General features: G+C 41.6%; 2 protein-coding genes across 2 annotated transcripts in view; one reads left to right on the forward strand and one right to left on the reverse strand.

Annotated features, from left to right (window-relative positions):
- Positions 1-3,803: 3,803 nt before the first annotated feature.
- Positions 3,804-41,290, reverse strand: ARHGEF38 (Rho guanine nucleotide exchange factor 38). The gene is made up of 14 exons (XM_039550341.1): positions 40,993-41,290; positions 30,153-30,343; positions 27,571-27,694; positions 23,146-23,293; positions 20,386-20,403; positions 16,185-16,384; positions 15,548-15,681; positions 13,802-13,906; positions 12,510-12,632; positions 9,688-10,008; positions 7,803-7,943; positions 6,456-6,654; positions 6,013-6,278; positions 3,804-5,280 (listed from the first exon to the last, which is right to left on the reverse strand). Exons 1-14 carry the CDS (start codon positions 41,177-41,179, stop codon positions 5,095-5,097), a joined length of 2,343 nt encoding a protein of 780 aa, XP_039406275.1. The 5' UTR covers positions 41,180-41,290; the 3' UTR covers positions 3,804-5,094.
- A 9,995-nt stretch (positions 41,291-51,285) lies between these two features.
- The window catches only part of PPA2 (inorganic pyrophosphatase 2), a 34,548-nt gene continuing 13,905 nt past the window's right edge, over positions 51,286-71,928 (forward strand). Inside the window, 9 exon segments of the mRNA XM_010411701.3 lie at positions 51,286-51,325; positions 51,328-51,380; positions 51,382-51,415; positions 53,085-53,149; positions 54,823-54,867; positions 63,193-63,246; positions 65,470-65,589; positions 67,911-67,997; positions 69,349-69,475. Coding sequence (XP_010410003.2) covers positions 51,286-51,325; positions 51,328-51,380; positions 51,382-51,415; positions 53,085-53,149; positions 54,823-54,867; positions 63,193-63,246; positions 65,470-65,589; positions 67,911-67,997; positions 69,349-69,475 — 625 coding nt within the window.

Consider the following 71,928-nt stretch of genomic DNA (forward strand, 5'->3'; position numbering starts at 1 on the left):
AGCATGGTAGGAAAAGACACTGAAGCAGTTTCCACTAGCAAACAGAAGGCATATTTTCTTCCTAGGTGTTAATCAGAAGACTGTTGCCTACACTAAGATGTAGTGTGAAGATAGATTCTTTAAATGGCTGAGTCCTCCTATGTGAAGTGTTCATTCCAGTAGTAAAACCTGCTCCCAGAGGAATGTTCAAGGTGCTAGCTGCCTCTGTCTTGCCTCTGAACATACATAAAGCTTTGCTTGTAAGAATGCAGGAGCTTATATCTCAGCTGTGCAGATTACTTGAGGTACCACCAAATGGGGCGAACACAGGCAGTAAAAGAATTATCCTTGGTTTTAAACTGTGGCAGCTAGTGCCACTTAGAATACTCCTGAGACCTGACTCAAGTGTGTCCTGATGTCTTTACATTCATAACTCTGGCATGGATTGACTGTAGGGTCCCTCCATTCAGAATGAGGTAAGTGATGCTGTGCTTTTTGTGCGTGCCTCTTGTTTCCCTCTGGTAAGGCCAAGTCTGGCTGCACTCATCGATAGCACTGTATTAGCAAAATCTGCAATACAGCTCCAGTTTGTATCAGCAAAAGATTTTCTTCTAGTGTAACTTTCCCAGCTTCCTAAATGAAATACAAAGTCTTCTTCTGTTGGTATAAAAATGTCAGTTAGGATTGTGATTCTTTGAAGTATTATATCAGAAAGGATTTATAGCATAGACCAGGTCTTTTAAATCAAGTGTTTAGCTTGAATATGTTAGATAGGCACTGCTGAAAAACAGAGTAGATTGAAGGGAACAGTTGCTTTCTGCTTTGATGTTATAGTTAGGATGGAATTAACAACTGTATTTTCAGGAAAGGAGTCTGTTCTACAGGCTTGTTTGACTGAAGTCGTGTGTCAGGTTGAGGAACATAGTGTAGGGCAGGAAGAAGGAATGCCCGCCTAAATTTTGAGAAGCACGCCTCTTATTTAGTAAAAATAACTGGAAAATAGTCCTGTGATTTTTCTATCCCCAAACCAAATTGCTCTGTGGTTTACTGTAAAAATAGCTACCTGACTTTCCTTAAATGTTTTAGAAACCGGTGTAGTATTTTGCTGCCACTTAAATATGATGGATTTTCATAGATGCCCAAATTCTGATACCCTCAGTAATGTGAAATGATTAAGTTACTCTGGTTCCATGAGTGCTCCTTCTGGCTGGACTAGGGGATGGTGGTGATACCTGGGTCTAAAAGGAAAGATCTAACACAAGGCTCTGTGATTTACAGACTTTTATCTACTACAGCTCATGACAGACCTTGAGCTGGACACAGCAGTAAGAACTGGTCATGATCTCAGGAGTAGCTGGAAAAGAACAGAACTATGCTGACATCTGGAACCTTGAAGTGTATTTTTAAACTTGCTTCGTATTTTGATAGTGCTTGAAAAGTTCTAATGAACTGATCAATAAGCTAGGATGCATCTTAGAAATGCAGCATTTTATCTGAGGCAACTGTATTTCCTCTGCTAACTTTGCAGGCAGATCTTAGCATATAAAGCTCTTTGCTTCTGGAAAACAATGCTTAAAAAATAAGAAGAAACATCTTTACAAAAATAGATTTTTATTATTACAATAATTTAAAAGAAGATTTTTTTTTTACTATTTCTGAACAAACAATGTTGTAATAGGAATTACCAGTAACAGATCTATGGGAACAAGGATTGTCATAGCTGTGTTTCCTAGTGCAGGTGTTAGGTCCACTTCATCTATCTTCATTTTTAAAAGCTATCTTAAAATGACAGCAAAAATATACTTTAGTGTTCGAAGGGGTAATTACTCAGTGAAGCTTCCAAAGATGAAAAATCAGAAGGAATAATCCTTCAATCTGTGTTTGCATTGAAAAGCTGTACCCCTGCTCAAAGATCCCAAGCAGCATCCAGCCAAAGGGAAGATGGTGAAGCCAGAGGTCAGAGCCTAGAACTCTGCTACTCACTGGCTTGGACATTGTCTGGGTTCCAGGTTATCAATGGCAACATGTAAAAATATTCCCTGAATGGAGAAGCATTTCAGTTTGAGTGGACCTAATCTTGGAAGTACTTGTACATATTTATTGTCACAACAAGTAAAACACACATTGGAACAAATGCAAGATCAATCCAGTAAATTGCTTCAATCAAAATAAATTAGTTTTGTCATTAATGAGAATAAGAAAGCTCTCAGAATTCTGTAACCTTCCCTACATTAAAAAAATCCAGTGGCAAAACCATTGGATATTCTTATGAATTTCTGGAGCCCTAACACAGCTCAGTTTCTAGTATTTAAAGCACTGTCTTAACAAAAATGGGATTGAGCAAGTCTAATATGAATTGTTGTAAATCTCCTTAATTTGGAAGGCTTTAGATTGAAGGAGCATCCCTTAATTTTCTGCAATTGCTGTTTGCATTCATCTGTTTTAAACAATAATAAAAGTTTGCAGTATATTCATAATATCAAATGATAATGGCTAGAACTTTGAATTTCTGAAATGGAGTAAGCCAACCTGCCTGGGTACCTAATTAAGTACTTTTCCTGGATCCCAAGTTATGAGGCTATAATAAAGTCATATAATTATCCCACAATATAAAAATTATTATGGGTCCTAATCATACACTGGGATTTCATTTGGCCTACTAGGAGTTCCCAAGGCCCCCAGAAATTCAATGACACTTAGGTGCTCAACTCCAGTATATTTCATCCTTCATTCCTTGTTACTTCAGGATCAGGATACCTAGCGAATATTTTGGAGAGCAGATTTGAATACACTTTGAGACACCTTCACAGAGTCTGATTTTTCATGGGGAATGTACCTAACACTCAAAATCGGAGCTCTCCCTGTGACTTCAGCTGAGTTCTCAGTGCTAAGACTTCAGGAATCTTAGTTTTCCTGGCTCTTTCCCTTAATTAAAAAATAATACAAATACAAAACTTCATCATTGTGCTCTCATGACTGCATTAAGCCTATTAAGTACAATTCAGTCATGTCTAAAACTGTTCCAACTATTGTAAAGTATAGATCATCTCTAAATAAAATATTCTAAATTGTAAGACAGAGCTGAAAACCTTCTTGTGTGTGTCTTCCCCATAATCTCAAAATACAAAAAGCAAGCAGTAAAAGGGTAGGGGTGAGTCTTTTAGTCTCCATTCTTCCAAGCTGATACTCCCTCTCCACTTTATTTTCTTCATTTAACCAAAAGTGAAGCTTTCCATAAAAGCAGCTACATCCATTCATAACATGATTGAAAACCCTTTTTGCTTGCTATGGGAACAGCAAGATTTAAGTGCCTGAGGTGATGCACAATAAGGCAAAACTATGCTTTATGTATTGTTACTGCTCACTGGATAACAGTAGTTCACAGAGATTCCCACACCACATTCTGGATATCCGTCTCTGAGAACCCTAAAAGTTTCTCTGTCATATGATTTAATCCAGCACAAATTTCAGGTTTTATCTCTGTGAGTCACTGCATTCAGTCTCTGAGCAAGACTGACAACTTTTTCTGCCCTTTTATGAAAATAATCTGAAAATTGAGGACATTAAAGAAAATGAAACCAGGTTCATTAGCATAGCAGAAACTATTGTATGTAGCACTTGCCCTAATTTTTCTCATCCTTTCTTTGCTGACAGGTTATTTTCTATTACATCTCACTAAGCATTTTGAATCATTTCATCTTCAAACCCCACTCTTCAACTATGGGAAATAGAAACTTAGACAAAAGCTTTAGAGCAATTTCTGTGTACCCTCGATCAGCACCACTACCCACCCCCCCACCCCTGATTTTAACAGTGTTGTCGTTTTAGTCATCAGTACAAGCAATTATGCAATACAGAAAATACCTGACAGGAGTTTACTTTCAATTACACTATTTGCTGCAGATATAATCACTTTCTTGTTTCCTTTTTGCAGTGCTTTGCACAAGAAGGTCTTTGCTTATTCACTAGAGGACCCTGGCACTGCTGTGGTGAAATACCTTGTGACAAGCACTTAGATATCAATGGGAATCACAAGGAGGTGTTTCCTGCCACCATGCAGTCTATCTTAAGTGCAGGACACCAGCCTGACCTAGGAATCACTGTAGTCAGTGAACCTAAAGAAACTTTTTCACTAGATATCATGATCCCTGCGTCTGACTTAAGGAACCAGTGAGGCACTAAATATTCATTGAAAGGTACCACTTGACTTTCCTTTTTTTTTTTTCTCTTCTTTTTTTTTAAACCAGTAAATTTCCCAAGACTAATAACACAGGTTTCGTCTCACTACACAGATCTTGCACTAAAGCAGTTAGTGTGGAGACACATATGTGGTTTTCAAACCTGGGGCACTTCCATATTGCTACAAACTCTTTCTACCATATGAAGCAGTTGTGTAATTCATTTGAAAATTCTAACTTCTTTTTCTCACAATACCTGTTTCTTGTCCCCTCTTTTCCTTCCTGCATTTCCATATTTAACTAAACATACTTTCTTCCCTGGGACCAGTCACTGGTACCAGCACACCTGGTATGTTTTATGTTGAAATGTTTCCTTAAAAATGAAGCCCTTTTTCTTTTCCCACTCCAATAATCTCCACTGAGAAAAAAGGTTCTTCACAAAAGCAGCTGAGGATAAAAACAGACAATCAAAAAAGCTCAAGTTTTAAGATGTGTCTGTGTTCACTGAAATAACAGTTCAGGAACAACTTAGCCTACAGTATCCCTGATGACTGAATTTGTCCTTTTTCAAGGCTAATTCTCTTCATCTTGAATATTATTTGCTAAATATCATGGAGGAAAAATGTAATTTCATCTGTGATTCGTACTTGTAGGTTGAGCCTTGATGTACAATGCTTTGACAAAAGAGAAAATTATGGGGTAATAGAAAAGCAAGCTCTTCAGGATGTTAATCAGAATCAGTCTTCCTGTTAAATGTTTCCTCCCTCAGCTCTTGACAAGGTGATGGCTTTTGGAGGATGGAGGTTCTCAGTATCATCTGTGTGCTGGATACCATGGCTTCTGTCAATCACTTATGAGCTTGCTTGGCTTGCTGCAAACCTAACTGATGATTATTCTGTCTGCTTCAGAGAGTCTGGCTCAACAGGCCCGTCCCCTCCTAAGCATATGTCATCTTTCCTAGATAATTAGATGGTACATATCCCTTCTGACCTTTTGCTTCAGCTAGCCACCATTCCTTATTGCCACTCAGGTCAGAAAAGCGAAGTATCCTCACCCTCTGGTACTCCTGAAGGCTGAGTTCATGATCACTTCTAGCTTGAAATGCATAAACAGCATAGAAGATCTGAAAAAGGAAAACCACATAAAGCAAAATCAGAATTGAAAAATGTAGCCACATCTTACCATGTAGCTCTGTATGAGGAGGAGTTCTGTACAGAGAAAACATGTAATGACATGTACAAACCAGTGTTCAATCACATGGCCTGCAATTTCTAGACAGGACCAAAATGAAAAGTAAAACTGAAGGATCTGGGGAATTCTGCATGAGGAACAAATCAAGCTCCAAGACCTCATCACCTACTAGACTGGCAAGGTTTTCAACTCACACCAAGTGGCCATGGACTGGATGAAGAATTTTTCAGCAAGGTTTCCTTGTGGAGAATCACCTTTCCTAAAGCTCCTGTACTTAAATGTGGCACATGGGTCACTTCTGTGCCTTGCTGATCAGCATTCTTGTCACAGCTTTCTTGTCAACAGTAAGTTGGAAAATCCCCCAACCTGAGCTATTTTGCAGGTTCCTGCTCCACAGGAGAACCTTGGGGCATACACAGGGTGGGATAAAGCAACAGTGTGTTTTCTGTGGTGCAGGACTGCAATTCACAGTTTAACTGATTCTCTTTTCCTACTTCATAGTATATAAGAGCAGAGGATAACAAATTCTCATGTCACGCTGACAGATTAGTGCCACTCTTCTCCAGCGTAAAAGGAAGCCATTTAAATTACAAATTGTGTAATTCTAGATTTCAAATAGGAATAACAAGAAGACAGGCACAGTGTGTATCATACTTACATCCACACCCTGATCATCCATACCCTGAAGAGCACCAGTCCCTGTGCCATAAATTTGAAATGTGGGATTTTCACAGAAGTGAAGAGGTGAGCTGCTGTCACTCTTCTTGTACCCTGGACTTCTTGTGCTGCTGTCAGTAGAGGGCCGTGAAGAGACAAAGAGGCTGATGTCATCAAAATCATCATCACCAAAGCCATTTTCTGCTACGTCCTTCTGCACTTTGGCTGGATTGTAAGGCCTCAGGAAGGAGGAATACACGTACCCTGTGAGGACTAGAAACCAGAATAAAGAGACAGAAAATAAACAAACAGCAAAACACTGCTAAAATAATTTTTAAACCATTTTATGCAGCTGTCAGTATGACAGAGGCAAACAGATGGGGCCAGAATGAAAAGAAATCAATATCCCAAAGGGTAGCCATTATTGGGATATTTGTGCAGGGAACTTACTTCCTGTGTCAACAAGCCATCTGCTTGTGCTTCCAAAGGAGTCCTTTTGCTCCACAACAGCCACCAGTTCTCCTTCATGCAAGTCAATATCGAATTCCTGCACGGCATTGCACTTGCGCTTAGCCTGGTACAGCGACTCGGTGCTGTACGTGGACAGCAGCTTGGATCTGTGGCCTTCTGTTTGGCGTGGGGACTCCAGCTGAAAAGCAAACAATTAATATTCATCCTCAGTAGTGCTGAGGCCATTTCTAAATAAAAATCTGTTTATGCTGCATGTGGCAACTGACCCAGTGTTTCTACACACAGACCAAGGAGTTACTTGCACAGGGATCAAATCTCCTTTTCATGTGCAGGAAGGACCTGTCCCACTGCTATAGTAACAGGTGAGCAATAAAGGGCACATTTTAAAGAAATGTAGGAATTTCACTAATTAAAGACCTCTTAGTCTGTCCTCTGCTCTCAAAGAGCTGGTGTTTTGTATGTGAACTGTCTCCTGCTAAACTGCTTTTCTGTAGCCGTGACCTTTGTATTCCTATGTAATATCACAGAAAAAGCATAATCCAAAAATGGGCTGAGACCACATAACAATTTGCATGATAAGGCATTAGGCAAAAAAATCAGTGGTACCCAAACTGGCTGCTTTTTGTGTGAAATTACCTCTCTAAATGAGGGTAGGGTGCCATTAGCTGCTGGAAGCATATTCATTTCAAGGTTTGGTTAGAGGGCAGGGAGGGGGTTGCTGCACATCAATGGGATCTTAACATACCACAGAAGCAAGAGCACATGTGCCTTCACTGATGCTAAAAGGAATTCTACAACTGCCTCAGCTTCTCCTGTAAACCTGCACTCAAGTCTTTATTTTCCTGTAAACTAGATTCCTGAAACCTCCAGAAACATCTGATAAGATTGGGAACGCAAATCTCCTGGTGGATTTTCTGAATCTTCTGCTGTGGGTGTGTATGTTTGTGCATGTATGTGTAAGAACCAGTACATACAACCACAGCTGAGCACAAGGAAAAAAATCTTCTGAATTAGAAGACTAAGATGCACTGTAAGAGTATTTAACAAATGAAGTTACCAAAGTTTACATATACCTTAGCCTTAACATGTACTTAAAGGCCTAAGGGCAATCAGAGGTAATTTCAAGTGGATTTTCAAGATATTAACATGAAAAAAAGTGAAAAATCTTCAGAAGTTACTGGTCAATGAAAGCTTCACTCCAACAACCTCATTCAGAGTCACAGTGAAGAGACAAAGCCCAAACCTTAAGGTAGCATAAAAACGGCTTTTTTCCAAAAGTGATCAAAAGAGGATGCTTCATAAACAATTTGGATGTATGGTACTCACCGGAGAAGGAACAGGTTTCTTTCTTTCCAAGCTCAATTTTCTCTCAATAAAGGTTGCACTGCTGTTTTCTTTTACAAAATTCAGCTTGTGAACCTCCTCTATCAATTGATTCTGCACTTCACAGATGCTTGAGGAGGACAGCTGCAAACACAAATGTGGGTTAGATCTCATGTACAAAACGGTAGGGAGGTTGGAGAGAGCAGATTTGGTTTAATTGGCTGAATGCTAGGAGTCAGGAAATCTGACAAGTTATGTCTATCTTTTGCAGAGCCCAAAAGCAGTGTACTCTCTGTGTATGAGATGTAAAGAGAAGAAAGGCCCTTGCTTAAAGAAAGTTTCTAATAAATGCTATATAGATTTAAAAGACATAGGAATTGAAGTTAAATCATTAAAGATATTCTAAACGGTGATGAAAATGAAGAGCCTTGCCTTTATGCTACTGAGCCACCTGCTTTCAGATGCAAATGTGCATCTCAGCAGCTATCAGAGTGGCCAATGTGCTGCAAGGCTTGGAGTAGCTTACCCCACAGCTGTGTGTTTGTGCAACTGAGTGCTGCCAACAGGTTTAAAAATTGTTGGGTAACTGAGTCTCTGTCTGTGGCACTGGGTAAGTACTTTTGGTCTGTGCCTAATACAAAATACATTTGCTGATGTAAACACAAAAAAAGAAGATAATTTTTTTGCCAGATCCTCACAGAAAACAAGGCCCAATACAACAGCTTTCAAAACACAAAAACGTCAAATTACAGGGATGAAATTTCTTCATGTGGAAAAAGCCTTCATTTTCCCATTAAACACCACAGCTCTATGTCTTGATCCTGCCCCTTACTACAATGTGCCCTGTTCAAGCCTTAATGGAAAGGAATACTCCAGAATTGCCTCATTACAGTGTGTTTCCCAAGTAGCCTTGCTTCTGTTCAGGTGAGTGGATTTGTATGTGTGGAAGGCATTGTTGCAGCCGTGTTTCTCAGGGGGCTCAAGTCCTCCAGGCAAGGCTGTTCCTTACTGCCAAGAGATGTCTGCAGGAGCTTCTGCATCATATTTGGGTTTAAAAGCAACTTGATTTTCATAAAAATTATTTAATCAGATCTCCTAACTTGTTTCTCTTTTGCAGTCATCTGTGAATCTGCAGGTCTAGCAGCAAAGGAAGTGTTCATGTACTTTCTTGTAATTTCCTGTGTTTTCTGGACTAGTCAGGGTAGATGCTAAGAAATGCTAGCAGCTGCCTTCTTTTTGCCTTCCTGTAATATTCTTGCCATTACTATCACTGTAACAGCTGGAACGGTTCCATTAGGATTATTCTTGAAAAGTCCAGGTCTGACAAAAGTTCAGAACATAAGTTTCTCAGAGAGCAGTCCCGAGTGACCTTATTGTGGCCTCCAGTGCCTAAAGGGGGCCTACAGGAAAGCTGGAGAGGGATATTTTACAAGGGCATGTAATGACAGGACAAGGGGGAATGGCTTTAAACTGAAAGAGGGCAGGTTTAGATTAGTTTATTGTGACCGTGGTGAGGCACTGAAATGGCTTCTGCAGAGAAACTCTGGGTTCCTTATCCCTGGAAGCATTAAAGGTCAGGTTGGATGAGGCTTGAAGCAACCTGGTCTAGTGGAAGATGTCCCTGTTAATGGCAGGAGAACTGGAACTAGATGGTCTTTAAGGTCCCTTACAACCAAACCATTTTGATTCTATGAACTTAATCTTCACTGAGCTTGCAAAGGAAAAAAAACCCACAAATCTGACTGTGCCCAGCAGAACAAATGAAATCACAAAATCAGTAAATGAGCGTAGCTTTGTAGATATGTGTCCTACATAACTTTAGCTGAAGCATACAGAAAGAAAAAAAGACAAATCAAGGCACAGCTACACCTGTTTCTAATGTACTTACTGGAACAGGCACCATGACAGCAGAGTTTGACTGAAGTGCTGCAAACGTAATATTCCCAAGGAGGGTGATGAAGCAATGTAGGCAGTTCAATACAATCTTTTTGGCTGCTCTGTTGAATACCTGAAGTTCTTCCACTAGCTGTGCATTTAGAGCCTCATAGTCTTTCTTTGCCAGGTCCAGCTCTTCTCCAGCTGACCTCTGAAGGTAGCTGTTGTAGTCCAGCAACTTGTCATAGCGCTTCTGGATGAGCTTCTGAGGGCCTGGAAACAGGGCTTGCAGTGCTGAGAGAGGAGTCAAGACAAGCTTGTCCAGCTGAGCCATCTGGAAAGTATAAACCAGACCTACTCATTACTTTATTCATACAGTCCTTCAGACCCCATAATGGGCTGAGCCTGATGGCAGCCCATCAAGCAATCTGTTCATCACTCTTCACAAAGCATTGCTGCCAGAGCCAGTTTCAAGCAGGGTCCAGCATGACTTAGAATCTCCTTCATAACAGGAGAGGTATCAGTTTTTCAGCATACAGTGTCTGCTAATGACAGTGGTCCCTTGGAGCGTGCAGCCTGAGGTGCTACCCCTGGGGAGCTGCCACTGGGGGAAAACAGCAAGGATTGGTCAAGTGGTCAAATAAAACTGGGATTTCCTTAACTGGAAGCCCCACACCAATATACAGTCTGAAGGCAATGAGGTCTTATTAAGTGGCAGTCTTGAATTCTCTCAAAGCTGCTTTTCTTTTTTTTTTTTTTTTCTTCTCCTGGAAACAGCTGTAACTCAATTCCTGTTTAAGCAAACACAAACAATCACTTGATTTGATTAAATTAGGTTATGCTTGTTGGTTTTATCTCTAGTAATCAACAAAATTAGACACCTGGTAAAAAATCAGTCCTCCTCAGACTTTTCCATTAGTCTCTAATTGTCTCAAGGGATTAATATTGCATGAAATAAAATTTATTTTTGTAAGTCATTTGTTCAAATACAGCACCAGCTTGTAGTGAGTGAAATTCATCATCATATTAAAGCTCTTGGACATTCTGTGTGAATTAAGTTGTTGGGTTGAATGTGAGAATAAAAAAACAGCTGCCTCTGCATTCTCCAAAATATACCAGAGTTGAGGCCAGATCCACGTTAGCCCCAGAGTTTCTCTCCAAGGCCAAGATGATGTACACTGGCTAAATAGCTCCTATTTTATTTCCACCTGAAAAACTGGGCTGTGTTTAGCGAACCAGTTTTTGACGCATTAAGAAAACAATTCTTCCAAACTGCTGGACCTGATTTCTGAAAAAGAGGCTACTGGGAATTTCTGCCCTGAAATTTTTCCACAGTCTAATGAGAGAGGAAGGTGTACGTTATTGACAAATGGGAAAAAAAACCCAAAGAGTTAACCTGAGCCCATTGCTGAGATCTCCCTTTTTAATAACCTTTCAGGAAAACATGTGAAGAACACCATGGGTTGTTCAGTGAGAACAGCTACTCATTGTGCAATACCAAGCCGAAAGTTTTTTTAAAAACCCATATAGGTTTAAAACCCATAGGATAGGGAATCCTTGTAATCTTGTAAATCCAAGTCACAGAAATAAACAGATAATAAGTAGAAATTAGCAATTGTTAGTAACAATGCCCACAGTTAAAATTAAGTTGTTGGGTATTTTTTTTTTTGAATTACATAGACTTTCAGAATAGCTAGGTCATGAAACAGTAGCTGTTACAATTTTTTTTCTACAAAGAAGTTTTCTGTTTCATCTATTGTGGAATTACTTCTACTTTTCTTTTATATTTCTGAATATGGGGGAAGCTTCCATACTGGGCACACTCACCACTGCAATGATAGAGAGGTATTCTTTATGCAATCATTCATTGTAAAGACATTGAAAATATCATTCTGATCACTGAGATTAATTTTTGAGATACTTTTCACACATGGGAATCTCAAAGGAAAGGAAATACATCATCCTACTTCCCTGTCATTCTCCTGGATGTTGTGGTCTGTCATAGAGCCTTCTGTTTCTTGGCAGACTCTGTTTTCAGTGTTTTGGAAAAGACTGAATGGCTATATTTGAGTCAGCACTAAACTAGGAAAGTGTAGGAAACCTCTGGATTTTTCCAGCATGAGCAGCTATTTGAAGAAGCAGCCTGTCCCATTTTGAAGAGACATTTAGGTATCTTATTAGAGCCAGGCATTAGAGTCCATTTTAAAGCAGAAGAGTAGTTGAAAAACTATTTTTTTAATTGCTCTATTAATTACTATGGGCTATATTTGGATTTTTCATGGTTTCCCTATATGAAGGATTTGACAGCACTATGTTAATATCTGGACTTGATGATCCTAGAGGCCTTTTTCCAACCTAAACAGTCCTATGATTCCATGACTATAAAGATAATGACTTACTTAAAAAGTTAATAAATCTGAGATTTTTACAGATCTGTGATTCCCGTACCTGAGCACAATATCAATCACAAAAGTCACTCATACTGCAAGTGCTGGTAACAAAAGTAGCAAGGCAAAGATCTGCTGCTCTTTTCTGAAGTTCAGGTGAAACAAATACAGGTTTGTTCAGGCGATACAAACTTAGTGCAAAGATTTTAGTTTAAACCCAGGAAATTAGCTTGACAAGTTTTCCTTAGTTCCTCTAGAGAAAATGCAATGCATTTACGTTGTACTTTATCTTTGTTCTTACAGAAATTCAACCAAAAGCCCCACTCATCTTTCCCAGCAGATTCCTAAGGTGGTTTTTTTTCTCTTTTGTGTCCTAGTCTTCCTCACATACAGGCATTTTCTCAGACATACAGATAGCTGTGTAGCACTGGACACTGCATAAACTTACAAAGTCTTCACATAGATTTGCACTGTTGGTCCATTTTTCCAAACAGTCACTGGCTTTGTCATCTTTATCTTGCAGGATTTCCTGAAGCCCAGTTATATTCTGGGCAGCCAGATGTATGGAATCCTAAATGAAAAGATGGTAGGAAGATGAAACTATTACAATACGTTTTAGTATACTGCATTCACTCCTGCAGCTACCGCAATAATACTGATGGAATCAGACATATTTTCCATCTCTGACACCTGTGCAGCTGCCGTGCAGTTTCCAGTCACTGTGGGGTTGTTTACTGTGATAATATTTTCCTGTGCTTTGTCTATTTTAAATGCAAACTACTTAAGAATCAAGTTGTTAATGTTCAGCTGAAAAAACTATGCCCTAAACTAATGAATATCCCACTGGAAATCAGTTGCTCCTCAGCAAGAAGCCAGCTTCCCATGCATCCTCAAAAGCCTCTTTTAGGGGACTAAGTAGGACTACAGTGGTGTATTTCAGTTTCTCAGAATTTTAATCTCAATGAAGTGTGGATCCATTTGGATAAGGAACTGTCAGCACCATTCCAGGCAACAGACCTCATTGGCTGAGCTCCCTGGCCTTTCCCTGTTTGCTGAACCAAACAAGGTGCGATTGTGATAAGCCCCGGCCAGCTGGTTATTGATCTTGCCTGGTTCTTCCTGCCTGGTTAGGGCACACTTACACTTTGTCTACAAAGTGTACCTACAAAGCTGGCAAATAGTCCATGAGAGGCTGAGAAGTCACAAGCCAACCCTCATCTTTGGAGAGGAGGATTGAAGCAAAGACATTTTAGAGAACCTGAGCACTCTGTACATCTAATGCTAGCCCTCAGCACAACCTAAACATGGGAAAAAGGAAGGAGTCCTTCCATCCAGAATATGTATTTTAGGACGTTTTAATTCATGTGGCTGCAGGTCAGTTCTTCCATCTTTAATGAGAAGCAGTTGGTGCTCCACTGCAGCAGATGAGGGTGACAGCTTCACACAGAGATTGAAAGTCCTGACTGTGCCACCAGACAGCACCTTCTTCTCTGCACTGCACCTGTGGGTCTCCACAGAGCCTGCTTCTGTCAGGGGGAAAAATGCAGAAGTGTGGGCTTCAAAACTTTTTTGCCATGGGCTCAGTAATGCAGTGGCAGCACAGCTTATTTATTTAATATTCTGACATAGACAGGCCTGCATACAAATAATTTGGTGTTGCCTAACCAGTGGCAGAAATGTGTGTCAAACTGGTTATGGACAGGGTTTGTGACCACAGATTGCAAAAAGGCCTGTACCCACCTGGAGATGTTGTGAACAGAACGAAATGTTCTTCACACACGATTTCACAGTCTTCTCTAAACTTTGAAACAACTTTTCTTCCTTATTAAAAGTTTGATCTTTCACCTAAAATAGACATTTGCACTGTTATTTTGGCAGCCCAAAAGAGCCTGGATAATGAAAGGAACATCCAGAATGCTGCTAGAAAAATCCTTGAACTCCTCCCTTTGAAAACAGATCAACCCCTAATTCTCCCAAGCTCCAGCTGTAATTCAATCAAAGTCAAAACCGCTGGACAACACAGCAGGGAATTTAATTTTTAATCCTTGTGGAAGCAGGGAGTTACTTTATTACAAGCCCACTGGCGTGTGCCGACAAACCCCTTCATTTTTCTGCGTGTTGTTGCTCCATCTGAGGAAAGGATGGAGGGAAAAGCGGAGGCCGGTGCGTGGGTGCCGGGGCGCTCTCCCGCAGGCAGGCTGTAGGTGGAGCTGTTACCCCAGAGCCGCGCCAGCCTTTCCCCTGGAAACGCCGGCAGCTGGGAACGGCCTCGGGAAACTTCTTTATGCCGGCTGGGAACACCCTGAAAACGCGGTGATTTCTGCCCATCTTTTCCTTGAGGGGCTTCAGAAATCTCAAGTCATGTCTTAGTGGTTTTGCCGTGAGGGTCGCTGCGTGTTTCAAGATATGAGTTGGGAGCTTTCTCAGTCTAATTAAGCAGGAGAGACGGCTGAATCTCTAACAGATGTATTCTGGTACTAAAATCATTCTCAAATGTTTCAAGCTTAATTAGAAACAAAACAAAACAAAAAAACCCCACAAACCAGAAGCTTCTAAAGGAAAAAAAATGAAAAGAAAAATCACATATCCTCTTAATCAAATTTAATTCCCTTTTTCTCTGATTTTATAGCCTTGCTGGTGTCTGTCACATTCTGAATACAAAAAATTTCCACTGTATAAATGAATTAACAGAAAACATAAATGTGGGTAGTTTGTATCAGAGAAAGAGGGAAACCACTGTTAAAAAAGAAAACAGGAAAAAATTGCATGTATCTTGTAAAGTCACATCTAGAAAGACAAGTAACCTTGTATAATCAGCCATCTCATGCAGTGAGGTACACTGGATATCACTTTCAAGGTCATTTGTAATTGATTTTCTCTGAGATTTCGATTTAAGCTTTCCTGAAAATGTTTATCCTGCTAGGTTTTGAATTACAACTTCGAAATTATGAAGGAGCATTTTCCTTTTGGCCGCCCAGCACCCATCAGACTCATCAGAGAGTTCTTTGTGTCTGTAGTTTTGATGGTTCCAGGTCTTTACACACGTAGAGGCAAACCCTGTGGCCTTTCCTAATTAGAGGTATAGCTCATTTTCCTTGGTGGATTCTGAACTTTAATGCTACAACATGAGCAAGATGGACTGAACACATTCACAGGCTTGACAATAATCATTGCCAGGGTGTCTGCAAAATGCTGACCTCAGGCTGAATTTCACAAAACTACTGCTCACTTCCTCTCTGCTGAAGACCAGAAGTTTGAGAAACTCTTGAGTAAAAAAGGAAAAGGTGGAGAACACATTACTTTATTTTCTATTTCAATCACAAAAATCTTTCCTGTCTTCTGTGACAGTCAGAAAATGACTTTATAAATTAGACAGGAAAAAAAAGCAGCACCACAAACTCCATTTCCTACACGTTTTGAAAAACACCCAGTACAAAAGCAGAACTGAAGCTGTCAATGCAAATCTGCAGTTGGATGAGTAAGTACCTGAGGTTCTCCCCTCGTCAGTATTTTCAGATGGCTGGTAACCCTCTTGGATTTCTTGCTAATGGAGTGAATATTCAGTCGGGAAAACTTTTCTTTAAGGGTTTCATCATCATCATTCTTCCTGTACTTCAGCACTGCAGACAGAGAATTTCATTACATCAGTAGTCTGTATTTGCAGGACTTTTCACGGGGACAGGCACACAAATATGAAACCATTTGAGAGCAGACACTTTGATGTCACTTGCTGTAGTCTTGTATGAAAATGCTCAAAAGGATGAAAACCTCATTATCAACACTAGCCTTGGGAAGAGTGAAGTTAGGGCTTCAATGTGGCAAGTCTATAAAAAATATTGCTATTACCGCGTCCTACTTATTATCAGTGTTTGCAACTGCATTACAGACAATATAACATGAATTCTTTCCCTGTTTTCATACTGGAGTTACTAGTCAGGTAAGAGAGCTGGCTGAGGACAAGGGACATTAACGCATCTGTTACCTTCTTGAAACTCAGGATATTACACAACGTGGGTGGTGGCACCAGGCAAAACTGATGTAGTGAAATATCTGGAGTTGAAACCTGTCGTGTAATGGCCAGCCCAAACCTACAAAGAAAGAACTTACTGTGCTCTTTTCTTACCTAAATCTTTCCTCCTTTTAAGTTCATTGATGTTCACATTAATGTTTTTCATAACAAAAAGGGCATCTTGCAGTGCCTTGTGGTCAGGGTGAGAAGCAGGAGTTGAGTTCAAAAGCTCGTGGAGCAACAAGGGATATTTCATCAGGCGTTGCACTGGTTTGATCAACAGGGATCCCAGGTCTATTAGGTTTGGCTTTCCTCTATAATTTATACCAAAAAAATTGTCACAAAATGAGAAATTCCTTGAATTGCAATTACCACTCAAGTCAAAAAATAAGATACATCTGTGAGGGAACAGGGGTGTTGCAAACGAAACCCTCCTGTCTCCCCCTCAATGAGAAATACACCCTGGGTCTGAATTTTCTGTGTTTTCAGAACTTAGCTGACTATTGCTTAGACATTACCTCTGAAACTGTCCCACTCAGTCTAAAGGTGCATGTGGTATAACTTACACATCACAACATCCAGGAAGGGAGATGTAGGTGGAAGAACAAATAACAGGAAGTTTGAGAAATGCGTGTGAGCAGGGCTGTTACATCCTGCTCTGGGCCCTCAGGCTTAAAATTGCAACATCTCCACACTGTGAGTAACTGGGATGCCTGTTCACAGCGCATCCCTTCTCACAACATCCCTGACTTGGCACAGTGACCCTTAAGCTTTACTGTCTTTCATCTGTGGTTTTTCTTTGCTGGCTGCCAGTCAGTTACTTCTAATGATGCCTGAGCTTCCAAAGGGTATCAAATCTGACCTGGGGAAATGTTGAACACACAGGATATTTACACAGGCTTGATCCAACCTGCTGGAAGCCTCCTTGCATACAGGCAAAGCAGGCAACTGGCCATGGTGGCAGAAGGATGAGAGTAGGACAGCCACAGTTTCCAGCATGGGCACAGGGATGCTCTGTGACTCTAGGCTCAATCCCCACTGGCTGGGCAGGGGCAGCAGAGCAGCATCCCCAGGCATTCAAGTGGCTCAGGCCATGAAGGCCACCTTGAGCTCTTGGGCCCCATCCAGCTGAACACAGGCTCCAGCCCGGTTCCAGACAAAAGCCTTTGCTTACATTCTCCAGGCTGGAATGGGAGAGGCTGTGCAGTTTGCAGGCTGTCAGAACAGCCTCAAAGGAAACAGGGAAGGACTGAGCCACACGTGCCTTCATTACCTTCCATGTAGCTGGTAGAAACATGGGGTCTCCCATGGCCAGGTGGCCAAGACCAGGGCCAGCCACTGCTGGGGCTCCAGCAGCAGGACAGACATGTCCATTGGCCTCCTCTCATGACAGCACACTCCAGCAAACCAGGCACAGCTCCAGCACCAGCTACCTGGCACCTCCCCATTGAAAGTAAACATGAGCTGCTGGTAACATTGTGGAAGGCAATAAAGCACAGCAAGCTTTCCATTTGCATGCCCAAAAAAGCTCTTTTGGAGCAGAAAAGGTTTTTTTGACATTAACTATGCAAGAGTTAAGCATAGACAAAGAAGGATTTCTGCATATGGAAAGATGAAATAACACAATGTAGAAGGAAAGTACAAAAAATAGGGAACAGCCACTTGGTTTTGCAGGCTGACATCCATTGTTTTGTGCAGCAGAAAGAGTAAAAGAAAAAAAACCCTTCATTCCCACTTTTATATGTGTAAAAAGTACAAGAGCCAATCCTTACTGCTGACTAATTAACTAACAATTTGAATGCCTTTGAGAAGAGACATCTGCATATTTAAACCATCTCTCTCAAACAGGCATTATCTGTAAAAAAGTTCTGCATGAAAAAAAATTAACAGTAGATGCCTTTTAAGTATTCTTCATGTCCCAAAACCTTCTCACCATTTCAATCCCCCTCATTTCCCCTGTATCTTGCATTAAATAGAGAGCTGTTTTTCCTTCTTTCAGCTTCTGGCAGCAATAATGAAAAAAAAAATCTTAAATTGTTATTGTTTTCTCTGAAAAGCCCTATGAATGCAAATCTATAAAAGCTGCCTCATGAATGGAAAAATCTTCAAGTGTCTTCTCTTTATATAGTTGCACTTTGGACAGCTGCCCAAGTGATAAACAGCCCTCTGTTCGGTATCTGCATGACACACTCTTGCAATATGGTGTGAGAGATAGCAGGTTTGTTATAAGATAATGACTCCCTGGGGCACTGAATGCCACAAAGTTTGACTCATCTAATTCTCCCCAGCAAGATTAGCTGAGATAGCCACTCTCCCTGGACGAGTCCCATTTGCAATGCACCCCGTTAGGACCCACCGGCTGCTTGGCAGGACATGGCCTTGCCACACGACTCAAGCAGAAGAGAAACGCCTTTTGACATCTATTGTGCAGAAAATTAAGTTGATAATTCATTTGTGATGCTACTTCAGCCTTCTCCCCCATTACTGTGAATTTAGCAAGTATTCTAAGTCACATGTAACTGTACTAATCTCACAGCAAATTCTTACTGTAGCTCTGCAATAAATGCAGCTGGCAAACTGCAGTGAGCTTCACGGCACAGCCTCCCTCCTGCCTCCCGACAAAGCAAAGTCACTAATACTGACACATTCCCACCTGTTTAAAAAGCCCGTGGTGGTGAACTACACAAAGGCAGGTGAGGCAGGATTTAGTTTCATTTGCTCTCACTACTCAGCAGCTTGGTCCAGTGGCAAACATGACAGCCACTATGGTACAGCTAGGCTGAGGCTAGTGTGATATGCAGCTTGCCAGTTCTGAAATAGTGTGCAGGAATCAGGCTGCAGCAGGACTCAGAGTCTTGGGCTTCATGGTTTACTGTGCATGGCTTTATTTTAGTACAAGAAATGTAGGGCAAATAATTCACTGTGCCATAAGTCTCTCAAGCAAACCCAGAGAATTCACTGAGGCTGCACAGTTGTTAATCCAAGCAGAATTTAACCTATTGAGCTGCTAGCAAAGGGCACCACTGTCTGGTATTTACATAATTGTTTTCTTGATCATGCTTGAATGAAAAGCCGTCTGGGAGCAGCAACATCACAGACCATTTGGGGGGAGTTACACTGTATTTTCCAGCTCAACGTTAATCAGATTTTTGGGAGCAGTCCTGCCCAAGGGCTGTTGCGACTGCAGCCTCTGATTCACAGGTGATGGGACTTTTGAGTGTCCTGCCAGTGAGGTAGCCAAGCTCAGGGAGGGTCCCACAGCTAAACCTGCTCATTGCACATTGCTTTATAAGAGCCATTTTAAACTCAGAAAGTGAGTTGTCTCCTACACTCCACTGGAAACTGTTTGAAGGAGAAAACCAAACCTTCATATCTGATAGGGTTACAGAAGGCAGAACAGCCAGTCTTGTGGGATTTATGTATGTGTTGCTGTCTCACATGATCATATTGTGACCCTGTGAATATTTTGTATCTCTTGGAGTCCCACTCCTTGTGGCACAGGAGTACACGAGTATACCCCTTAGGAAAACAAAAGGCAGAAAAACTATTTTCTATCACAGATGAAAGCTTGAAACCCCCAACTGTAGAGTTTCAACATGCAAGTCCTTCTAGGTGTATTTTATACAGAGCATAGTTGTAACATGCAATTGACTGACTGACAAATTCTCTGACTTTACAGGTCTCTTCCTCTCCTGCCAATATACACCACACTTGTTCCTCTTTTCTCTTAACATTTTGTCTGGGGTTGTAATCTTTCTCTTCAGCTCAGACAACCCCTCCTCTGACCTCTCACTGCAGGTAACTACAGGCAGTGCTACATTTCAATGAACCCAAACCTGCTGGATGTCCAGAAACTGCGGCTGTGATAAATTCTCCTTTACAGCTTTTCAAAGATGTCACATTTGGCACAGAAGTCCCTTAACCACAACTCATCAGCGGCTGGGGGAGTTTTCTGGCTAAGTTGCAATGAGCTTGTTCTTTTCTGATATTCTTCCAGTCACTGTCATGGGGAAGATCCTAAGGTGGGTTTCTCATATAGGGCTACTGAAGGGGTTGTCAGCTTAGAAACAGTTTCACCTGAGGGCCTGCCTAAATCGTAGCAGGAAGTTGGATTTCAAAGACTGACACTATGTTGTTGACAAGCACTCTTGCAGACCTCAGAGCAAGCTACATATGTCCTGGAAATTTCTCCAGGTTATACTGACACAGAAGGCTTGTGTTCTTAAAATTTCCACCTGTATGGCTTTAAACATACTAAAGATGAATTAAGGATATTTTAAAGACTAGCTTATGGTAAAAAAGGCATAGTACTTACTCTTCTTCATATCTCTTTCTGCAAAAGAGAAGAAAACAAAACATGCATTAGATTCCTCCTAAGAGGACTTATACAGAGGCAGATTCTCAGATACACTTCAGTGGCACAGAATAGCTGTAACTGGCCAGTTAACTTAGGTTTATGGCTGCTATGTGTCAGCAGAACTGCATAAAACAGCCAGAGGGTACTGGTGAATCTGACCCTATAACCTTTTGAATGGACAGCCCCAAATGAGAAAGGATTGTCAGAAACCTGGCTTTGGCTGTGAGACCCAGCCTTGTCCTCACACTGTTAGAGAAGGAAGGTTGGATCACTCTGCTAACAAAAGTAAGTAACATCAAGCCATTAATACAAAAAGTAAAATTGAACATCATTCTTAGACTTCACATACATTTCTGTCTACTCTCTTTAAACAAAATGTATTTTTAAAAGAAAAAGAGTACATTTCAGCATTTTAGGGTGTAGAGTCAATGAAGCTGTTAAGTTTTTTGTAGACTACATATCAACTGAAACCTCTCCAGAGAAGGATGATGTTGATGTAAATACTGAAAGCACCAGGGACTTAAAATTGTAGTTTGCAAACATGTGCATGGAATGTTTTCCTTATGGTATGGTTTCACTCAAATGCAAGAGAACCAAATGTCTCCATCGCTGCATTAGGCTTTCCTGATATCACATCCTCAGCCACACTTTTTTGACTGCCTGCAGTCTTATCTCCTGGCCCACCAGTGCCTAGCTGAGCATCTGGAAGCTGCTGCTTTCATTGCTTCTGCACTGTCAGCATTTTGTGTGCTTAGGACATCCCTCTGCCTCTGTAATAGTTGACCCAGCTACTTCAGGCTGAAAGCTGAGCAGGTAGTTGCCAGCATCCTTTCATTTTTACCAGCTGCATTTCTTTGGCTAGGCTAGCAAACAACATCCTCAGTTTGCATAATCACTGCTGAAACACAGGACTCTACAGAAATTGGATTTGCACATCTCTCCAATGCAGACACCTACATTTTGGGATGAATTTTTTCCTCTTCAGTCAAAAGGAATAGGAATCTCAACATAGCTAATTAAATCTGATTTGTCAGTACAGATGTGCAGAGTGCCACTCTCAAATTGCTCCTGATATAGAACTTGTTTTTCACATGTCAGATATTACTCAGCAGAGGAACAGAAGCCCCTACTAATGTCAGCTCATTTAAGATTTTTCAAAGTGGAACAATATTCTTTCCAAGGGAAAAGAAAAATATTTAACAAGTAAACATTTTTCAAAAATATTTGGCACCAGCCCCCAGTTTGTTATGTCTCTCTATGGAAAACAGCCTATAACTTATTTGGTAACAATCCTGCATAGTTTTCTTCCTAGGGCAAATATTCTCCAATGGGTAGTAACAGGTTTAGATGACCACGGTTCTGAATCTCAGCATGCACTTTCAGGTCTTACTAGTTGAATTGACTGCAATCTTCAGGCACTGGGAAAAATCACAATGTAATATACACATACCAGTGCTTTTATCACTGGTTCCTGTTTAAAGGCTAATCAGGAAAGAACAAGACAAAAAAGGCTTCATTGTAAGGAAGTCCTTGTCACTTCCGGCTAGCAAAGGCTACAGTGGCTCAGCACAAAATATCCTTTCTCTTCACAAAGCCCAGCTGTGATTTTGGAACAGGAGCACCTCTTGCTAGCTCTGGAATTCAAGTGGCAACATCCACCCTAGGATGTACATGGATGCTTTTTTTTTTTTTTTCAAATTTCCTTCCCTGTCCCCTTTCCTCAGCAGCAGGGATAAATGAATGACAGTAGTGGCTTCTCTTGATTCGTCACGAAAGAATATTGTAGGCATCAGCACTAAAACACCCACTTAGGGGAGATACCTAGCCATCCATTAGCCTGAAGGCCTGAGTTTATATGAAAATTTATTTCTTTCAACTTCCAGGGTAGCTAAAACCTGAGAACCCTGCACATATGCTTTGTTATATATTTAATAGCCAGACATGTTGCACAAAATAAGCTTCATTTTCAACATAACCTGTCTTCAAAGCAAACATTTCTCTTTTAGTGTTATTAATATCTTCCTTCACCACTCTTTCCAGATTTCACTTGGACATACTTCCCATCTCCTAAGTCTTAACAGATCTCTGCAGACCAATCACAAATTAGGGTGTGGTTGAAATAGTGTTGCTGATGTACATTCCCAGCAACACTCCCAGTTCTCGACACACTTTCCCAAGACTTTCCCAAGAGGCCGGCATTGCAGCCACGGCACAAAGCACCTCCCTCTGGTGGGAATTGGCAGCTTGCTCCATCGATTTCAAACACCCCCACCATGAGGAGTCGGGAACTACACAGCAGCTCCAGATCCTGGGGCCTTGCAGCAGCGGCCCGGAAATGCCAGTGCAGTTGAGTAGCTCCGCATCCCAATTCAAGGAGTAGACTTGCAGAAGACAGGGGGCAGCAAGTTTCCTGCGAGCTGGAAAAGGTGCTTCCAATAGCCCATGATATGATGCAGCATTTTTTTTTTTGCCGGTATGGGGCACCGAAACTAAGAAAAGAGCAACCTTTCTTGCGCTATTTTTGCCCATCTTAGAGAGAAAGAAATCTAATCATGGCCCCTGGCTTGTCATCTTTTTATGAAAGCAGCATAAGCCAGAGCTCCCAGCAAGCCTTATAAAACTCTGGATTTACAGGGGACCTTTCATCTACATCCATTTAAAATGTTCCCTGCCAGGCAACTGACTATGGACAGAAATCATCATTTGAAAAGATCTTACTTTAAGGACTGTACACAGTCTCTTAAATGCTGCTTCAGTTCTTCATCCTTTTCATAGGATTCCAGCATGGTGTGTGCATCATCATGGTGATAGCAATAGATTTTATATGTGTCTTCTAGTGGGCCTTTAATCTGCAAGAACACTTCCCCTGTTAAGGAGAAAAACAAAGCATGTCAAGTCAGACAACAGCATCTCAGGAGGAGTTTTATTATTCCACCACATTAGCCGTGAGCTAAAAGGGCTGGCTTCCACTTTACTTCCCTTAGAAACGATCTTGCATGTTTATGTGCATTATTTATTACATGTATTTCTCAGCTGCTCATCTTTGTCATAGCCAGGCACCATTATATCAGTGTTAATGCACAAAAATTCCCTCAGGGAAAAAGCATGAAATCTCTATACCTCACACCCCTTCAAACACAACCTCTTAATTCACTGCCCAGCTTAATGCCCCTTCAGTGGAAAACACACAGGAGAGCTTAAGTAATAAAGGGAGACCATTTTGGTGTCATGGGCTGGCAGGAGGGATGAATGTAAGCCTGTTAGTTTTCCTTTTGACTTTCTTTCATGAATATGAACTTAAATGGGTAATAACAGGAATAATGACTCTATCTTCCATTAGCCATTTCAATTTTATCTGTTTTGCAAAACCCTGAAATGGCAATTGTTATGACCTAGAATAGAGAATTTTCTCCACATGACAGAAGAAAAACCTCCACCCCTCCCCTAATTAAATAAAACCACCATGGATTACAGCCATTTTTATATAATACTAGGTTTATATTCAACTGAAGAAGGAGAACACTTCCATTTCCAGACCTCCACACCACCATTTTCCCATAAAAAACAGTTGGGAATTTTAGAGGCACTAAAGTAGTCCTACACTCATTTCCCATTTACTTCTGGAACCTAATTCTCTCAGCCTAAAACTCTCGTGTCTGTTTCTGTGTGTGCAAGAAATATTATCTAAGCGGGGAAGGCATGCTTCATTTCTTCTGCTGAGATATTTGTTCAGTCCTTACACCCTTATGCAGCAGCCCCCTGATCAGCATCCTTGGAAATGCGTATAATAAACAACAGCAATGCTAAAAAACTCCCGTCTTGGGCATTTACTGAAAATTATATCTATGTGGCAACCAGTCCAAATAGATGTTTATAAACATTCCTGTTGAGTTATAGCAATGATTATTAAAGTCAAAAGCTGAACACTGCATTAATTGGGAGCTCACTATTCATTCACAGAGCAAGTGCTGAGCTGTCAGGCATCCTGCATGTTTCATCCTGACCGGAGTGTGCTGTTCCATAATACATTGCATTGAACTGCTCCGTCTTAAAGTGAAAAATGATTCAGTTACCACAGTAACACAGCTCTGGGTTTTTCCCCTAGCAGAGAAGGTTAACTGGGCTGTCTAATGCATGTTGGTTTCAGGGTGCAAATAAGGGAAAAACAATGAGGAGCTAAGAGCACCACACTACATTTTAGTTACTGTAAGGATACAGTCAGAAAAGCACCAGATTCCTATAGTTAAATGCTCTTTATCTGTCCTCTCTGTCTTGTGCTTACTGCTAATGCTGATGGCTACCAACGCACATTGCATCCTGGCTTTCCCATTAACTCTACACAGGTCTTTTTTAGCCAACAACGTAAGGGGAAACCTTAACAAGCCTCAACTCTGATCCTGCATGCTTGGCACCCAGTTCTACAGGTGATGAGCTCTCACAATTTTCACTGACATTAAATGGAGCTCCAAGTGCTTAGCACGGTCTGTACTATGCTAAGCCCTCAAGTGAGGTCACATTTTCAGTAGGAAAAATGCAAGGTAGCCTTACAACTCATTTCAGTATATACTAGAGGCTGAAAATTATCTTCTCCAGGAGGAAAGAGTTGGGCAAGTTCTGTTCACTGAAGTATTGTGCCACAGTGACAGATACTTTCCTTGATGCCCAGTGATGAGAAAAATTATGTGCTGATTTCATGAAGAGGGCTTTTTAACAGAAGATGGATTTTTAAAACCTAAAGCCCATCTTGGTTCTGGTTGTATGGACCAAATCAAATGAGTTTTGGGCGTATCACTGGAGCAACTTGCTTTATAGACCAAAACCACATTGTATTTGGGCACGGCTTTAAAAATACTCTGAGAGATGCAAAACTACCTGATGCCTCTCCTGGAGTATGATGGTCATCAGTCTCAAAGAGAAATTCCTAGGAGAAAGGCTTGAGTAACAAAACAGTTTCTCCCTGTTGCTCTCAGTGGTGCTTTCACTGTGGACAGCAGTAGGAGAGGGAGGAAGGACAAGTCTCATAGCTAAAGCTAAGTCTTCATATTCCTCCATATGAAGTGTCCAGAACAGAGAGGAGAAGAAATTCAGGAGAGAACTACAAAAGGTATTTAACCTATTTTAGCTCAGATTAGGAGACAGGTTTTGAAACCAATCACTCATTAGTCCTCATCTCCCATGCCTTGACTGTGTGGTGGAGCAGTCACAGTGACACAAACTGGATCCCTTTGAGGATGACGATTACCAGAAGACACACTACAAGGGCACATCTTATGCAGTCCAACCATAAAGGGGCATCTCAATCCACAGGCACAGGCTACAGCCAAGCTGAAGTAAGACCTCTTGTAATGTGTAGTGCAGATACCATCTGCTTAGCAGAAACTCTCACTCTGCAAGTCTGCTCCTACTAGAGCACATGTCAATGTGGACATAGCATGAAGTGCGGAGAACGGAGACTAAAATAAGACATGAATGTGAGCAACAACATTGTTTTGCTTTCAAAGCAGTGAATTATCAGTTCTTTTCAACCTCACCATGACTGGGTTGCCTTCCAAAGTAAGATACTTCAGCGCAAGATTTTTAAATACACTAAACATGACAGAATATGATGGGCATGCTTTTTCGATAGACTGGTTTCAACAACTTTCACACTGAAGATCCTGAAAACAAAATTATTACTTTGATGTACTTTTAGAGGAAAATAAACCTACTAACTTACAGCTTATAGTGATGCAATTATTCTCCCAGTTTTTGTCTCAGCCTTTGGAAGAATGCCTCACACCTTACTTGACAACCTTTTTCCTGTCGTAAGTTAGCCAACTCCATGATCAATGATCCCATGCATTTTCATGGTTCTTTGTCTGATTCTGGAGAAATACACCCTAATAGATGGATGAAATTGTTTGTCTTTACTTCTGAATGTGGCAGGAAACTAATAGAATGATTCTCTTGGCTGTGAGAAAGGCACTTCCTGCTAGAATAGAACATTGCTTATTAAGGGTATGACTCATCATGATGCACTTTTACTGAAATACCACCAAACAACACAGACGTATCAAACTACATTAAGCTGTTGCCTTGGCACACCAGATTGAGACGTGCTAGGATTAATACTTTTCCCAAGCCTCTTACGCTTTAATATCCTGTTTCTTAGTAAAGTGGCAACCAATATTTTTTACCCGATTATTTGCGAGGACAGGGGGACTTTTTATAAGGTGTTACCTGCGTTATGTGGTCAGGTTAGGAAAGAAAGAACCTCTCTCGACCTCTGAATCACAGCTGGAAGTTTTTTAAGCTGAACTGTTTAGTTTTTTAAACTTTTGACTTTGCACTGAAGCAAATTCAGAATTCTCACCTGATCTCTTAAGGTGGTTCACCTACTGCCTCTGCACTGAAAAAGCAGTCATGGGAGAGCTGATGCATGGTGGTAACTTCTTAAATCTCTCCAGCTGTGCCAGAATGTCAAGTGAATCACAGCCTTGATGTTCATGACCTGACCTGCAGAGCTTGTGATTGTTGTGACATATCCAGGGCCAACCTGTTTGCTGAAAATACCCGTGATCCCTACAGACATTCCCACACAGAATCCCACAAACTTCAGATTCATTACAGCTTTCTCTCCTGTTCATGTCCCTGTCAAGCACATTTAACCACCTCTTACATGAACTGTATCACCAGTAGATACATGTTTACAGTGTTTGGGGTGGGTTGGGGTTGTGACATGCTGGTTTTTCCAAACGTTTTAATGCTTTTCCTGAATGGCACAACTCTGAGTATACAGTATAAGAGTTAGAGTCAGCATAAGTGGATTTAGGTAGACAATACCAAACTAGATGAAGCAAATCTCAGCAGTAAGTTGTATAACTCAGTGCTGCATATTTTCTCTCATTCTAAATTCATTTTCTCCTTCTTTCCTCCCCCTCAGCATCCAAATGGATGGAAAATAAAAGCATCATAATCATACAAGTACAGTACAGCAACTGGACAGGTTTCACATGTCATTTTTCCTGTGTCATTTTGGACAGCTTCTAGCCTGCCAGCCTCTGCAAGGGGTATGAGTTAATTTTGATGAGAGTAGAGGACAGGAGAGTGTTATGTTTATTCTTTCATGTAGCTTTGTAGAACTCAAGAGGACAGTAAACATACCAATTATTTGCATGGGTGGTTCCACATCTGTTGTGGCTTCTTCCAACAATGACAGCAGTTTGGCTGATAGTTGATGGACCAATTCAATGTTGCTAAACAAGCCATCCACGTCAAAGCGAGCAATCTAATGGAATACAAATATTAAGCAGCTATTGACAAAGGATAAAGAAGGACCTCGTGTATTGCAGAGAGCTTCTCTTGCTATGCCCTGAGTGTTCAACACTCCAGGAAGCACCACGTCTGCAAAACCTCATATAAACATCCTCCTTGTGACTTCAAGGACACAACACAGTTTTCACATTAGTATAATATGGTTGACACAGTTAACAAAGGGTATGTTATCAAGTGGTTCTAACCTTATTTTGAGCTATCCCTAATCTGAAACTGTTTACCTAGGAAGGAAATAAATATTATCATCTGAATAAAGAAAAGCTCCTGGCTTTGAAATGTTTGTTTACTTTCCCACTAAGGAAAACAATAGTTGACAGAGGGTTTGATTCCCTGACTACCACTCACTATCAGAGGCCTCTACATAAACTGAGAGTTTGGCTCTTGGTGCCAGCTACCAGGTACAAAGACTTCTAGATAGCTGGTGCCATTTTAAGCTGGTTGTCCTATAAAACCAAAGTCAAGATCCTATAACTTCCACTAAAACCAACACATTCACAATTCTGGATATTAATACAACCTAAAGAACTTCTTACAGAGCCTGGGCACACAACATGGGCTTCGGTGAATTGTATCAATTTCCACCAACAGAAAATTTGGTTCTGTGTCCCTATTCATCTTACAGGAAGCAGAAGATTTCCAGGACACATACTTTTCATTGCACAGCAGGGCAATAGTTACTATTCAAGGACCACTGGAGATAACCAGAGGTAATGTGCTCATACTGAGAACAAAGAAAAGACCAATTTCTATCACTCATATTCATAGTCCCTGAACCTACCTCTCCATTTGGAAGAGAACTGCTGATTTACATAGCAGCTTACCAGAGCCCAGGAGGATCAAATTGCATGCTATTGTAACAAAATCACAAATATGCTTTCAGTACTGATGCAGTTAATTTCTTTATAAGCATTATAGGGCCTAAAACATGTTTTTTCCATTTGGAAATATGAAAGAGATTCATTGCTAGACCAATTTTCTAAACACATTACAAAGTTTCAATATGGTAGTTTATTGGAGAGCTAGCATTAAAAACATATAACATTCTTGAAAGCCTTTCAGAAGTGCAGAGGTTATTAAATTAAGGCAGTTATAATCTATAAATTACTTTTCCTGTATACATCTAGCACAGGACTTCTGACCTCCTTCCCAGCATGTCTAGATAGTATTTGGAACTACGTTGTGCATGGACACTTCCACACGTTAACAAAGTGACAAGGGATAGAAAGAAAATGAATGTTTTCAGTTGGGTGAAAAAAAGCGACGGAATATGGCACACTTGTCAAAAATCTCAGCAAGTTCAACCAGGGAATACTCTTGCTAAGTGCTGGCCAGGCTGGGGAGGAAGTCAAGTGGAGACTGCTTCTAAGTGGATGAATGAGTGAGAAGGAAGAAGTCAAGAACTCCTTAAAATTAAGTCAGCAGATGCCGGATCTTCTGAAAATGGGTTGGAACAAGTTCTGTCAGAATTTTAGGAAAGCAAAAAGGTTCTGCAGGAGTTTTAACACTACAGGTTAAGAGGCATTGCCAACATCATCTAAAGACACTTTGGCCTCTGCACCTGTATTTTGTCACCAATTTAATACAGTTTTAATACAAAATACCTGGGTTAAGGTCTGTTTAAAATTATTTTTATTCTATATTTGCAGAAAATGTCATTTGTACAGCCTCTGTGAATGCTATGTTTTAGGCCTCACAAACACAAGTCTGTTTCTAGACAATCTTTTCTGTTCCCAGCACCATTTTTCTACAAATTGAAATACTGTTGAGGAAAAGGTGCTCTTTGAAGTCTCAGCTGAAAAAGAAAATAGGTATCATTGGCCTAATAAGATCTTTCCCATGAAAGGTAATTTATGAGTCTTCTTTCTTAAGTGTACCTCTTTTGTGTTGAATGCAAATTTCCCAAGTGCTCACTGGACTGTCAAGCATGGTATTTATCCACCACAGCTTTCTGAAAGGATGGATAAAGTAATCTTAACAACTGAATTTAACCTTGATGCAGAGGTTCATGCCATTCCAGTTTCTATTGTGGAAAAAACCTTGGGTTTGGATGTACCAGTAAACATCTGCCGAGGCATGTAACAAGTGTTATAACTACAGAGCAGTATGGAGAGCTGGAAGCTGCTACTGCAGCCCGTAGGCAGGGATATAATACCCAAGCTGACCTCTGGACAAGTACCTCGATGCAGTCTTTACACAAGTGCAGCACAAGTGGTCAGGACCATATCTGACCTTCCACTCTCCTCACCAGAGCCCTGACACATCATTTCCTGGAGCGCTGGCTCCAGACCCGCTCCCAGCACCACGTCACTCTTGCGCTGACTCTTGTGCTTGCATTGAGATTGTCCACAACCAGAATGTGGCTGAGTTGAGACCTCGGCATCACTGCCTCATCCTCCACCCCTGGCACTCACCTGCTTGTTTCTCAGGGGCTGAATCACTTCCTTGATGCAGAGATCCAGGTCGCTGATATAGTCTTTCTCCGTCTGCATGAGTTCTGTGATGATTTTCACCCTCCTGGCCATCATGCGTCTGCTGACTTCTTCTTCGTCCTCCTGCGACGAAGCGGTAGGAGTGAAGGACACTGCTTGTGGAGCCATTTTTTCTGTTTAAAAGAGGGAAAGATTTGTGAGGAAAGTCATAATTCCACATGCTCACCCAGCTTGCCCTGCATGACCGTGGGTGGTGGACAAATGGCCATAGTGAGCAGGAAAAGAAGCATAAGAAATGGCAAACCCAAATCAGACTGAATGTCATCCCATCTCCTTCTTCTAAAAGTGGACCTGGGTTTGCCAAAGCAAATCATCCTCTGGCATTAAGGGGATAACCCATCACGGGCTCCCCTGGCTTTGATGTTATGTATCAGGTAGAAATTTTCAATGGAGCACAGGAGAGTCTGATTCTTGTTCCACTGAAATTCAAGGATAGCTGATGCCCTTCTACTCCTTTGAAAACACAGTCGTGGTCTGACATCTATTATGATTTGGAGGATGGGAAAAAATGTGCTCCTGTGAAAGAAAAAGGCTGTTTACCATAAAAAAGCTTCACAATAATAACCTTTGTTCTGTACAATGTAACGTTGAGTCTATTCATGGGAAATTGAGAGCTGAGTACTGGATGACAAACTTTCAAGTGAAGACAATGTTACTAATGATGATGATGAATCCTCCAACTCTGTTTAAAAATAATTTTTTGAAAGAAACAAAGGAATTCAAGAAGAATAGGGGAAAACCTTTAATGATCAATAACAACTGTTTCTTGGAGCAACAGAGATCATTGGGATTAGGACATTCTTCACTGTTTTTCAGTACTTAACACCCAGAATATCTGTTTTGTTTCAAATAGATGAAAATGCCAGCAAGTCTTCTACAGATGGGTAATTTATGTACACTACCAGACCTGCACACAATCTACTTATCTTTAATGATGGTCTTCCCATTTGCTGGTCTGTAGGCCAGCCTGCAGAGATCCATGTCAGCTGTAAAAAGGGCACTGAATTTTATCTGTGTACACTGGCAATTTGTATTTTTCATTAGGAAACACACACACAAAACCCAAAACCAAAACAAAACAAAAATGAAGTGAAAGATTTCAGAGCCTATTCTGGTGTTTTTCTGCTAGCCACAAGATGGTGCAGAGTACCAACAAAGATGGACATATCATTAGCCTGCTCAAGTCTGCATCACCCAGGCTGAGCTTTGACAGCACCAGCTTTTATTGCTCAGCAGCAAAGGATGGGAATCTCCACTGACAGTCAGACTGCTACACCTTCGTGTCAACTTCTTGTGGGGACTGTACTTAAGGAGGCAATAACAAGCAGTATCAGGTGCTTTGCTCACTGATAGCCAGTACTGATTACATTGCAGTTATTTGAGTTGATTTTAAGGGTAAGGTCATGAGCACTCCAGTGAGCATCGAACAGCGCACAGCTCACCACACAATACCAGCCAAGGCTGTAGAGGATAACCCAGAGCTGGACTTGTGGGAAGCCAAGCAGCATTCAGGACAGACTGCTTTGAGCAATCTTCTGACAAGAGGTGTAAAATATAATAAATCCAATGTATCATCTTTGCCCACTCCTTCTACAATTATGCTGACCACTGATATTCAGAAAGGACAGGTTTGTTAGTAATGATTCTCCTACCAGGTTTTCAAATGAGGCTGATGTGACCAAAGATAGTTTTAAATAGCTGCTTTTGGGACTGCACCTGTCTCTACACTACTAGTTTTAAACAGTGAGGACAAAGAACCTAAACAGACCTGGATGAAAGGCGGGGGGTAGGGGAGCTGTTTTCTCAAACGTTTTTGTATTTAGATATGCTTTTCAGCTTGGAGTTGTTAGCCTTGAAGTTTGTGTATAACACAGGCATGAACATTTTGTCCTCAAGTTTGTACAGAGACAATGAAATGGAAACATGAAGAGGATGTCTCCCCTCTGCAAGGCCTTGGCTATCAAAAAAACTTCAGGTTTAACCTTGCCCTGGTGCATTTGTGCTGGTATAAGTGCACGAACTGCACAGGAGCTTGCACTGCTGCAGAGCTCACCCACCAAAGGTGCTGTGTGCTGGACAAAACAGGTTCTACCCTTTAGTGAGGAAGAGAGCAAAAGTGGTACCAGTATCATTTCACAGCTCCCCCAGAGAAATTTCCTGCTAGGGTTGCAGAATGAGACCACCTTGCCTGCTGCTGACACGCTAAACCAGCAGGTATTTTTTTTTCTAAAAACTTACAGTATGTACCCACATTTATAAATTCACAAGGAACCACATGAACAGTCCATTTCTATTCCAGTTTTGCACCAAAATCAGGATTTTTCTTGAGACTGGGTGTGAAAATGTTGTCATGCATGTAACTGTGTGTGAAGAGTTATAGGCAACTCCCAAGAAAGCATATAGAAGAAGATCTCAGAAGTGTAGTTTTGTCTCAGACACAGATGTTATCATATCAGATGGAATTTTAAGCTAAACACAAGATGCTGTACAAAAGAACGTTCTAATCTTTTATACTGGTGGCAGGGGAGGCCATTACATGAGCAAAATAAAGCCACTGTGTTCCACTTCAGGCTGGAAGTCACAATCCCTCGAGAGGCTGTTCTTTCAGTTTGTGCCATTAGATAGCCCTGATCAAATTTGATTCTTGAATTATGTCAGGGCTCATCTATTATCATTATTACATGATAGATAATAATGCCAGGAAAGAAAAACTGTTCTCAACAGGAAGAAATAATCATGAGAAATATCAGTTAGACGCTGTTTCCTTATAGAAAACGTGTTTTTTTAATAAATGTTTCCTTTTGTTAAATGTAATACAATTTTCCATTTTCACTCAATACATTCACTTTTTCATTTCAGGCATATCTGTCTCTATAGAATGCAACAGCAAGATCTTGAAGTGATGATTACAGTCAAAATGTGTGATTTCATGTTCAGCTGATTGCTTTTGACCAGTTTGAGAACATTAGTAGTTTGCTGAAATCCTTGTGGAGTAAGTGCAAGTTTAATGAATGCACAAACAGTGAGTGCATATCTGGAATATAATCAGACTCATTTCTACCTGGTAACGTGTACCAGCCCTGGAACTGCTGAAAAGAGAGGATTAGCAGGAAGAGACATCACTGAGGATTAACTGCTACAGTAAGAATTTGACACATTCGCCCTCAGAGATACCAGGTTTAGAAAAATGAAAAAATAGTCTGTTGAATAGTTTATTAAACCATTGCATCTTAAGCCCAGTCAACAAAAACTAACTGGTACTTTTAGTAGATGTAAGAATAAAAAGTAGAAGGCAATGTTTGGAATTAATGCTTTTGTGATGCCAGCTATCTGCTGGAGTTGCCTTTCTGGAGGACTTTCCTTTGGAGATGACTTTGGTTTTTCAATTGTGTATTGAAGTACATGGCTCTAGTTGCATGAAACAAGAGGTTCATTATGGGATGACAAGGACAAAGAAGCCACATGTCTTACAAAAACAGTTTCTTGCAAGTGTGAAGTCTAAAGACGTCCCCCAGATGGAGACATCCCACAATGTGGTGAGAGCATGGAGGAACAGAGCTTGCAATGTGCAAATGCAGTAGCTCTCTTCTAGGCCCAGGGGAAGTACTGGGGGACTGCTCGATCCCCTTAAAGGGAGGAGAGGCATGTTTGCCTCAATCCACAACTGCAGAAAGGAACTAAGTTCTAAACACAGTCCAAAGCAAGATTAAAACACAAATGAGGTTAAATGTTGGGATCCAAAGTGATAATGCAACTTTATTTTTCTTAAAAGAGGAAAGAAAGAGAGGAAAAGAGAAAAGCAGGAAGATGCCAGAATAATTACGAGAAGCACAGGAAAGGGGTTACCACCACCATGGGTCCAGCGCTGGCTTGTAGAGTGCGATGGGTCTTTCTCTGGTGAAGTCCCTCTGAGAGCAGTCGACTGACCCTGGGAGGGAACAGGCCCATAGCAGCAAGACCAGAGTGGGATGGGGAGCACAGGCAGCCTCATAGGAGCAGCCAGGACAGCAAAGGACAGCACAGACAGCAAAGATTCCGGCACTATGTAGATTTTTCCAGTGCAGCCCCCCGTGCCTGCTTAGGCACTTGCTTGTGGAGGGTTTTGAGAGTGGAAATCGTCACATCCACTTCATAAAGTTCATTGGCTGGCTCATTTATGTATCAAAAAGTGTGCTGCTTGCTCGCTTAATGTATCAAGGGTTTGCTGCTCGCTCCTCTGGTGTATCAAAAGTCTGCTGCTCGCTTAGTGTATCAACGACAAGCTCTATTAATAACTTTCAACAGGATGCCTCAGTTTCAAAAATAACGCAGTTTGTAAAGTTTTTGTTAGAGGCAACTTAAAACTTTAATTTTCAAACCTTAATCTTCGAATTAGGTAATGGAGAAACAAGAGGTAATGGAGAAATATTCCTTGCATTTTACTTGTTCACTACAGGGACTCACAGCAAGCAACCAGAGGAGAAACCATAGCAGGCCTGTAAGATCTATGTGCATAAATTTCCATGGCTTCCACACCTATCATGAGCAGCTCCAAGAGGTCTGCTCTACCCATACTTCCTCCCAGGTAAGATGCTCTGGTTGGATATTACGTTTGCCCTTGGTGTGGGGACCCAGATTTCTCCCCATCCAGTGCTTCCCATGTGGAACCAAAGGTACTAGCACAGAATACAGGAACAAATACAGTGATGTCAGTGCATGGAGTAAGTTACAGACTTTTTTGTTACTTAGGCAGCATTTGAAAGATGCCAGAGGAATGCAAGTTCTGCACTTGCACTGTGCAGATACGAGGATTTTTGCCTGGCACAAGGGACTGGTGAAGGCATAAGTTATCAAGGTATAACAAACAAATTACAGAATTACTTTGTTTTCCTATGTGAAACATGAGTCTCGTATCACCTTGGATAAATTATTCCTCTGTGAAAGCAAGTCCTCAGATAGCCTGTACCCTCAGATAACCTAGCTGTTACACACGGGAACGTACACTGGCTTTTATCAGCTGGATTTGGGAATGAAATGCAGACAGCCAAGCTCAGAGACTGCTGCCGTGGCAGCTTTCCTCTCCCTCCTCACACTGTTGCTCTGGTTCTGTTCCTGCTTCCCCTGCAGGTGCTGGGAAGGCTGCAGGCCACAGAGACACTGGGATCCTTGGAAGTCAGGAAGCTTGAAATAGGACATGCAGTGGGGAAGGATGGAGTGTGACACTATGTGCAGACGAAGAGCATCACATGAGATAACACACAAGAGTTTTACTCCAGATGCCCCTCCCCTTGTGAGGGACCACATGAGGTGTCCTTAAGGTTCCGCTTACAGTGCAACAATACAGTGCAAACATGGTGTGAATTAGACCGCTGAAGACCAAGTTGGGCATTGAAACAGAAAAGGATTGGGAGGGGCTTGAGAAAAACTTCTTTTTTTTCTTTTACTGAGAGGCTCATAACAGCAGCATTGTTCAGGAGCGGGTTTGTCGAGCACAGGCTGTGAGCAACACATGCAAAAAGCCCCTTTCCTGAACCCACGAGGAAAACGCTGCAGGACCAGAATGACCTTGCACCCGTATTCAGGGGCAACAGGTTTGCTTATAAAATCTGCATCAGAGACTTCCGTGCAATTAGGTCATTCGATCTTTGATCATTTTTGTGTTCCATAAGGTACAGAGAATTTACATTCAACGCGCAGGTTCTTTCTTCAATTCCTTGACAGCAGACCGCTCTAATTATGTGTGTGCTGACAGGACTACAGAGAGCTCCCATGTGACCGCGGTGGAAGGGAAGAAAGCTTATCATCAGGTGACAGAAGAATGCCCTTATTGTTAGCGCCAATACTTGCAAATAAAGCTTTCCAGGGCGTCACAGACCGGTATAAACACACCACTCCTGTGGCACTAGGCTAATATGTTAATAAAGCAGGAACTGAGGAAGGGCTGTACCTGAGCTGCTTCCTCCGGGACACATGCACCTCAAGATTTGGCATGGATTAGCTGTATGAACTATGGGCTGTGTGGCCCAAAAAGCAAAGTATCCCAATTTTAAAAATGTTTGCTAATATGCTCAGAGGAGGATCCATAACCCTCCTTGTGTCCCAGTCTTCCCTTCGGCTGCAGTTCCCAGTTATGCTGTGGTAGCTCCTAAGAGTCCTCAGCCCCACGGCAGGGCTTGGTGCTAAGTGCTGTGCAAACACTGCGGTACAAAATGGATTCTGCACTGAGATGATAAGCTTGCTTCCCAGCCTGACAGACACTGCAATAAGTTCAAGGAATAACTCCAGCTTTATTGCAGCACAAGCTAACAGAATTAGATCCCCCGAGCCTAAATTTGCATGGGGGAAAATAGAAGTATTTGTTAGATCGTGACTTCTCATCACTGGGCACAGTGGGGAGAATTTTCATCGAGCCAGCTCCTGAACTTCAGGAAATAATCTGAAATTTCACTCCTTACTGTACTTTAGCAAACCAGCCCCTCCACAAATCAATACATTCTGCAGTGAAATAGGATATTATCTGCATTGTAGTCCATAGAAAGTTAGTCAGCAAGTACAGCACAAAGCAAATAAGGAACTGGGGAGTGGCACAGAGGATCTTTACACCTGGTGCAAGAAGCTGAGTGCATGGACAGCCCATGCAGGAAGGAGTGGTGTGCTCTGCAAGCAGGGAGGAGATGGGATGGAGAAAGGTGCCCTGCTTGAAACAGAGCAAAGGCAGATGAGTTGCCTCTGACTGGGCCTTTGCATACCAGGGGATAGTAGCTTTCAAGGAATTTGTACCATTTTGCCGGTTTCTGCGTCATTACTGGTGTTACTTATTTCTCCTAAGTACTTTAGACGGAGAAAACACACAGCATTCAGGGTTCAGATAAGAGCTAAGGCAGTGTACTGTGGTAGCTGTGTGATTTGAATCACTATCTAATACGGGCATGTCCCTGATGCATTTTAAATTGAAGTGTGTACAAATCATTTACCGGGGCAGTCGACCCATTCACAGCCAAAGTTGTAAGGGAGTTAATATGTAATAATTTGCAAGACAAGGTGCTTTTTTGAAGGATGAATTGTCTCACTGAGCACTGCAAATGTGATCTCTGATTCCTTCAGGAAACCCACCATTTTCTATAGCTTATTTTTCACAGCAAGCACAAGTTTGGTATACAATTATTAACAAAAACCAGCAATCTGCCCAAAACCTAACAGACAGTGAACTATGCTTTAAATGCCTTTTCACGGTGTGCCCTTTTTAGTTAATAGCATCTATCCCCATGACACACTGTATGTTAATCTGCCCTGATCTTGCAAACATTTATGTGCCAATAACTGCATCAAGCAAACCCATTTTACTGAAATACATAGGTACTCACAGACTGGAAGCTTTGGGTTAATTCAAAGACTGATCCCAACATGAATACAATACATAAATATTAATACAGTTATTTTTAAAGCTGCTACTGATGGATTTTCACAGTAGAAAAGATAACTCCTACCAGCTAAACAGCTATAGATAATACGTTTGAAAATAGAGTTGCTAAATATCACTTTTTTGTTTTGCAACTTCTTCATTCCTCTTGAAAGAACATACTTGCAGAATTATTTCTTCATCTCTACCACAGATGCTAGTGAATATATCTTCCTCAACCCCACTCTTCCCTCTTCAGAAAAGTGACGTTTCTGTCCAGTTGATGGAAGAAATATACACACACACACACATATATGGCCTGATCAAGGTATTCCTGAACTCTTCCAAGAATGCAAGTACAGTCTGAGTTCTAAATGACTGCATGGTTTTGTCATGAACCTGGCATTTCATAGCAATGACCTTATTTTCCCCTACCTAAAATGGGGCTGGCAGGCATTTGGTTATCTCACAGGATGAGCTGAAGTACAGGCCCGACTGCTTGCCAAGCTCCTTGAGAATATAATAGTTACTTCGCATTTTATTTCCTTTTAAAAAAGAGTAAAGTCAGGAGGTGTTGCATGGCCATTCACACCAGATAAGGTATTGAATAGATGAATCTACTATAGTAATTTACCATGAAAATGCTTTCTTGTGTCTTAATGAATCCCTAATTTTAAAATGAAAAACACTTGCAGAAGTTTTCACCTTTGGCAATGCTATTGTGCACTACTGTTTGTAGACTGACAGAGCAAACCACCTCGATTACCCTGGAGATCTGGAGACTGAGAAAGAGCCTTTCTCACTCTTCATAGAAAACATTGGTTCGCTGTATAAAACAAAACTTAAAAGAAATCCAAGCGCAGAAATTGAATTCTTAGGAGTTTTTAAGCCTGACTGCTTGCTCTCTTGGGCTTTTTGTTTTGCTTTCTTCACAGGCTTTTATTTGGGGACCTCTATTTTCAGCACACTGAGCTGCATTTTGAGCATATACTTCAGACCTGCTGCAAATGGCTGTGGAGGGTAACAGCCCGGTTCCTGCTCAGGGAAACCTTTAGAGCATGCAGGGGGCTGGAAGGGCCCTTGAGAGGTGCCTTGCCCACGCTTCACCTTGCACAAACGTACTGCAACGCTGATGTAGGCACCGAGGTGTGTAAAGACACCCTGGTCCCTGTGCTCTGCCTAGGCTGCCTGCCACTAGCACAGATCGGGGTCCGGCAGCCCCTGACTTTTAGCTGTGGAAACCTGCGCCACTCACAGGAGATTCCCTTCTGCAGGTCTCGCTGCTCTTGCATCTCTGTGTCTCACACATCCTTGTCTATGCTAATATCTACCCCAGGTCGGCAGATTAGGCGTTAGAAAACATATTAACAGGAGACTATAGAAGGGAGTGGCAACTAAACACAGAACTTTTCCCACAATTCATATGGGAAGCAAGTGCAAATCACCATTTATATCTTTTTACAAAGCATTTACCATTCTAGGGTGATCAGAAAGTCCCGACCAGGTGACACACAACAGACTAGCTGTCACCAACAGAGCTGCTGGGTTTTCTTAACAAGAATGGAAAACTCAAAAGCTTTGTGCCAACAAAATCACTTCCCTCACCTTGGCGTAAGATGCTTTGCATCCAAGTGCTACGAGAAAAATGCAGAACATAAACGTGTTCAATCACAGCACATGGTCAGCATTGGCAGGTAGCACGTTAGGTCCGGGATCCGTGATCGTTATCAGATTCAGGCACATCTACCTCAAGAAAATTTGATCCAGGTCAGGCCTTGGCACACAGCTGCATTTCTATGGCAACTGTAAATATACGTTATAAGAATTTCTACTGCCTTTGTATTTTTACTCTGAGGACAGGCAACTTCTAATCCAATACAAATACCTTGTTAACCCATCACTGCTTTTCTCAAAAAAATGCAAGCAAACAAAGTGAGCTGATACCAGACCATGCTTTGCAATACGTGGCTGTGGCAGCCTCAGCAGGTGGCAGGAGCTGCAAAGCTGGATTTACTGTCTCTTTGGACTGCTGCCACAAACATAACCTCACACTCTGCCATGACTTCCTAGGCTTCCCCACCTCCTTTGCTTCGGATTTTAAACAGGAGACATTAATGGTCTGAATATGGCTGACACAGGACAGAAAGATTTCGCGCTTTTTCCTGGATACTTCTCTGATAACCTTGACCTCACCTGGGCAACCCCATTCACGAGTTCAAAACTGCTGTCTTGGTGGGACACGTGCCAGGAGCTTGCCTGCCCAGCTACAGCAATCCATGCTTGTGCCCTGAAACACCCCTGCCAGATTTCTGAAGCATGGGCCTGACTTAACTGAGTATTTTTCACCTTCTCATCGATTAGCTATCATGAGGAGGGAAGAGCATAATTGATGAACCTCTCTGTTCTCAGCATATGCAGTCCCCATAGAAAACCTATTATTTTCAGGCTTATTGTTTTATTTTCTGCTTTTATTGTCTCTCTGAAGCAATGCTACTTTCTAATTAAGTGCATCAAAACCACAATGCAGCAATCCAAGGTATTTTTTCTATTTTATTTCCTCATAAAGGATTATGGTTGCAAGAATGACTGTCACTAAGCAGTTACAGCACTATTAGTAATACACACTTATAGTATAATAATACTCCAATCCTGTTGTTCAAGACCCTGGAAACCCACAGAAATTCATCAGTTGATGTTCCAGAGCACTCCCAGAAATTGCCATTCACATTCTTCATGCTTTTCCTCAATTTGTGGCATCACATTTAATTTTTGATTGACAAGCCCAGTACTGGCATACTTTACTACAATTTGTGGTCCATATACAATTTGGTTATTTGAGAAGCAACCCTCTCCGTAATCACAGAATGGTATAATTTGCATCAGTATATCCATCCAAACATGTATCTGGACATACTTTAGTTCAGGCTTGTACAATCTATGCAACAGTTTACAGATCCCGATATTTTTAATTGAGCAAAAAAGGTCCTTGATGCTTCTAATGACTTGACACATACCCCACTTAATACGATAGCCAAAGACAGATAGGACGGAGCCATCCTATTTTCACATTACTGTTCATGTTGCAAATGCATTCTGGTGAATGAGAAAGATTTTGGTTGCATATGAGTTCTGCAGGAACTCACCAAAACCTTCAATTATATTTTGTGTCCCGTCTACAAAACACTAGAAAAATTAGGGGAAACATCTCGCATTCTGGAGTTGGGGGGCAAGGGTGAGAGGGGCGCTCATTCCAGCTGTGGGTGCGGGGTCGCGGAGCCTGCCATTCCCTTTTTTATCTCAAGGCTGCAGCCAGGAGGGCATGGAGACACCGCCCCAGCTCAGAGCATCCCTAGCAGCAGAGCACCATACAAGCTTCCCCAGTACCTTGCAATTTCTGGCTGTACTCTGTCCTGTCGGACTGACTCCTCCTCAGGTTGCCATGGTCCCCGGCGGTGGTGGTGCTCTCCACCACGGGCTCCGTTCTCCTCCTCTGCCCCATGTAGAGCTTGTTCCTCAGCAGGGTCAAATTCCTCTTCCTTCCCCCGGTGCCTTCCTTCCCCGGACAGTCCATACTCGCCACGGACAGCCTTGCTTAGTGGTGGTGGTGGCGGGGGGACAATAGCTTGATTTTCAGGGAGGTGACCTCCCTGCCCAGGTGAAGGCTGGTTGCTTTATGCTTGGGTTTGCAGCAGGGCTCGCCAGGCTCCGCAGGTCCCCGGGCTCAGCCCTGCCACCTGTGCCGGAGCAGCTCCACCCCCGCGAAGCTGCCGCCCCAGGCAGCGTTTGCATTCACCTGCCCTACGTGTGAGCACGCCTGGCGGGGCCGCTTTTAGAGCCAGCCCCAAACCGCAGCCATTCCCGGGCCCTCTCCCTGCTTCAGGGCATGCTCCTCACCCCGCCGCAGGGCCGGGGGTGCCGGCAGTTTGGAGCAGGAATTGCCTCATCCCGGCTGCCGGGCAGGGAGATGCCCGAGTGTGCCACGGCATCACCATGCTTTCACCCGACCCCTTCCCCCTCTGCACTGCCGGGCAGCAGGAAGCAGAGGGCAAGGCAAATGGGAAGGGGAGGCCAGCCACCCACTCGACCCTCACTCCGGCAGTCTGGTCAGGACCCCAACTCCTTGCATATCAAGTTGCATCTGCCAGTCTCCTGACCCCATTGAGAGGTGTAGCTTTTGGGCTGGAAACTCCGGATCTACAGGTTTGAAAGGCGACCAATCCCCCAGGACAATGAAGAAAAGGGCTGAGAAGGACATAAAAGCCACTGCGGGATCTAGGAAGTAGTGTGGAGCTGACGCTAGTCTCAAACCAGGCTGTGTCCCATTTTACACTAGGGACAGGGACGCCAAAGCCAAGGTGAAAGCCTGCCAAGGACCTGTGAAGGACACCACAGCAAACCACCATGCTGTGATAGCCAAGGGAGTGGACACCAAAACACCTGCTTGTAATACCTCTGGATTAACCCCTGGAAGAGATCTTATTATCCTGTCTGTTAGCAATGGCCTCTGGCACACATGTACTGTCTAGTGATCCTCTCTAGCGCCAGTCTAATCAAACTCATGTCGAAACAGCAGGAGTTGCTGGCATCTAAGCTTGGACTGGACTTATCCTGGGAAGAGCCCCAACAGCCATCAGTAGCAATCACTGCCGCTGCTGTGATACCCAACCCTGCAGCCCTCGCTGCTGTAGGAAATGCCTGGTGGGAGCCCCGTGGTGCAGCCTAATCGGTGTTAGTCTCACGCACAATCATTGCCACAGCATCTGCCAGGGGACACAACTAATGTCCCTCTGACAGACGCTGGCAGAGGGTTTGGCTTTAGCACTGCCACGCTGTGTCCCTGAAGGACTATCTAGTGAAAAACAAGCGGGGATGAGACCTAGTAGTGTAACCTCGTTTCCAGCTTTCGTTTTTCTTTACAAAACTGGTCCTGTAATGCAATCTCCTCATCAAAGCCCCTCATTTCTACCCAGTAGTGAAAAGGTTATGAAACTGTTAAGCAATAAACTACGTCAAATTGCAGCACCATGCCAGTGCTGCACAAAGTGTCCAGCCTAAACACAGTCTGGCAGAGGAATAAAGTGGTGAGGGGAATACTGGGAAGACTTTGTGCTCATACAGAGAAGTCACATATTACATAGGCAATTCATGTGTTAAGTCCTGCCTCCTCTTTGATATTTCCTAAGAAGCTCTTTATTCTGCAAGTCAGACCACAAAAGTTCCTTGAAAGGCAGAGCAGTGGTGACAGCAGGGAGAGGCGTAGGCAGGGACAGACTGTGACACACTTGTGACAAGCATCAAAGCTCCAGCAACAAGTTGTACACAGTGTAAAGTCGGAGTTGAGGGAAATCAATCACCCCATTTCCTTACACTGGGGACTTTGGGAGGAGCTTTTTTTCGAAGTAATAGCTTGGTATTCATCGAAGGTGGTGAAACTGGTTTAAACAGTCACCACCCTGAATGCCCCCCTTCCCCAGATGATTTTGTTCCCATTATTGCTGCAGGGTGTAAACACACGCATCTGAGATGAGATGGAGGAACTGATCTGGCAGAAAACTCCTCCCCTCGCCCCTTTTCCCTGGGCTATTTTCCATCTGGATCTGTGCTCCTGATTAGTTCCTCAACTAGCTACGGAAGCGGTTGTGGCAGCATGAAGCAGGGGATGACGCAGGGCACATGCAAGTAGCTTTGGGTAGGGCTGATGGTTGCTTAAGCCAGAATTACCCAGAGAAGGTATCTCTCCCCACCAGGATTTTAGTGTCATGCTTCTCAGAAGACAGAGGTCTCATCATTTTATATGAGATTTCATTATATTTATTTAAATTTAAATGGTTTGGAGGAAAACTGGTCAATGTATTTTGGCTGGGTGAAGGTAGAAGAACACACTTTATAGAATTCTTTGCTTTGTAAGCTCTGACACAAATGCAGAGTTAAAGCCAAGATAGGATATAGTAAAATTTGCTCAGGTGTTTACTACGACAGCAATCTACCCACATGCAAAAATTGTCTTCCTCTTCCTCCTCAACTCAGTCACAGGGTGTGAAAAGGTATGTGTTCATTCAGCAACAAAATTGTTATGGGGAAAGCCAGCTGTAGTTTGCTGTGGCTGTTGTACTTGGAATGGTTTACCTGGCTTTAGCCAGCAGCATTGTTTTGGAGGCAGCCAGGAGCCCAAAGCAGGCCTACACCACAGTTTAGAAATGTAGATGAGAACTTTCTGCAACCTTAAAGTATCTCCTCTGTGCCATCCAGCATAGGAAAGGCTGAAAATAGCATGTTCTCTGTGATACTCTGAACGACTGGGACATGTTCAGTACTGGTGGCTTCTCTATCCCCTCTGGAGAGAGGGAGATTTGAGACACAACGAGGTTTATCCATCATCACATTAAATCCCATCACGGATTTACACCAGTGGGCTATGCCTGTGCAATCAGCAGGGGAATTACATAAAAACAATCAGTTGTGCATTTGAGCAAGATCCCTATAAACTCTTATTACTGTTTGCTGACCTTTACCGGACTACAACAAAATGCCACAGAAAGCACAGTCAGAACTGTGTGTGAAATACTCACTGCCACTCACAATAGTATGAGCAACCCTCTCTCAATTTCAAATTATTTTTGCTCTCTTCTGGCCCCATTAACAACTGATGGGAAAGCACTACCAAAGTCACTAATCCATAAGACAAGAGGAATATTTGGCATCTGCATGGACAAAATGCTCTTTTTACAATGAGTGTGGAAATCTCTTTTACTACTCTGTTATGCTCACTTAATTCTACAAGCAAACTGGAATCCAGTTGATGTGAACACTCACGTAGGAGTTATTTGCACAGAAGCCATTCTACTTAAGAAACAGAACAGGTGCTGGTGTCAACTTGGAAAATATTGGCATTGTGTTCCCAAGCAACTGTATTGGCCACATACAAGAGCTGATTGTTATATGGTCAATGTCAACCTTTATCTCAGTCCTGAGCTATAAATGAACCAGAAGCGCCATAAAGACTGATGGCCATTAAGTAAGCAAACAGTTATTTGTTTTCTTGTCATAGCACACAGCTGTTACAGAAGATTTCTTAATAACTTAGGATCCCAGAAGTTATACAAAAAATATTGGTGTGGGTTGACCACCATGCCTGCTCCTTTTGAGTGGATGCACAGACCACTGCTGGAGTCCCATGGCAATGGCATGGGATTGCCGTTTCCAAGTTTGCTCACTGCAATGGCCAACACAGACACCAAGGGAAAAGAGAGTCTCAGTCTGTAGCTGCAGAGTGGCTTTGCCACTTTTGCCCATGTAAACAGATTACATTTGACAGGCAGTGGAGAAGCAGAAAGGTACCACGGTACTGCTGCAGAAAGCTGTCCTACCCTCCCCACAGGTGGAGCATGACAGCAAAGAGCATAGATGTCTCTGTAGCTCCCCATCTCCATCTCAGTGCATATAAAAGCAAGCCTGTAACTGTCACTCTGCCTGTATGCACGAGTCAGAGCAAAGATGTCTTCTGAGGGACAAAATGTTGAGGCATTGATAAGAACAATCCTGTGTAAGGCCCATCGAGGACTTTGAGCACAGGAAAGTTGTTGGTATGTACACTCTACCTGTTTGCAACAGTACTGGTAAGATAACAGAGTGGCAGGTGAGGAAGAAAGCAATAAAAAGATAAGGCTTAGGGACAGGCAAAACAGGAGTCTACATGCTGATTTTTCACAATGAATGAATCAAAATTACTTTGAAATATACATAGGAAAAAAACTTCAAACACCTTTCAATAGTACAAAAAAAGAAAAAAGCCTGTCTTGTAGGTGAAAAGTTATTTAGTGTGGCAGTCTCACCTTCACTCCTACTGTTGATCTTGCCAGACTGGTGATTCCTGTAGAGAAACAGGTCTTTAGAAGTAAGTGCACAGCGATAATTTCTTTTAGCCCTGTCTACAGTGTTTCTTGTCTAAATATTTGTAGGAAAAATTCATGAAGTACATGCCTGCTGGGGCTCAGGCTAGGCTGTGGATATTTCTAAGAAGGGAAGGCTCAACCTTTCAAGCTATGCAATCCATCTCCTTGGACTGCTGTGATGCTTTCTTACTCTGAACAAAGCCTCTGCTCCAGTTTACACACACAAAAGGCTGACGTGTTTTCTGCCTACAGAGGGGGACCCATCTCTCAAACTGAAACACCTGCCAGAGAGGAGAAGGGATGCTGAGAAAAGGGTCGGCAGGGCTTGAATGGTCCCTGCAGCGCCTGTGGATCTGTCACTATCCAGCCAGGGCTTTGTGTAGGTCTGTTAGGCTTGGAGCTGGGCCAGCTCCCAAAGGGGGGGACATCTAAGGGCAGTGCTGCTTTGAAAGGGCTGGGAGGTGAGAAGGAGAGGGAACTTGCCAGGAAACCGAGCAGCCCTTTGATTTCTTCAGTGTTACAGCTGTGTAATTTTCTAAGGAAAATAACCTGACTCTGTTGATCAAGTAGATGGCACTGTGATATCAAAGCTAATGAGGAACGACAAGCAAGAGAGTGAGGCATAGGTAAAAGAACAGAAGATGATTCTTTGTTATTGGTGCGTTTCAATGTAAAGTAGGAGGGCACAGAAATTACCAAAGATGAAATGTTTTCTGTGGAATTCTTTGAGAACCTTATGTCCAGCAATTCACAAATCGAGAGGAATGGAACCTAAAAATGGACTATCATGAGCAACTGGAAAGATTTTCCTTCTAGGTCTCTATTTTGAATCCTTATAGATTTTCAGCTTCACACTAAAATTTCATATTTCCAGACAGTATTTTTATAGCTGAACTGGAGACTTTTTTTTTTTTCTCTCTCTGTGTTTCTGTTTGTGCACATTTGTGAAAGAATGAATGAAAGAATTTACAGGAGAGAATACTATTTGGTGATTTTTATTTTGTGATGGGGGAGTTGCCTTGGATTAACAAAGATAAGAGTCTTTAAAAAAATAAGCTTCAGTTCATACAAACAAGTTTAATGGCAGTTAGGGTAGGCTGAAATCTGGTTCACAGAGCTTAAAATTAACTCAGTACAGATGCCTAGGAGGGAACAAATGGACATATCTTCCACAACTAGACACAGCCATGATGTCCAGGCCTCTTGATGGGCAAATCACTTTCTAGGCAGAGGTCCAGAGAAGTCTGGCAAGCGAATCCTAACATACTTTACGGGAGAGCCTAACAAAAAGCATGGTTAAAAAAGAAAGTAACAGCTTAGACAAAACAGCTCAGACAAAAAATTTATTCAGGGAAAAACAGGGTGTAAACTTGACATCTTCCTAATGGTAATGAGTATTATGACTAAATCCAAATTTTGCATAACTACAGAGGATCAGTCTCTTTAAAGCAATTGGATTACTGAAGTGAGTTCACTGCTACAAAACAAGGGTTCACAGTCTGACCCAAGGTACTTAGTGTCTTTGGGATAGGAGCCTCTGTTCTTATTCACATTGAGATGGAAAGTAGTGTAACCTGATAAACCTAACTCTAGTGACTGAAATACACGATTCCTTTTAGTAAGATGATGTAGTCTTTCGTTGCCGTCAGCATCCATCAGCGAGCAATATACAAATACATATGTGAGTTGGCTGTGCGTAGACATCTCTCTAGACATCCTCTGCCAAATCCGGCTGTGCCAATGAAAGAGGTTACTGACTCCAATGATTGGTCATCCTTCTCCTGCTGAGGACTGTCGGTGCAAAGATCTGCAGGAGTTGTTCATGGCCCTTAACTTGCTTTGGCTGAAAAGCAGCCTGAATAGCTTAGCCCAATGTCCCTAAACTGCCTCAGCTAGCCTTGCTTGGCTTGATCTGCCCTAGGGAGCGCTGGTTCCAGCTGATCCATTGGCAGGCTGGGGAGATGGTGTCGGCTGAAGGAGCGAGCACTGGCCAGCAGGGGCAGGCAGCGACCTGTTCCACTGAGGTGGCCGGGCAGGGAGGAAGGCTGGCTGCGACTTTTGCACACAGGTAGCAGCAGAACAGAAGGCTGGCAGGAACTGATTACTTCAGATCAATGGTTTTATAAGCCATGGAGATAGAACTTCTATTACAGCAAAATTTAATGATAATGATGTGATCACCAGTCAAGAGCAAACGCACAGGAATAGCACATAGTCATACTAATGAAATTCTTCACAGCTTTATTAGCTGAAAAGATGAAAATTATTTTCATTCAGGAGGAGGGGTTTCTTTAAATTATGATATTGATAATATTTTCTGCATTTAATTTGCACAGCATTTTAATGGGCAAAACATTAATTTTTTTATATATATGTGAGTATATAAAAATTTATCTAAAATCAGTGTAAATGCACACTGTAGAATACAAACTTTTAAAGTAAGGATGTCCTTCAGGCTTAGATGGTTATATTGCTGCTGAGTTTTTGCTATACTCCAGTGGCATTTTGCTGGAATGAGATTCACCCCTGTGCAGAGGGCAAGCGTAAAACCTAAGCACCGTGTAAGTTCTACTTAAGTCTTAAGGACCTGGTTCTAATTCCATTGAAATAAATAGCAACATTTTCATTGTTTTTCAGTGGGAGCTGTTACAAGGTCAATGAATGAGATCAGTGCTATAAATGCCTTTTGCTGGCCCAATTGGAATGATATGCAAGGAGCTAGATGCAAAATGCTTGGGAATGAATGTGAAAAAAATCCCTTGGTAGTAGAAGACTTGGTAATTCTGGAGAATTTGCTCAAGGTAAATACTGGACCCAAAACATTAATTTGTTTCAAAGATTCAAGGATGGTAGGTGAATTTATCCTAACCAGGGAGCTGGTCTTACCCAAATATGACTTGAGGAGTAATGGGCATACTTCAGCCATATTCTGTGTAATATAATGCACAATAAGCAAAAATACAATCAAACCTATTTAAAGCATTATTATTTCTGTAGTACTAGGATAATTTTGGATACCTTAGAGTACTAAAACATCATGTTCTCTGCTCTGGTAGCATTAGCAGGGTTTCAGTGTGGTTTTCTGCTGTATCATCTACCCTTGCTAGGTAACGTGCTGGCATTTATTTATGCATCTAAACAGTGCCTGCACAGAAACTCGTTTATATTTCATACATTCTAAGTGCTTCACAGCTGATTTCCCACTTGAGATGAGAGAGCTTTAGGTAGGACCATGTTCACAACACAAAGCAATGGAGAACTCTGCACTCAAACTTCATGCATCTTACCAGGACTCCAGGCCACTGTAGTGTATTTCACTTTCCAGCTTGTAGAGGGAAATAAATCAGACTCCTACTAGAATAACCTTACACCCAACTGTCAGCTTTGCAAGTGTAAAAATCCTCTGTGTGTTCTCAGTAAGTGATTTTCAAAGGCTTTGACCTTCCATAAATTAAATCCAGATTCCTCAGAACTAGGGAGAGGCAGAGTATTAGTCCTATGGTTTCCTTTTAACCTTGCCCATTTCAGCAGCAGGCCAACTCAAAGAAAGCACATAATAGATTTTATTGAAATAGAAAAAAAAATTATATTAATTTTTTAATTACTTAATTTTTAATTACTCCATACGAAAACCAGATTCTTTGCCCTCTAGACAAACCTAAAAATTTAGAACTACAGAGATCTGCCAGTATCTGAGGGGAGCCTAGAAAAAAGATGGAGTGGGACTTCTTACAAGAGTATATAGTGGTGGGACATGGAGGAATAGCTTCACACTGCAAGAGAGTAGGTCTAGGATTAGATATAACAAAGACATTCTTTACTGTGAGGGTGGTGAGACACTGGAACAGGTTGCCCAGAGAGGTTGTGGACGCCCCGTCTCTGGAAGTGTTCATTGCCAGGTTGGTGGAGCTCTGAACAACCTGGTCGGCAAAAGGTGTCCCTGTCCAAGGCAGGGGGGCACTACATGATCTTTAAGGACCCTTCCCCCCCAGGCCATTCTATGATTCTATGAAGCATTTCATCCCTACATGTTCAGTGCAGGGGATTACCCTTAAAAACCTTGCATCTGGGGAACTCAGATGCCAACTCCTCTGGTGAAATACGAAGTACTATTTTGTAGCTTCTGCAGAAGTGGGAAGTTGCCCTGCAAAAATTGCCTCTCCATACTCCTGGGGATAAGTCTGTTGTCACAAATATAGCAAGCAGTGGCAAATCAGAGGAGACCATAGCTTTTTTTTCCCCCAGAGCCTTCTTGTAATGGAAAATCCACACACCAGAATACAGCTCCCTCAAAGATCCAGAGCACCAGCTAACACATTTCAGATGAGTACATGGGGGAACAGTAGTGAGGCCATCATGAAAATCTCCTGCTCTAGTGTAAAATAATTCTGTGTCCTTACTGCACACACTGAACAGACAATCCTGACTCTTTTGAAGCCTCATCTACCAAAGTAGTAGAGGGAACAAATAATGAGAAGTAGTTATGTGCTGTTTAAATCAGAAGTAAGATACGGACTTAGCCCTTCTGCTGCAAACAAATAATTCCCAATAACATTCAAAATAATGTGTAAAATGATGAGGGTAACATGGAGTTATTCTGCGTAAATCTTTCAGGGTAATTCAAACCAGAATTAAAATTCAAAGCTAATATTGATCACCTTTCAAGATGAATACACAAGATAATTGGCTTGCGACTTAAGAGTGATGATGCAACAAAAGTTGTTCTGCCTCAGTTTCTCCATCAATGAAATGCAAATAGTGGTATTTGCCCCTTTTCAGGAATTTTTGAAAGATCCACAAATAAGAAGCACTACTTCAAGAACTACCATCCTTATTGACAGAAAATTCGTTTGAAGTCATCCTCAAGGATCAATGAAAAGGGAATTCAAAGGAATCTGATCATATGTAGAGCTATTAAGCTTTAAAACTAAGACAAGATGAATACAGAATCGAACAGCAGGGTTCAGTATAAAAATTTATCTCTGATTGGGAACCCATGCAAATAGCCCAGCTATACGCAGTGCACACACAGACTAGCTTGGGTGTCATAAAAATGTGTGCTAAGAAACAAACGTTTCCCTACCTAAGTAGCAGCAGGGTAGGATCTTCATGCTGCCATGGGCCTCAGGTAAGGATAGCAACCTTTGGTATCATCACCACTAATTTTGCATCCACACTTTTCACAGAATCGCAGCTGGTCATGTTGGAAGGGTCCACAGTGGCTCATCTGATCCAACCACCCTGCTCAAGCGGGGTCATCCTAGAGCACATGGCATGGGATTGTGTCCAGATGGTTCTTGAATATCTCCAGTGAGGGAGACTCCACAGCTACTCTGGGCAACCTGTTCCAGTGCTTGGCCACCTGCACTGTAAAGTTCTTCCTCATGTTCAGGTGAAACTTCCTGTGTGTTAGTTTCTGCCTGTTCCCTCATATCCTAGAGCTTGGCATCACCGAGAAGAGCCTGGCTCCATCCTCTCGGCACCCCCCATTCTGGCAGTGCTGGTGGCCTGAGAGCACCTTAGCCTGGTACACCTGGGCTACCACCTGCCCAAGCTTGCCTGGCTCCCGCTGGGGTCACCTGCCACCTCAAGGAGGGGTTGGCTTTTGTTACTATTAATTTCAACTCGGTGGAGCCCTCCGTTACGGCTGAGCAGTGCCACAGGCTCTCTCTCCCTCTGAGGCCCAGGACCGGGGCTCGCAGGGGCCGCGGCAGGCGGGGCAGGGCCGGCGCGGCGCAGCGGCCGCAGGAAGGGGAGGGAAGGCGGGCGCGCGGCCGTCGCCATGATGCGGGTGCCGCCGGGGCTGTCGCGGCTGCTGCTGGCGGCGCAGGGTGGGGGCGCCTGGGCGCCATGTCCCGCTACAGCACGGAACAGCGGGGCCCGGTCCAACTCGCCCGATTACCGCCTCTACTTTAGTAAGTAGCAGTCCTCGGGCTCCATAAACCCCTTCCTTCCCCGTCCGGGGGGCGCACGGAGGGGGAGAGAAGGTGGTGGAGGCGGCGGCTTCCCTCTCTCGCGGAGGCTCCTCGGGCTGGCTGAGGTGTCGCCCCCGAGCCTTCCCCCCGCTGCAGGGGGAGAGCAGTGCTTTTGTAGAGATCGAGGGCGGATCCTGTAGAGATCCCAGCTTTTGGAGGGGATGCTTGGCCTGCTCAACCCCGGCCCAGCCGTGCCCTTGCTCAGCCCCGGAGGACGCCGGGGGGGAAGCGCCGCCGTGGTGCTGTGTTTTGGCAGCCTGGGAGCGGAGGCCTGTGGCACCCCAGGGACAGCCGTGGGAGGCTCTGTGGTGTGACAGCCCAGCCTGTCCCTTGTGACCAAGGTAGCCCTCCCTCCCACCAAACACGTCACTGAGGCGGGAGGCTGACATCCAAAATGAGGGGCTCCAGCCCCGAGCGGGGGCCAGCAAGTGGCAGTGCGAGGGCATGGGCAGTGCTCCAGGAGGCGTCTCAAGACCCAGCGAGAGCTGAGGGTGCGCCGTGTTCACTATTGCGCATTTTCGTAACAGTGTTGTCTTACTTGTGTGCCAGTCCTATCGCAGAGGGTTTGTACGCTTCTGGTTCATTGACCTACAGTCAACTCTGACGTCCGCTGGTGTGGGAGAAGCGGAGGCGGCGTGTGTCCGGTTGGCAGCACTGCCAGAGCTCCCTTGTACTCACTCCTGGGGCTGCCACTGCAGGACCTCGTCTAGAGAAAGCCACTTTATTTGGTGGGGATAAACAGCCTGCCACTAAACTTTGTTTTATTTGGGAGGAGCATCTGGGAGGCTTCCAGGAGTTTCAAATTAACTCCATTTACTCCTCTTTGCTGAGGTGGTCAAAATAAAGTCCAAAGCTAAGTGAAGTTCCTTGTCTGCTTTTTTCTTTACTATGAATAGGGGTGCTAGCAGAGGAGAAAATCCTTGATTTGAGTTAGTGTTTGCACTGTTTTGATGTGATACTTGTACTTGAAAAACTTAAGCATACACTCCAGTGAAGTTTGTTCCGTTCTAGAGTGGGAGCAAGGCTGAGGTGCAGATTGGGCCGCCACTAAGTTAACATCAATTTCTGCTGGTTTCAAGGTGTGGTGTTTCATACCGAGGGCCAAGAGCGATTATCACATCCCTCACTCACTCTTGATCAGACTTTAGCCTGTTACGTTGGGGGATTTGTAGTCATGAAACTCAGTTTATTAGAAATACAATGGAGTCATGGAGGCAACATTGCTAGAAACCCAGATGAATTCACTTATCACTGATGTAAAAGAGGTTCCTTTGGGTTTGGTTTTTTTTATCTGTTAATTGTTGTGTATGGCCAGGGAGGAGAAAAGAATGAAAGAATTTTCTCTTCCCTGTATAGCTTGTATTGCCAGGTAGAAGAGAAGCATAGTGTTGAATGCTAAAGCAATAACTTTGATTCTAATGAATCCTTGTCAAAACAATCAAATTCTTTGTCCTCCATGTAGGTTAGTACGTGAAATTAAACATCAGAAAAAGTTTAATGGATGCATAATCATAACATATATACATTTCTGTATTATGTGATATTTAGCAACACCAACATCTTATGCCATATCTTTAGGTTTGCAATGCTACTTTGTTTTGTTTTTCAGAGAATGCAGATGGTAAATATATTTCCCCATTCCATGACATTCCCCTGTTTGCTGGATCTAAAGAGGTATGTATTTATGCCTTGAAACATGATTATTTTCAAAATGCTAATAATTTTGCTGGTGTTCTTTAGGTAAAAGTGCAGTTTTTAAAAGCTTTTTTTTGGTAATCAACAGAGAAATGTATAGTGACAGAAAGGCCCACTCTAACCCAGACTAATGCCTTATGTAATACAAGCACAATGACTACACCGAATTTTCTCTGCTGAGTTCAGTGACTTGTAATGAAACATAATGATTTCTGTATATACAAGCCTAGGTGTCTCTTTAAGTGATTGAGGGCAGAAGGAACCCTCACTGTATCTTGTGATAATTCCTTGTATTTAAGGGTTGTGCTTTTGTGTGCTTGAATTAATTTTCTACTGTTACTCTTTTTAAATTAGCGGTTTTCTACATCTGCCATTAAAAGTGTACATTTCTTTGTCGTGGATGTACAGCACACATTTGCGTAATTTACGGTGTATGTCTTTAATTCCCAAAAGGAGCATTAGAATTGGAAGCCAGCAGCAATGCCCAGGAGAGAAGTGGTAATCACACCTTTGGAGATTCGAAGTGCTTGAGGTGCAGATGAGCACTTTCACGTCTTGTTAGCCACCCTCCCTGGGGCTTCATTACAGCAATAATGAAACGGCTGTTTTGTCTGTCGCTGATGGGAGAACTGCCAGTCTTTGGTTTAGGCTGAGGTTTGCTTATCACAGGGTGCTTGTGACACAGGCTGGGGGAGTTTGAGTCGTTTTCTTGTTTTGTTGCTGAGTCTCTATGGGTGATATGAATGGTGCAAAACGTCAGTAGTTTGAACGTGTTTAGATGGAGACTTCTGAACTGATGAACCAATCCCTTGAATTATTAAACCCGAGAGATTAAAAATCTGAATGAAACCTTTTTGATCAGCAGACCCAAGTGCTAGTCAGTGGGAGGGGCAGGTCATTCAGAGTGTCATTACTAAGATGCCATGTTCAGTCCATGCTATTGCTGGAAAAGCAATGGGCGTTTTCATCATGTGTTCCCTGGAGGCCTTGCTGTCCCTGCATCTAGAGTTAAAAGTTTGGAGGAGTAGGTTATAGCCTGCGATTTTGTCAGTAGGTTAAATTAGAGTCTGCAGTGTCTGATCAGTGTGGAGAGGCTTTCATTTTGGTGTGAGTGGGGAAATAGGATTCCACCCGATAGAGGGCCTGAAGAGTAAGCAAGAAGCGAAGTCATGGTTAAGGTCTCTGTTAATTTTGCCTTGTTTGCAAGAGGATGACTTTAAAAATTGTATGTTAGAGTCTTTCCATCCTCTGGTCTGAGATTTGTGGACTTTATGATGGATAAATCCAGCCTTTTTTTTCATATTGGTTTTGTTTATTTTGGATAGGTTTTTGTTTTCTACTGTACAGAAAGATGACTGTTTCCAATCAATTGAGTACAGACCTAAATTGCTGCTTAAATTTCTTTGTATCTGGGAGAAAGTGGATGTGTCCATGTACATTTTTTTTATCTTCCTTTGTTAATGTCTCGAAGGTTAGAATTTCACAATGAAACAGAACTGACTGCTCACTTTTAAAAGTTACAGTTTAGGCCTTTGTGCTCACAAAGGGATGTTTCAATTGCATTGCGAAGTACTGTTTCCTGTATTTATGTGAATACAATGTTGCTCTCTAGTGTTCTTTATACACTTCTTTACTTCACTCTTTCCCTATAGGATAAAGAAATTCCTGCAAAGAGGCCAAAGACTACTGGATCTGAGGTACTGCTAAGTTTTTTTTTTTTATTATTTTTTTTTCAACTGTTCCTCTATTTCCTTCCCAACATCCCTTTTCTGCAGAGTGAACTTGCTCTCACTGAATATAGTTGACATATCTTCAAATGCAAGTCTTTTAGGAGGAAAGACTTAAAGGGATTTAATATTCTCCTCTTTGAATGGACCAGAAATGTCAGAATTCCTTTATTCATCAAGATGTTCTCAAAGGCAAACATTTATGCCAATCTTTCAAAGGTTTGTTACGACTCTTGCAGTGTAGATGTGTTATCTTTTTTGCTATTGCGTTCAGAAACATTTGCAGTAAAACCTCCCTTAATGAAATATTCATTATGCTCTGACTGTGGATAATCTTTGGTTTATAAACAGAACTTCAGAAATCCTAAGTATGTTAGGGCAGAAGTTATACTGAGTATCTGCTTTTCAGAACTGCGGTTGTTTTCTATACTCAGCTGGGAAGCCCAAAGGGAGAAAAACCACATCTGCTAATGGTTCAGCATTATATAGGACTGAAGTTAAGGCTAATACAAGCCCAGAAAACATGGAAGATCTGCTCAGGCTTTTTTTGTGAAACAAGATTTGTTTGTGCAAGTGTCTTTTCTAAAATGTAACATTTTCTGCTGTGCTTTGCCTGGCATAGGCTCATCTAAAACTTAGTAAAAGAATGTGAAAGAAAAAAATGAACCAAACTGTGCTTTAAGGCCACGATATGTGGGGGGGCGTGTGTGTGTCCCAGTCCTTATCTTCTCCTATCTCTTTGGCCAGTCATACTGCAAAACTGTAGCTACCCATCAGATGTGAAAGAACTGCCCTAGCTGTCTGGGCTCTCATAGTTTTGCAGCCAGTGCGTGGTGCACTGGTTCTTGTGCTGTACAGCAGTCCCCACACAATCCTGCACTATGTTTCTTCTCCCTTTGCTGTGTGATTCATTCAAGCTACAATGCCTAAGTAATGCTTTTTAGATTTTCTGTAGCTTAATGCCCATTTAGGTACTGTTTAGTAGATGTAGAATCATGCCTGAAAGAGGAATTATTCAGTGGAAAGAGTATGTGCCAGTAGACTTCTATCAAAAAATCATTGTCTTGCAACATCAGTTCTTATTTATTTCTCCTGCTGGCAAGTCAAGTATTCTGTTTCTTAGCTGCTTATAAATATTGAGTGAGGCAAAGATGTTTCATGCAGCATCTGAAACTGTTCAAAACTGCTGTTTTGTGCTGTGAGAAGCATGGTAGCTTGTTGAAAACTGTGCTTCTAGTAGCCTATGGAAAGGAGGGGAGGGGAAATGCCAGTGAGGGTGAGCAGGTCTTGCTTTCTTGGCCAGCATAGCCTCCAGAGCTGCTTCACATAACTCCTGCCCGTGTGCTGTGGTTTAACAGAACTACAGAAAATGAGCAAAGGCAAATGTACATTTCAATCCTAGCAGGCTTTTGATACAATTAAGCAAACAAGCATGCAGGCTGTAAGCTTCCTGAACATGCTTGGTCTTTACTTTGATGGTGAAATGTGAGAACAGCTTTGTCATCGTGATCTTTGGGATTTGTGGAGGAGAGAGAAAACAAGGGGATCTTTGTGTTCAGGAAAGCAGTTTCTTCTTACACTGGGCTCTTTAGCAGCTCTCCTTACCTTGGCCTGGTGAGAGATGCATCCTTGTGTGTGTATGCAGGGAAAGCATAGCCTAATCAGGGAGTAAAGGGAAATTGAGGAATTTAATGTCATGTACTGATTTCAGAATACCTCAGAAGCACTGGACTCCTTGCTCTTGTCTAGGAATGCAAAGGCTGCTATTGACAGCTGTTAACTCAGTTGATCCTTGCACTGAATTTGATTGGAATTCAAAGGTGATAGTTCTTGTCCTGGAAACTCATCTTTGAAACTTAAGCTTTTAGGGTGGCAGGTATTTGTTACTCTAGACAAGGGCAAACCCTCTTAAGAATGTGTGTTAAATTATGCTGAGCTGGTGTTTATCAGGTGGCAGTCTAGCTATGGAAAATGAAGATAATTTTGCAAGAGTCTCTTTAGTCTGTCTAATCTACTTTAAATTGTCCTTGGTGTTCCTGATGCCAGGAAAGAAGGTCTCAAAGTAGAGGAGTTTCAGCTTTCAACATTTGTAGGGTATGGAATGCGCATCCTACAAGTGTGTATCAGCTCTTTTACAGTCTCAGTCTGTAGTTTCTAAGGGAAACACTGTTGTGTTTCTATATTAACTGTTTTCACTAGTTCAACCATTTCTTGTAACATTTTAGACCTTCCCAAATCTCAGTTAAATTTGGCTTTGCAGACGCTGCTGACAACTGACTTTTTTGCTTTTGGAGATGGCTTTTGGCTGTTTGAGGACAAGAGAGAAGTTACTTTGAGGTAGAAACTATGCTGAAAGAAGTAATGTTCAGCTTCAGTCTTAAAATTATTAGCAGCTTGCAGTCTGAACCCCTGCATTGCCTTAAGCATTGCAAGCACTTGGAATACACTCTTGCCCATGTGAATCTCTGTGAAAGGTTTCAAAAGTTTCACACCTCTGTCTCGAAAAGTGGATGTTTCCACTGGGGTTACGATCAAAACTGTCAGAGCCTGACTGTTGAATATGGTCTTCCATGTCTGGCAGGAAGAAGGTTTGAAGAGGTCATCATTTTCTTTTCAAGACAAGTGTGACACGTTGCTTCCCTGCTGTAGTGAAAGGGTTTCTAATCCACTTACCATTGTATGTCTTTGGAGAAGTATTCACATATTGTGTTGTTCAGAGGACCCAGGTGTTCTCGAATACAAAGTTTTATTTCATATGTTGGCTCTGGTAAGGAGTTTGTCCAAGCACGTAGAGATTATAGTCCTCTAACTTACAGACATTCCCAAGAGCATTTGAAAAAAAAAAATAGAAAGAAACAAGACAGCTTTTGTTCTGTTGCATCCTGTGGGTTGCACAGTGCTGGAACACCCTTGTGGACTTCAGCTGAGATGCTTCTGTGAGCCAAAATCTTCTGATAAATTAACTAGTCAGGTGAGATATAAGGGGTCATCGGAGTGGTCATGCAGTCTGCATAGATGATCTGACAGAGGACTTTGTGCTTCCAGCAGTGTTCAAAACCGGTGTTAGAGATTCATTTGTTAAAGTTGGTATGTTTCATAAGAAAGGAGAAGCTGCCGTCATTTCCCCTGCAGAACAGGTGCACACATGGTGCTGACTTTGTATTCTGCCTTACCTACAGCCTCTAGCAGTCCGTGGTGATGTTAGACCATTTTTCAGTATATGTAACCTGGGCTCCAGTTGTGTCCATTATATGGTCAGGGATTTGTGTTCCAAATTTCAGATTGTCAGTGAATCTTTCACCCTGATGCTTGAATTTGCCCAGAGTTTTGCTATGGATGTGTCCATTAGATGCAGTCTTACTTTGTGTTCCTATAGATGAACAAATGCTGAGAGTAGAGGTAATTGTCACTCAGCAGTCCAGTTGAAATCTACCCAGAGTACAGTTGGTTTACTGAGAAAGTTACATAAATTATTTGATCCAACTTAACTTCAAATAAATGGTTCCTTAAACTTGGGAATGCCAGTGTTTCATATTTATTCATGTCATGGATACTCTGCATAGTTTTGCAGGTGAATATGTCCCATAACTGGTTGATCAGAGAATATGCCTGACGCCAGTGAGATTCCTGTGTGTAAAACCTACCTGTACCTACATAGTGTTCATAATTCCCTTTTCAGTATGTGAGGGAAGTACAGTATGAAGAGACTGCAGGCACTCTGTGTTTATGCTGGACATTGCATTCCGCTTTTGCTATGTGGCATGTTAATTTATGTTGGAGAAGTTCCACTGTCTCTTTGGTGTCCAGATGTTGCTGGCATCTGGTTTGTTGTTTAATTGGCAAATACCTTATAGCGAACTTACATTGGGAATGCTTATAACATGGCTACTCATTTTGTAGGGAAATCCTACTCCATTTATTTCTGGATATATTTCCTGACAGTCCGTATTTACCTTTTCCCTTTTTCCCCTTTTTTTCTTTTATTTTCTGTCTTGCTTTTAAACATCACCCTTTGTTCACACTACTGCTGGGGCAGCTTATGATTTTCATTCTTGTTAGTGCTCAGGTGCATGCTGCCATGTTCAGTTGATGGCTGATGAGAATCCCTGCCAGATTGCAAATCAGCAGACGGAAAAAAAAGGAAATGATAGCTGATTTTTCTTCTCACTTTCTTCGGGACTCGGGACTTCTCTATGACAAAGAGTCAGCAGCCCCCAAATGCTGCCTCTAGTGCTTTTAGATTTTTTTAAGTGTTCTAGTATAAAAAATACTAAAGTAACTGTAAGCTTTAGCTTATCTCTTCTCCTTTGCATGGTGATGGCAAATTGCAGTCTATAGCAGTTGCTCCACTTCTGCTTCAGATTATCTGAACCTTCGAAGTTGAGCGTTAAAGGTTGCAACCATTGAGCAAAATCATACCTATTCAAAACCCTTCTCTCAAGTGTATGAAATAGGGAACGTGGAATGACTGGGAAAGAAACTAGTTGAACAAGAAAGGGAAAGTTAGGTAAGGAAGAATTGGTTTTGAGAGGGATATAGGGCAGTCCAGAAAGGCAGGCATCAGAAAGGTCATGGTTTTTTTTATTTTTCCTTCTGCTACTCAGGTTTCTACGAACAACCCCAGATCAAAATGAGTTATTTTCTGTAAGAATCTGTACAGCCAGAGCTGGTTGTTATTTTTGGCCATCAGTATTAGAGGAGAGGATGACGACTAACAGTTTACCTGGGTACAGTAGTCTGTATTTTCCTTGCTTTTCTCAATACTTGCTGTACAAATATGCTCAAGTATATTTGTATATCTTTTTATCTTTCTGTTGTTTTCTCATTTCAAAAACCAAAACCTGTTTGTTTTCTGTGTGAAGGAGAGACATTTTTGCTTGTCTCAGCAAAAACTATATCATGAGACATTAAAAATTATGTTCAGCTGAAATGGAATGCAGTAAGGTGCCAAGAACTGTTAAAGACAACACCCCAATAAAGCAAACAGTTGCAACCTACGTGGAGTTCCCATGTAACGTACTTAGGGTGTAATTCTTAGGAAATGAAGGGTATCATTTAGATATACTGGTTGTTCCTACTGATGTAATTTTCTGCTGATTTTCTTATGCAGTTGTAGGAATGAGGAAATGTACTTTTGACTTCTCTGTGTTGAGCAAGTAGATTCCACACTTCCCCTGCCCCTCTTCAAGGTATAATAAAGTTTAAGTACAAATATCTGTCTTGGGTTCACGTTGACCCAAAGTCAAACAAGCTACGTAATACTCTGGGTTGAGTGTCCCTCTGGGCTCTTCAGCTCCATTTTCCTAGAAGATTGATTCTGTCCCTTTTTCTAAATCTAGGACACTGTTTCCTCTTTTCTTGCATGCTCCAGGAATACTGTCCTGAGGAAACCGTCAGCCAGCTGAGTTGGCATGAGGCTGCCTGGAGGAACTCCTCCTTCTGGCCTGTTGCACAGTCGGCTCCCATGAAGTGGAGTCCCTTCTACATGAGGCGCTTGCAGAGCTGGGTTAAATCTGGACTGCAGCTAGCATTGACCTCACAGGCAGGCCAGTTGACTGCTCTTGTACTAAGGCAGTTAAATGGTAAACTTTGAAAGCAATAGTTTTTGTTTAATGAGAGATCTTTTTTTCTGTGATTTGAAGGTGTGTCAGATGGGCTGTTGAAACAGTCTTGCCATTGCTTGAGGGGGTAGAAGTGCTTACTCTTAGGGGGTTGGTGGGGTGGAATTTTTTGTTTTACTGATTTAAGATAAAAATATCAATTACCAGATGCATTCACCAGCCAAAACTAACCCCTGAATGACACATGCAGATGGTAATCTGTGGAGACAGGTGGTGTCTGACGCTTACATTTCTGTTTTCAGCTGAGGCAGGGACAGTTTTCAGCAAGGGATGGGAGACAACATTCAAGTGGTTTGAAGGAATAGGTGCTTGGTCTGGAAAAGAAAGGGTGATGGAAACATTCCTTTGTGGTACTTAGGGAGGAAAATAAGAAATGAAAGAGGAGGAAGAAAAATCCTAAAAAACCAGGGAGTCTACTTCTCTCGAGCTGTCAAAATATTGAGTATATGCTCTCCTTTCCACACGAGTGAATCTAGTCTCACCACTGTGAAAATTTGATTGCCCTATAAATAAAACTTTTTATTTTTAAATGTAAACACTGAATGAAGTCATTAATCTTTTGTAAATGCTTTTGGCAGCTTAGCATTAGAGAGAGTACTTTTGGGGATTTTTTTTTTTTTTTTGCATACAAATTAATCTGTCAGGCTGTCACATTTAAGACTCTTGACAATTCACATTTGACTGATACACAAATTATGAGGGCCTGGTCTTCAAGCTGAGTTAAATCCAAGTGGTTTTATTATGATTTTGAGAGCAACATTGCATTAATTTCAGTCCAGTTGTAGTCCAGCCCCAACAGTTGATTTGGTGGAGACCTGGACTGTTTACTAATTAAAGCTCAAAACCTAGCTTAGAGGCTGCTGAAGCCTTTGCATTCTACATGCTCAGGAGAGCATATGGCAGCATCTAAACAACAAAAATACAGGATTGTGGTGAAGGGGAAGACATCCTCTATAATTCCAGGAGTAGTTTGTAAGTTTTCTGCCTGTAGCTACCAGTCAGAACAATTCTTCTACCTGCATGGCAGTTCTCTAAGAGTTTCTTGTCAGCACTGGCTTTCATGCTGTGCATTTCTGTTTTCCAAGTGTTTCCCAGATGGATGTGCAGACTTTATCTGGCTTTCTTCCAACCCTTCTCTTACCTGCTGGTGCATGTATGTTGCTTTGTTCTGTATGCTTGCTTGGCGTTGACATTTTTGAGCCCTCTTTACTTTTGTTTCAACTGTCCTTATATACATAAGGTGTATTTTATGAAACTGAGACTTACCTGAAACCTTTCTCATTTTTTTCCTTTTTTTAAAATCTTTTTTTATTTGGTCATGACCTGACTGGGAAAAGTGATTCCATTTGACGTACCACTGATTGCAGTATGGGTATAGTACTTATGGATGGCAAATATAGTTTAAATTTATTGGGAATTGGCTGTGAGGATTGTCCATAGCTTGTGATCTCATAGTAGAAATGCTAAGTGACAGTTGGGATTTTCCTTTTGCTTTCTTGCTTTCCACATTCTAGATTTGTTTGGGAGGAGATGATCATAAAACCATTGGGATTGCTTTAATCAGACTGATGTTGATCCTGGTAATGGTATTTGTTTGTTGCAGCTGCAGGGTACAAGGAGCAAAAATACAAATATTTAAGGATTCACTGGAGCCTTAATTGTAGTTAAGAGTCAGTGCAAGTCTTCAGTTGGTTCAACTTTATATTTTTTTCCTACAAATTTCTGCAAAAACATATTTTGTCTTTCCTGATCTATTGTGATTGCTAATAGCAATGTGAGTTTTCCTTGGCTGTGAAGAGATATCCCAGGCAATGTGATATTTTGAGGTTATTGTAGTAGTCTAAACCAGGTTGTAGACCTTGCTTGATGGTTTCAATTCAATTAATGCTCTACTTGGTAGTGCTTAACTCAGATAGCTTCATAAGAAGAAATCTTACGGCAATTACGCAGAATTTTTCTCTTTGGAAAATGTCGCTTTAACCGCCTCAGTAAGAAGGTGTAGACTATTTATTTTTCTTCTAAAACCACAAAACTTTACATGTTTATTGGGTTTTTTTCTCCCACACCCCCTTCTTAAAATAGCTTTGACTTTGTTTCTGTTAGGAAGAAGGTTAACACAAATGTGAGGTGTCTGTGTCCCTGTCTTTCCTCTGCCATCACTTTTGGATTAGTATCGCCTCATTGCAGCCAGATTTGATTGAGAATCAAAAGTGTCATTTGCATGAGTTTTAAAAAAAAAAAAGGCAAAAGAGGAGGGCCTGAAAGAATAAATCCTTGAGGGGGAAAAAAACTGAAACATTCTCCTCTGCTTAAAGGAAGCCAACTCTGTGCTATAGAAACATCCAATCCTCTTTGACTAGTAGACTGAACCACTGCCTCATGGCAAACTATTCTATGGGCATACTGAATGTTTTGTGAAGGGTAATATTGACATGGGAACAAAAAACATTAGGTGTATTTCCAGTGCTTGTTGTTCATATTCTCAAAGCAATGAGGCAGGGAAAGGATGAACCATGGAGGCTGAACTAAATGAATTATACAAATAAAAGTGGCTGTAACAGAGAGATGTGATGTATGTTGCTGCTGAATGCAGAGGAGAGAATTTGTGTTACTGTAAAATGCTAATTGCCAAGTGGAATTTATTTTCAGTTCTGTCACTATTTTGTTGTTTTAGGTCCTGTTTAATATGATTGTAGAAGTGCCTCGTTGGACGAATGCAAAAATGGAGGTAATTAAGAAAAATACCTTGATTATATAGGTATTTGTGGAAGTTATGACAATATAGTGGTTTCCAGTAGTCAGAGTTTAATCACAGTTTGGATAGCTCTTTACACATTAAAATGTGCTCTGTTAGAAAATTGGTTTGCAGTGGTACATACTCTTTCCTTGCAATTATAAAAAGTGTTGAAGTTCTAATTGTTTTCCTGGTGGAAACAGGAAAAGCAGGTGGGCACTGCTTCTTGACAATCCTCTGACTGCAGAGTGCAGCGTATCTGCAGCAGAGTCCTGGAGTACTGACTTTCAGGATGTTGTCCAGCATTTAGACTAACGCTTGCTTATGGAGTTTTCCACTCAGATGGTTTAATTCATTATTTCCACTGTACAGTGTGCTAGGCCAAGTCCTGACAAATGGTGTTACAACTAAAAGAGTATTTCTTTTGTGACAAAAATAAATACTGATTGAACATACCTACTCCTGCGGGGAGGTATTTTACAAGTAGTGAAATCATCTATAGTGTTTGTGAAACAACAGATATCACCAGGGTATGTCCTGTCTTCCTGAACATTTGTATTAATTTTGGGGATGCTTCCCAGATGCTTTTAAGGAAGTTTGAGTTGTTAACTCTTTTAATTACTGAAAATAATACCAAAGAATCTCCCTAGCCTGTTATATGAGAATTTTTTCTCCTTTCCTCAATTACAGAAATGTGTTTGCCATCACAGTTGTTACTCTTCAAGCAGGGTTACCTCAGATATTTACCCTGTATTTTAAGCTCATGATTAATTGTGGAAGCTGAGTTCTGTTTTGCAGAGGATTGCTTTGACAGTGCTACTTGAATGCTGCCCAAAGCTCAGGTTGCTCTCCTTCTACTTCTTTCAGCACATTTTGTCAAGGGTAGAAAAGTTTGTCCTGTTAGGTTCAGAAATCAGTGATTTTTGACTTTTTGGGCTTGATGGAGGAGACTAGATGTAGATCCCTAATGTTTAACTTTTAATACCCTTAAAATTTCCTGCATCAACCATTAAGGCAGTTGTCTTGCCTTGCCATTGTGTCCTGGCAGTCCCTCAGTCCAGACCATGGTAAGCTGCTGACACCTGTTATTACCAGATCTTGCCTGATCATTGCTGAGCTCCACTTCTGTCAGTGTCCCAAGTAACAAATTTGAGCTCTTCACTGTTAGGTTATGACCAGAAGCAGGTAGAATCCAGTGTATAACCAGAAATGCCTGAACCTTCGTCTTGGCTCTTGGGGAGGATTTACTTGTGGAATGAGTACATACTATTGACAGGTTGGTGTGCTTCAAAAAAGTGGAATTGGGATGGCTTTGGTGATGGTGCTTCAGGTAAATGACAGGGATATAAAACGAGTATGGACTGAGGGCTGTGTCCTTATGCAGGAAAGCTATGGACCGCTTGAGTGTAACCACTTGAGCCTGTAACGCGCGTTTTGCCACTCAGATGAGTGTTCGTAAGCAAGAGCCAAGCTTGGGTTGGACTGTGGTGCGGAGTGTCAAAAGGGTGGTTACAGTGTGAATTAGCTGTGGTGGGTAACTCAGGCAGTGGAAATATGTGTATGGTTTGTGTATGGGGTTTGGGGGAGGATGTTACTGTTCAGCTGTAGTTCAGCTCTTCTGACAGTGCTTCTTTAGGAGTAAGAATGCCCTCTTCGAATGGTAGCTTAACTTGTTCCAGATCTGTGTTAAGTTGGCATTTGGTGGCTATGGAGAACTTGTGCTTGTGAAAAGGCATTTGTATGCTGAGAGGTGATGGAAAGAAGGGATGTTTGCAACTGGAGAGCAACAAGCAGAGGGCAAGAACAATTTTGTCTGTGGCTGTCAAAGCCCCTGTTGTTGGAAGACGTTGTGCCACCATTTGCACATCTGTTGAACTTGTACTATACAGTGCAAGAACTTCTGACTTAAGTTCCTTTCAGTTTTTATGTTTGACCATGACAGTCTCCTTACAAATTTATTACTTTCTCTTCTAGATTCATTTTCTTCTTGCATATTTTACAGCATTATTTAATACCTTAATAAGCTGCTTTTTGAATATGACCCTTGAGATTCAGAGTGAAGTTATCATACTTTTAATAATCCTCAAACCACAAGCATGTGCTGCCAGATGGATCTTCCCCACTGGCTGGGTATGGAATGAATTGCTTTCCATTTTAACATTCTCCTCCTCTCTTTCCCTCTCCCTACCCCCATGCCCTTTTTCACGATCTGCTTAGATTGCCACTGAGGAGCCGTTGAATCCCATTAAACATGATGTAAAGAAAGGCAAGCTTCGATATGTGGCAAATCTCTTTCCTCACAAGGGTTATATATGGAATTATGGTGCCCTCCCACAGGTAACATTTTTGTTATAATGGTGAAAGTTTTCTGTCTTCTGTGTAAATTGCCTTGTAAATCTTGGATACTGCCTGAATGCAAATCAACTGCAAGAGGGGTGATTCTCTTTGATAGGTTTGTAAATTAGGATCTTTTTTTATGTTGAACTTTATTGTGTCCATAAATTTTGATCAGAATTTGGGTGTGGGAGTAAATATGTGCTGTGTTTTCAGGAAGGAGTTAAATGATCAAGAAATCTCAAATCTTTAGTCTGTGTCTCTGTACTGTAGTGACGGAATTAAACTGTCATGGTCTGCCATTCAAGAATACTTTGTCAAGTAGACCTTTTCTACTTAAACAAGGCATTTATTTAAAAACTCATTTAGGATTTTCATGTACTGCAGCATAAATTTTAATTGGGACTTCTTAATATCTTTAACAAAGAGGAACACAAGGGTTGTTCTTTTTTAGATTAAACCTCAGCTGCCTGACTTAACTTTTCTCTGAACTGTGAGACTTTACTGATCATGATGCATTCAAAACTTTGAGCCTTGACAAACCCAACCAATGGCTGAAATTTTGAGCATAATGAAAAGTTTTAAGCTTTCTGTGAAAAACACATACTTAAATTAGTACTGAAGAACATGATGGAGCTTGAAAAGTGTAATTTATTTTCTTTACACTTAACTGTATAAGCAGTGAAAGTTGAATCCTGAAAATCTGCTTACGTGTTTGATCCCTGGAGAGGAGATACTAGGCAGGTGCTGGAATACAGCAATGAAGTTCTTGTCTAGTCAATAGACAATGTTTCCAAGTAGGTATAGTTGGAAACCAGCAATTCCATTTAATGTTTTGAAATTTGTATGTTTCTTAGTGTAAAGCCAGAATTATTTGAAAATGTAAATATTTTCCTGCATAAAGTGCTTTATTTTGGACTTAGAGTACTTTCCTCAGGAGAAATGTTCAGCATCCCTTGTTACCTGGTGAGCTAGGGAGGGCTTGAACATAAGTGTCATTTTTATTTTTTACTGTATTAGATTATTTGCTATCGTAGCAGAAGTCGCTGTACTGTCCAGAGAACAATACTATTCCTTCCTTCTGACCTAGAGGTGAAGAGGTGTGACTGGGCAGAAGAGTAGTACTGGTGTAATGCAGCCCTAAATGAAGAGCACTTTGGAAGGATGAGAGGACGCAGTCTTAAGCTGTGCCAGGGGAAGTTCAGGCTAGACATTAAAAATTTTTTTTACAGAAAAAGTGGTTGGACACTGGAGTGGATTGCCCAGGGAGGTGGTGGAGTCACCATCCCTGGAGGTGTTTAAGGAAAGACTGGAAGTGGCACTCAGTGCCATGATTTAGTTGATAAGGTGGTGTTAGGTCATAGGTTGGGCTTGATGATCTCCAAGGTCTTTTCCAACCTAGTTGATTCTGTGAAGAATACTGGAAAAAGAAATATTAAGTTTCAATTCTCTCTTGATTCCACTTCATCAGTTTTTTGATAATGATTCTGCTTTGCCTTCCAGTATCAGTGAAGTTCTGAAGAGCAAGTTTGAGGTGGAGTAATGATCATGGACAGCAGTATAGCTCCTTGGAAAAAAAAGTTTTCTAGAATCTTTTCAACAATACTTGATGGACTCAAAATTCTTAACAGAAAAGCTTCTCAGCTGTAGAACGAGTTACTCATTACTTGCCAGTAAAAGTAAAAACAAGTATTTGTCTAGTAATTAGGTTAGTATAACTTGGCTAGGATTCCTTGCTTGTGCAGTGCTCAGAGCAGGGGTTTAAACTTGCCTCTTTAGTCTTAAACTCTAAACTGTCCTTTGGAATGTACATGTCTCAAAATACTGAATGAAGAAATACTTCATACCTAAAGCTAAAATCTTTAAATAGCTTATTGGGTGCTGACAAATCTATGTGTAGGAGTGTGGTTAGCTCAAAGCTTAGATGTTTTAGAAAACAACTTATGTTAATATCACGGTATTTAACAAGTATAATAAAAATGTAGTTGTAAGATGTCTTAGCTTGATTCCACTATCACTAGTAACTAGAAAAATCATATTCAGGGTCCTCTGAGGCCTTAATCACTGCAGTTGGGTAAAGTGTACCTGTTGAGTCATTGATGCAGGAAAAATACTTCCTCAGTAATCCTCATGTCACTTGTCCTGGGTGTGAGTTACTCAGTGTCAGTCCACTGGCTGTTTATTTTTTCTCCTTCCATTGAGCAAGCCTGTTCTCGGAAAGCTGATGTTTTTATTGTTGTTTTTACTAATCTTTGTAATTTAGTGGTAAGACGAGTTGTAATTTCAGTTCAGCTGGTAACTGATAGTTCTCTTTCCTTCGGCAGACCTGGGAAGATCCAAGCCATACAGATAAGGTTACAGGATGTTGTGGGGATAATGATCCTATTGACGTTTGTGAAATAGGTTCAAAGGTTTGTATTTATTTAATTTAATTAATTAAATAAAATTTAAATTAATTAATTAAATTTAATTTATCAAGGTTAACATAATAATTTGCTAGTAACTTTTGGAAGAGAAGGTCAGATGGAAATCAAAAAATGTGTTAATAGTGTTAGGGACTGACAGAAGTACCAATAGAGGATCTAAGGAGAGAATAGGTAAGGAAATGGTGGATTTTTAAAAAGGAGGAGAAAAGTAGAATTTGGTAAAGTCTTTGTACTGGTTAAAAGGGAAAATAAAAGAGCAGCATCCTGAAGTTCTGTGGGTGGACAGTAAGTTTTGGGTGAAGGAGGCGAGGGTTAAGATTTTTGGGGAAGGAAAAGATTTATTTCCTTTTTCCCTGTTAGCAGTATTGGAGCTAGGAATAGGTTGCTGAAAGATGAGGAGATAAGACAGCATCATGCACATTAAAATTACAAAGACCCACAAAGGAGGTAAGTTTGAGTTTATTCATGAGTACAAACAGAAGTAGATCCTCTTTTCTAGAGAAGACAGGAACCTGCTGCAGTGATGCAGAGTTATGAGCCATGGAGTGGATGGATGAAAAAGAGGTGCAGCAAACACCATTAGTAGGTATAAAGGAAGGGTCTAGCTCATGGAAAGAAAATTCTGCATATCTAGAGGCAGCAAAGAATGGAGTGATACTGTGTATCAAAAATGGGGTTATGAAATGGGTGAGTTTGAAAGAGGGATCTCATAGGATATTTAGGTAAGGGGAAATTTAACTGGTGACTTCAGTAAAAGTGACTTTATTTGGGGTAAGAAACTTAAAGATGAATTTCAAGGGATCCAGAAAGAGTTAAAAAGGCAATATTATCTGGTAGGGAGAAGGTTCCTAAGAAAATGCAAAAATTGTTGTGATGGTATTTCTGGGGGAGTGCTGTGTATTTATATTGGGATTTATATTCCTTCCTCTGTGGAGTCCAGAGGAAGGAATAGCAGGAGAGAAATTAGGACCATGAGTTGAAAAAGTAGAGAGTCAAGGGACAGGAAGAAGTTTAAAAATGAGTAAGAGACACTTCTGACTTGGAGCGTGAGGGGAAGACCAAGAAAGTGTGAGGGAACTGGGGTAAAAGGGAAGGAAGACATTTTTAGCTACTTGTCTAGTTAAATAAATGCTGGCTGGAGAGCTGAGGCTTGGAGAATAGTAATGGTGGGAGAAAGGCTAGGAATACTAAATAGGTGTATACTGGGTTTGCAGATCTATCTTGCAATTCTGTTATAGGCTGCTGGCCAAAAATGTAAAAGTATTTTTTTTGTAAGGTAAAAGAGAAATTCTGTGTGTTGTTTTCCAAATCTTTGTGGCGTTATGTTCTGTTTCAGATTCGTTCTTCTGGTGAGATTGTTCAGGTGAAGGTCTTGGGTGTTTTAGGTCTTGTTGATGAAGGAGAGACAGATTGGAAGATAATTGCCATCAGTGCAGATGACCCAGAAGCTCAGAAAATCCATGGCAAGTATTTTTGTCTTTCTTAATGCAGTTATGTCAGAAACTTGCACAGCAGAATGGTACCTGAGTTTAGGCCACCCAGGATAAGAAGAGGCAGACAGTGGAAAGGCGAGACTTTTCTTTTTTTGTTGTTGTTTAAGTCAGGTGCTTCCTTCAAGGAGGGCATATGTGCTTTCACACTAAACTTTTAAAGTGGTTTGCTTGGATTTTCAAGAGGACGTCATGCAGAAATTCTTTTGACTTCTGAAGCACAACTGCCTTAGAAAGTGACCTCCAAAAAAGTGACAAGCTTATCTCCTGTGTAATAGTGCCTATTTACCCACTTACATTATGTATTACACTACTGTTTTCCTTGTTGAAAGTGTTTGTTCCTTTTATATTTGCAGGCATTGTGTTTCATCCTGAAAAGGCATTTCCAATGTCTTTCCACTTTTAAGAGGATTGCTTCCAAAGTTTGTTGCTTAGTATGAGCAATCAGGTTTCACCTTTTAGCTTGAAAATTTGCAAAGTAAACTGCTAATGCAGCTCACCCTAATCAGCCTTGATGATGACTAGCTGTGCAGGGGGAAATATCCTGCTCAGACTTGTCCTCCCTGTGATCATTCTTCTGGTATCCAAATGAAGCTCGAATACTAAAGTGTGTCCATGCAAGTAACACGAGGTGTAACTTTGATTGCAGATGTGTTAAAACTGCAGGAAGTTAAGTTTTTACAGCACAGGTAAAGTGCAGGTTTTCTCTGGATAAATGGAAGTTTGCTTCCTCAAATGGAATATTACTGGGAATCATGAGAATTAAGTGAGGAGGTTTGTCTAAAAGTGATTGTTAGGAGACCGAAAACCATATATACCATCAGGTACGTACAATGAGAGCCTGCTCTTTGTTTGTAGGGAGCACCAAGGTGTGGAATGGCCTTTCTGTAGGAATAGAACAATCCAGTAGCTTTTTAAGGAATTGTGTTTCTCAGCTATTGAGGTTTTTTCATGGTTTCTGAATGTAAAGTATGTCACTGGACTAGCCCTTCATTCTCAGTTTTCTTGCAGGTTGCTTTCACATGGATAATACTTGACTTGTGGGGAAAGAAGGGGACAAGAAGAGATGAGGAAAAGGAAACTCTTGGGTTGATGCTGATTAAAATCATTGGGCAGATGAATTACTACATAGTGTTTATGACTCTTTAACTACTTTGACAGTTAGAGATTAAGAAGGTCAGCTTAAGGAAAGAGTAAGTAATAGCTTGCTGTTAATGTCAGTATCAATTTAAACTACTCTGTAATGTGCAGCAAAATGCAATATAAGTGTCAGTACTTAAAAGTGATTAGCACTTCATTTCTAGACACTGTTCTGCTTAAAGACTTACCTTTTCTCCCTAGCAATTTCTGAGAGAATGTGGTCAGAAAAGTGGATAAAAGAATTCAGAAAGAGTCTACTAAGTAGGGGCAAAACTGTGGCAGTTTATTCCAGTATTATTTATTATTTATTATTATATTGGGTTAACTGTCTGTGTTTGAAAGCTCTCTCTAGTGTTTTGGTTGGTTTGGTTGGGTTTTTTCTCCCAGGTAATGACTGATTTATTTCAACTCTATTACAGCTTTAGTTTATTTGGGAGGGGAGGAGTAAGACCTTTAGTCTTTAAAAAAAAAATAAAAAGAAAAAGAAGTGGGAGGAATGGGCAAACCATTGCATGTAGTTGATTCCTGTGTGCATTTCTTATCAGGAATATGTACAAAACTTCAAGAAGAGAACTATCCTGAGATACAGAGAAGTGTAGAAACATTTATCCAGTGTAATATGATTTCCCTTTGGGATTGGAGTTGCAGCCCAAGATTTACAAAAGAAAGGAAAGGGGGAGAAAAAAAGCCCCCATCTGCTTTCAGAAAACATGACTGGCTTGCAGTGTTTAACAGCAATCATTCTTCAGTCTGAAAACAAACAAATCTGTTGGAGCAGGCAGTACAATATGTCCTTTTATACTTGTTTTTCCCCCTTCCCAAAGTTGTTAATTATTTCAGCATAAAGGGATGGCAGCTACAGATAAAACCGGTCTCTCCCTCAGTAATTGATGTGCTGCTGTGTTACGGAGGTGGCCTCCTGGGGAAGATGAGGCTAAGTGCTGCTTTCTAATCCTGTCCAGTCACTTCTGTATCATTTGTTAAACATTTCCAACTGGACTGAGAATCATCACATTTGCTTTCAACTTAGTATGCGCAGAGCCCCCAGTGAACATTTGGAAAAGATAATTCTGAGACACCAGAGTGGTGATTACTTGCAAACCCCATCCTGAGCCCACACCATGTGTTAACTCGTCTTGCTCTTTAAGCACACCCCAGGTACCTGGGATATTCTTCTTCCGGGATCATGATCGTTCTCATAAGTACAATTGATTTTTCTGAGACTTCACAGAAGTCAGAACTGAGAAGTCACAACTTCTGAGTCCTTCTCATTGTTTATTCATAGC

This window comes from Corvus cornix, chromosome 4 (assembly GCF_000738735.6).
Source record: "Corvus cornix cornix isolate S_Up_H32 chromosome 4, ASM73873v5, whole genome shotgun sequence".
NCBI lineage: Eukaryota > Metazoa > Chordata > Aves > Passeriformes > Corvidae > Corvus > Corvus cornix.

What these genes read in the sequence shown, in the direction of transcription:
- ARHGEF38 (XM_039550341.1), bottom strand. Translation starts at nt 41,179, where the DNA reads ATGGACTGTCCGGGGAAGGAAGGCACCGGGGGAAGGAAGAGGAATTTG. An exon ending in GTACAGCCAGAAATTGCAAG is followed by an intron (nt 30,344 to 40,992) that starts GTACTGGGGAAG and finishes TCTTTTAAACAG; the next exon opens with AAAAAATGGCTCCACAAGCA. An exon ending in AGCCCCTGAGAAACAAGCAG is followed by an intron (nt 27,695 to 30,152) that starts GTGAGTGCCAGG and finishes GTATTCCATTAG; the next exon opens with ATTGCTCGCTTTGACGTGGA.